Here is a 72,089-nt window from a genome sequence, read left to right as displayed (position 1 = left end):
AAAAAAAAAAACATTCATGTCACAGAAACAGAGGCGGTAGATTTCGAATGAGTCATCATCGCAGAAGTCCGTTGGGAAATCTGAATCAGCGCTAATTGTACTATCAGCGCTAATGGGGTGTTCACCGCGAAGGGTTTCTAGCTCAGCGATGCTAAATGGCTCAACATGCCGATAATGTTTTGGCGTCTGAGGTCACATCCTTAAATGAATCAAAGGCCCGCTTGGAGCTCCAATAAGACGTGTAAATGCATCGAGATCACGCGGCCGGGGGGCAAGTTCGTACATTTGCTGAGGAAAATGGGGCAAAATGACCCAAAATGTGCACAGCACTCCGCATCCATCGGCTGAACCGCTTATCCTCCCGCACAAAGGCTCGTCAACGGCCGGGGTAAATCAAAACTGACGCACGAGTGGTTGGTACAAAACGCAACGATCGTCGGGCGTCTTAACCGACAACTTTAAAAAAAAAATTTTTTTTGATCGTGTCTGATTTGTTATGTCGATTAAACAGGTGACGTTTTTTTCACAGTAGGAGAATATACCCCCTTTTTATACACCCTTCTTCTATATAAGCCTTATATGGAAGTAAATTATATTATAAGGGATATCCAATAGGAAAAGTTGAGATACAGGGAAAGCGCAGTCACGGCTAATTGCTAAAAATTAAGGCCGCTCTTGCAAAATGGTACCTGTGTCCCTGCACTTCGGCAAACCGAAACCGTTACGTAACCATGCATTGTGATGCATTGCATCGCCTCAGGTAATGACGGAAGCGTCCCTTTCATCTCACTTCGGGATTTTCTTCTTTTTTTTTTTTCCTCCCTTTACCATTTACGTGGTCGGATTTTCACACGTCATTCCTCGCTTTCCCGAACTTCCTCTTCTTTCATGGCGGCGTCTGCATTAGACAGACAGTAATTTATGTGAATTGCGCTGTAATGAGGCCTATCTCTTATGAAGCCACAGACTGGCATATCCCTTTGAGACAATCGTTTTTCACATCAGGTAATTAGAGCAATTAGCCACATTGTCCCTAATTACCTGCTGTCATTTAGTCTAATGATATCACTTATACACACTCTTTAAAGAAAGATAGTGCTGCTTACTGAGCCTCCCCAACATTGGTGTTTAGGCCATCCAACGAGAGCATGCCAGCTGTTCTGCAGACTTTTTGCTTTCGAAGGTTTTAAAACTCTGGCAGCATTTTTGAGTGGGAATGGCACTTTCTAAGAGTTAATGTAATTTGCAAAATTAAGCCATCAAGTCGGTGATTAAACTTTTTTTTTTTAATAAATTAAATATAGTGCAATTTTTAAATTGATTAATATTACTTAATGTAGTTGACCTTTTCCAATAGGGTTTTTTTTTGTCTGGTTGAGCTGTAATTGCTTTCAAATCTGGAATATACGCGCGCACACACACACACACACACACACACACACACACAAAAGAATTTCCTGACTCATATATAAACTTAAAGAGCAAACTGGTGAATTATATTAACACAGTTAATATTAAGATTGCAGATCAAAACTGATAGATATTTCCAGTAAAATAAATTTTGATAAATAATCATATTCAAAAGTCGTGGCTACATCATTTGACTATTTCCAAAAAAAAGTTCAATTCGATTTCTCGGAAACAAAGCAAGGAGTAAGGATGAGAATACATGTTGACATGAATGGAAAGTCCTACCAAGACCATCGATGGCTCATTTCACAGTATTCCGTTCCATTTTTTCCCCTTCTTTCTTAAAAGTACAGCTCCTGAAAGCAGGATAGGGAAGTAATTATGAGGCTTTTTCTCCGTGCTAAGTTCTCGAGCAAACTATGATAACAATTTAAAAAGCATGACCTACAAGAGGGTCCCAGATATTATTGTCCCACAAACACACAACTTCTTATGAGGCTCATTCTTCGCTGTACTTTAAATGCTTCACTAAAATTCTTTTTGTATTTGGCACCAATGTCAGTATATTCTGTATTTAAAAAGATTACTTTTTTAAGATCTGCTTTAATCTAACCAAATTTAAATAGACTTTTCCCAAAGGAGCACTGTCCTTTTTCACAATTGAACTTTTCGATCATTGTTTCCTAAAATTATTTTTTCCAATATTTCTATTTAACGATTTCATCTCCAACCTGTGAATTGCATGGGGCTGAGGATGCTGAGATATCAAGGAGTTTTTGATTTGGAAAGCTTAAGCTGAATGTAGCAGAACCATCATGAAGCGACTGGAGCTCATCTGGTGATGATGAAAATAATAAGATTAAGAACAACTTTATTTATCCCGAAGAAAATTGTTGTGCCAGAGTTTCAGGTAAAACATAAAAATAATAAATAAGAGTTCTTCTATTAATTGCACGTAAAATGATCACAGTAAACTGGCTCAAACCCCACCCACCTACCCTGGACCAGTGGCGTCAGAGGCTTAAGGATGTAAACTGCATGGAACGCATAACAGCAAACTTACGACTTCAGACAGACCTATATCTTGACAAATGGGCATCCATTAAAAAATATTTGGTGAGTTGAAGATATTATCTCTATTTGACTGAGCTAGATGTTTTTTTGTGTTTTTTTTTTTTAGTTTTATTTCATTTTTCGCTTGCTATTGAGGAAATAAGTGACTTATAAAGAATATTGTATAATGTGTATCTTGTTATGAGGTTTTGTAAGAATGTGTATGACTCTGTTAAGGAACCTGTTCTAATAAATGTTCAAAAAATATATAAATAAATAAATAAATAGTCGGAAATTGTATAAACAGTATAAAAAAGGGGGGAGAATAAGAAATACAAATAAAACTATAAAGTGTCTAAGTAACAAGTCAAGGCTATAAAGTGTCTTAAGTACCAGGTGAAAGATAAGGAGTGCACGAGAGGATGAAAAAATATAGCACATGCAGCTGTTATGAAATGAAATATTCACAGTTATGAATATATATACAGATAAATTATTACAATTTACAGTAAGTGGGTGAGATTTTTTTTTTTTTTTTTTTTTTTTTTTCCAAATATAGCAGGTTAGAGTGAACATGAAAGAAACATGAGAAATTAAAGGATAAATGACTGTACCAGGGGAGGTCACATACACTAATACACGGGTTTTAGCCGCTACTTTCGACAGGAGTTGACTTTCTGTGAGCCATCTGAAGAGGATTAGGTGACTATCCACCTAAAGAAGCCATGAGATACAGTCAGAACGAGGACCGATCGGAAATTAGCCAAAAATAACTTTCAGTCGCCGACAGGTGTGCGGTCATCCTTGAGCGATCCTGCTTAAAGACAAACTAATCAGATCATGCACATTGTACTCTGAGACTCACTGTAAAACGTTGTGTTATTGTATTTCAGGTAGAAATTCAAAGAGTCCATGACATAATGTGAGAAACACATTGATTGTGACTGCAGGACGACCCGGAGGGGAAATCGTCCGTACGAGTTCAGAGTGTTATCGGGGCTTGATATTTGGAGCGAGCAAAGTGGAAGTTTGAAGAGGATAGAAATGAGTGATAAAAAGTCAAAACATTTCTGGACCATCTGCAGCCGCAGTGCTGATGTTCTGATAGCAGCTGCACTTTGTTGTTTTCAAATGGGCGGAGAATGACGCCAGGAGAGGCTGACAGTCACCGAGGTCAGTCAGGTCTCTTGGTTTGCTCTCTGATGATCTCAACCGCTTTCGGACAGAACGGTTCTGAGAATTGACCAGCTGGAGTTTCTTTTTTTGTTGTTTTTTTAGGAGATCTCCTCCATCAGGGGAGTCTTTTTGCCGTGGCAGCGAGGGACAACCACGGGGAAGCACCCGCAAGGGTCTGCGACGTGCATCTTAAGCATTCGTGTTCTGCATGACGGGAATAACAACCATGCACTCGCATCGGATGGGTTCAAGTTTTCTCCCCGCACTGCTTAGTGGTGCAAAAAGCCTCACCATCAACGAGACCAACACAGAAACCTGGCCATCACCATCGACAACACCGTGGCGAGGCCAACCTCAACTGCGAGAAACCTGGGTGTGGTCCAACCAACTTTTCAGCGGACCTCGCAGCGGTCGCACGTCCCTGCAGATTCCTCCTCTACGACATCAGGAAGATCCGCAGATTCCTCACGGAGGATACGGCGCAGATACTCATCCGGGCTCTAGTCGTCTCTCGTTCGGACGACTGCAACTCCCTCCTTGCCAGTGACCATCAGGCCTCTGGAGCTTTTTCAGAAAGCGGCAGCCCTCCCGGTGTTCGACCGTCCCAAATTCCCCTGCACATTTCCCCTTCTCATGTCCCTTCACTGGCTCCCGGTAGCCACCCGGATCAAGTTCAAGTCCCTGGTGCTCGCCTAGCGGGTAGCGAATGGGACAGCCCTTCTTATCTCCAGGATACAGTCGAGCTACATGTCCCTACCCGTCCCCTCCGATCTGCCACCTCTGGGCGTCCGTCCGTCCCATCACTCAGAGCCTCCGGCTGCAGATCGAACCGGTCTCGGCTCTTCTCGGTCTCGGCTCCTTGGTGGTGCAACGAGCTCCCAAAAAAGATCAGAACAGCGGGGTCGCTGCCCATCTTTCGCTTGACACATACCTCCTCACCAAGCACTACCCTACTAATTGCACTAATTGCACCCACCCAAGAAAAAAATGAGAGATGAAATGAATGAATGTATGTATGTATGTATATAGTTCTGAGATGGCTACTTGATTGAGTGGTCACCTCTGACTTCCGACTACTGGTACTTTGGCTCTTAGGTGACTGAATTCCACTTCTTGTAAGTCGCTTTGGATAAAAGCGGCTGCCAAATGACTGGAATGTCATGTAAAAAGAATGGAGCGACACAAAAAAAAAAAAAATTCTGGTGATGGATGTGGCTTATGAACTCCGTCAATCACCTTCGTCCCCTATGGAACCGTAAAAAAAAAAAAAAATGCGACAGATGCGACAACGGTTCTCGGGCCTGTGGTCCCAGTTCCTACAGTGTCCAAATGCACAAACCAAGTCAAAATCTTCTTGTCGTAGCAACTGGATCTAAATTTCATAAGGTTTAACTGCTTCACCCGAGAGGCTTCTTGAAATTGAAGAAATTCAAAGTCAAAGAAATCTTCCCAGACTTAGAACCGAAGGCACGTGGCTGGCAAAACGTCTCCAAGTGAAGAAATTCAAATCCATTTGCCACAACAAGAATTCACTATCAATCTGGATGACTGAGGACCTCCACAGACCAAAAAAATACATTGTAGTTCCTTAAAATGGTTCTAGGAACTGCAAAAAAATGATCCAAAAAAAAATAACCAAAAGGTCATAAACCACAACAGCTAAAGCGTTTGGTGGATGGGCTTCATGCCGTGTTTGTCATCCTGAACGAAGCGCTGTTGTCATGGAGACAACGGAAATGACACCGGTCACATTTTCACATCCGACTTGGTCGAAGATCTAACTTGGAAAAGTTGGTGAAAAAAGCGGCCCACCTTTATTTCATAACACTTTGTTTAGACATGGTATATATAGCCTGTCACGCTTGTTTACAATGACAGATGCTATTTGTAAGCCAATTAAATTTTGTTTTAACGGCAAGATCACATCATTTCCCCAAACATATAGCAGGTTCCAGCATCCAAGGAGTGGTTTTTTGTTTATTTTTTTTACCTATATTTGTCTGCCTGGCAGATCACTGTCAGCATCCTGCCAACGTTGGACATTTTCATTGGCATTTGCAGAAAATGCTGTTAAGCTAATCTTTCATGCCTTCCATCTAGTCATAGAGAGAAAATACTTTTTTTTTTTTTTTTTACTGGATAAGAAACAGCTTTGTTACCTTGCAGGCTTTAGTCACATAAAGTCACACTAAATTGTTTTAATGTTATCCACTTTGTGAAGTCGGCGAGGTCATACCACCCCCCCCACCCCCAGAAAAACACACTTGTTTCCGGGAATGTTTTTATTAAGAGTGATTTTCATTCCCATCGCTCGAACGTAGAAGGCTGGGTGGCGGAATTACAGAACACAAACAGTTGTTTTGGAAGCCCTGTAAATTGTATCCGACCCAGAAAGGGACAATGACTCTAGTTTCCCCCCCCCTTTGTGAAGTTATGGTTCATACCTTTCATTTGGTAAACACACACACACACACACACACACACTGGAATAACAGAGAACACGTTGATGAAAACATCCTGCACTCGGATCCTTGTAATTGTCAGTGGCAATCAATTGGATATTTGATTTTAACTTTAATGATGGTAGTCAATGTCATTTATTTTCATTTATGTATAGCAGTTGATTATTTATGACTAACAGAACATTGGAAAGCACAGGTACGTGACACAATATAGAGAGATAATAATAAACTACAGTGGAACTTTGACTTACGAGGGCATCAACTTACACATTTTCCTGTGTAAGTTGTTCCTGATACAAGCCAAGAAATACACTTAATAAAACCTTTTTATTTCTTTATATATTGTTTTATTTTGTATCATTTTCTTTTTTTGGTACAGTCTGTCATTTGTAAAGTATATTTTTTATCTTATAAACGTAAGAAAAACAGCGGGAGCTTCATTTCGATGTACGATCAAATTGATTTACAAGCTCTCTCAATCAACAAATTCAACACGTAAGTCGAGGTATTACTGTAGTTTACAACAGTGCGGTGCCGGTTTTTGTAATAATGTTTACTCACAGGATTGAAGCTTCTTTAATTCACTAAAAGAGGTAACATCGGATCCACCGACCTGGATTTTTCCATCGCTCTGTCCCCTCGCTTGCTCCGCTCACCTGAATACACTCACCTGGATCTGATCACGATCAATCAGGTCCTTCACCCGCTGCCAGACGTTGCCAAACGACATTGTTAGATAAACTCTGTGGTCTGTCGCGCTGAAAAGAAATCCTCATTACACAAGATGCAAGTTGAACCTTGAGTTCATTCAGTGACCGAGCTCATAATTCAATTTACTCGTATATCAAATTAAATTTCCCTATTGAAATGAATTGAAATGCCATTAACCTGTTCCATGTTTTAAAATTAAAAAAAAAATAAAAAAAATTACAAATAACAAATAATATGTATAAAATAAGAATACATAATAAAAAGACAATGCAAAAATTACATTTAATAATTAATAAAAAAAATACACTTCATAAATTAAGTTTATTGCGCTTGAAGATTGGATGACGACGCTGGTGGTGGCAGATGATTTTTTTTTTTATTTCGTGCTCTGTTGTTTAAGTGGCATTACCAAAGTCCGGCCCGCGGGCCAAATGCAACCCGTGTTCAAATCTACACCGGCCCGTAGCCTCTGGCATAATATCAATTGTAAAATAATCAGTTTTTTTCTATTGTGGATTTTGAATCTAAGTCTAAAATTGAAAAAATTAGAAACAATGCATTCCTCCTTTTTGATAACATGTAATGCAAGGATTAATATCGCCCTCGATGTTTTGTACTTCTGAATAATATCACTGTTAGTGTTATTTTTCTGTTCACAAGTTTGGAATTTAGAAGTTCATAGTGAGCATTTAATAGTGAATAATATGTAATGTTTCAAATAAGTCTCGATATGTTTAATCTTCCTGACAGTTTTTTTTTTTTTTTTGTCCAGACAGACTTTTTTCTCATTTTATGTGGAATTCAAATATGAAAGACAGATTGATTTTGGCAAAAAAAAACAAAAAAAACATTAGATTTGTATTCCATGTTAAGGCATGAAACAAATGCCATTTGCAATATAAGAAAAAAAAAATGGGGAACAGTTCATTTGCATTTAATGTTAATGATTCAAACAATGTCAGCCTTGACACAGTTTCACCTCACCAAATATCACCCTCTTTGCAAAAAGTCTGGACACCCCCATCTTACTCGCAACGATGTATTGCTCGGTGTAACTTGCACACAAGGCTACACTTTATCACAAACTTAATTAATGGAAGCAGGAAATGTCGGTCTTCTTTATAAAAACGATCAAACAATTCCCGACTGGCTTTGAATAAATCGTACGACGCCCGTAAGTCAAGGGCTCCGCTGTATATCTTGAATTATTTGTGTGCTCACTATAAAAGTTGTAAATTCATTCAGATGAATGGATACCTTTAGTTCATCTTCTTAAACCTACTGATTTCATACATTGAGTCCAAGAGCGTATCGTGTATTATTGTCTGCATCATTATACCTTCCCAAGGGGAGCTACTGTCAACTGTCAATAAATAAATCGATTTTTAACATCTTATTCTATTCTCTTCTGATCTGGACTATCCATTAAATAAAAATGAGCCCGAAAACCGAAGGTTTTAATAATTTGATTTTGATCATTCTAGTTTTGAAATCAAATTCTGAGTTAATTTAATGGAGATAAAACAGGACCTTAGGAAATAAGCAAGCACATTTGATCAATCAGTATAGAAAAGTAGCCGCGTACATCATAATTTTATTTATTTAATTTCCGAAAATCAGAGCCAACCTGAAAATCCTCCTGCTGCTCAGCCGAAACGAACGCCGCAGCTTCGCCAGTAAATCACAATGGGACCGATTAACTGTCACATTTTGTACATGTAACATACTTCTATTGTCTGATCATTTCCATATCGGTGCCACGATAAATAAAAACGCATCCAACACGCTGATCACGTCTTCAACGTCCTCCCGGATAACAGCCTTGACAACCCGACGCTTGTTTTTTTTTTTTGACTTACAGATTTTCCAAGATGTGATTCTTTGGTCCAAAGCTCAGTTTTGAAGTAAAAATAGCTCTCCAACCTTTCTTCCAAGTTTCGCGGGGAGGGAAAAGGCCGGTGTTTCACTAATGGTAAGCACAGAAACTGCCGTCATGGGACTACGAACAGGGAATTTGTGTCACCATTCTCTTCCCGTTGGCCGCTGCAACAGCACACTTTAAACCCCAAGATAAGATGTAGACCCAGAAATATTTTATTGCCTCACCATAATGCAAAAACCAAAGCATTTCCGTAGTTAATACTCGGCTTGCTTGTCGTAGGCAGGAAGTCTTCCGCTGCGCTTCTACGAATTGATTCCACAATGAGTGACAGGAATTCCTCGGAGGGTTACTTAAGGGAGAATCTCCGTCTGTTTTACATTATGGACCGCTGCCATGTTTTGGAAGCTAACCATAACCAAGGGAAGAGGAGACAAATGCACTTTTGGAATTCCAAAACAAAGTATGTCTGCCCAAAACCACGCCTCTGCACTGGTTCAATGGTAAACCAAAGGTTTGATTATCACATGAGTTTATGTTTGTTGCAGAAGAAGAAGAAACATTGTGAGCCATTTTGATGAGTCATTAGTTCCTGGGTCGATGGAAGGAAACAGAGATGAGCTGTTTGGGGTTGGGGTGGCACGTTGAGTTTTTCATCAGTGCTCCGAAAATAATTGCGCGCAACCTAATCGTTGTTTTTGATATGTTTTTCAATTGCAAACGTACAGCGATGCCAATTCACGTGCAACATTTAAAAACTTCTTCGGTATAGTACTTGCTGGTTATCAAAATCAGACTTTTTCGCCTTTTATGGGATTTGAATGTTGCTTCAAACGTGGTTGGAATAAAAAAAACTACTTTTTTTTTCTTATTATAGGTATAGGTTGACCAATTACATTTGTACTCGGTTGAATCATGGCTGGAATTTTTTTTTTTTTTTTCTGTATAGGTCCTCCAGAAACAGAAAGGTAAATGAATCAACGAATTAATTAAAAAGATTAACGTTCATTAATCGACAAGGCTTTATGAAAAACAAGCTTGCACATTGTAATACAAATATTTTAAATAATTGTTACTTTTAATCTGCTGACTCAGCACTTTCATTCATCGCTCGACCGGTTTCATCTTTTTATTAGTGAGTAACGGAAGCGTCAGCTCCAAAAGAATGACTAACGGGAGGGACAAAGGTGAGTTTCTAAACCTGAAATCTCTTTCAAAAGCACATAACAAACCATGCACACAGTCTGACCATTTTCAAGACAATAATTAAACAGTGGGAGTTTTCAGAACCCCAGCTGAGTGATGTGAAGTATTTCCTCTGAACACAATCACACAAGTAGAAAAATATCAAAACCAATAAGTCCAAACTTTAAGTGGTAAGTAACCATTGCCCAGTGTGGTGTGCCGCATATGTTTTAATAAGGAGCTCTGAGGTTAAAAACAACACACCTGGGACACAGCACACACTGTGCAAGAGGAAGTGGTTCTCTGCCAAAGAAAGCAAGAAAAATTTCCAGCTCATTCACTGGTCTGCTGAGATCCCTCTTCGACACCCCTACCTTTAAATCTTCTCAGCTGTAGAGGCTCGGATCAAACTATGTGTCCAGTTTGAAGCTCCAGTTCCCTCAAAGATAGATTTAGCGCCTGTGTATGTGTGTTACAGATAATATAGATATTGTGTTCGAGTGATGCCAAAAGCGATGCAGGTGTTTTTTTTTTTGTTTTTTTTTTTGCCAGGTTAGGGAGAAGGGATGAACACCGTTTTAGTTGTTTTTCTTAAATGTGGCATTTTCCAGGTGGGTTTCGGTGTAGCAATCGGAAATCTTGCAACTTTTTCATATTATTTTACATTAAAGAAATGTTATCGCACCGACGCGCCAATGCTGATTTATTTATTATAGTCCATGCGGTTGTTCTGGCACGTGTTCAGACAAATTGCGCCCGATTGGGAAATTGTCTTTTTTAAAAATTTGGATTGTTTTTTTAACAAAGCAAATGAAACCTGTTGAATCTTGATCAAATGCTCTTTTAAATGCTTTCTACACAGCCTGTAATTCACACATGGGATAACCCAAACTATACTGTATATCAGATGGATTATTTCTTGATTTATTTTTTTTTAAGTTACCGACGGTCGCGTCGACTTTACGTCGCCATTTCAGAAGTGACTTTCGTATCAGCAGAATAAAAATAAATAAATTGCAGCATCTGCAAGTTAGATCACATAATGGCCATTATAATGTGATTCGCAAACCCTCGGTTTCATTGCTTTTCCCATATTCTGTGTCAACCCTCGGAATGAAGCACAATGGCCTCCTGGTGAATATTGGAAACGATATTGCCTTCCCGGGTCTGAGGAGGAAAAACATTATGCTTCCTTGGCTTATCTCCTTGGGTCAAGAAGTACCACAGGCAGGTTAATCGGTCCTCTTTTTCCACTTTCTTAATACGTTCACGTATTTCTTCCCGAAAACTTCAGCTGTTGTTGTTGTTTTTAATTCCGGGACGGCGATTCGACATACAGCAGACAAATAATAGCAATCCATAAAAATGCAAACCCATAAGTGGAAATGCAAGTGTCCAATAAAATTACTATTCAGATTTTTATAGGCTATCTCTTTGCAGGCCATTGGTTTTAATGACAAGTGCTTTCTTTTTATGGCTGAACCCTACTTTTGTTATGTCCCGGAATACTGTTTCAGACGGCAAATGTGTACTTTTTCCCTCTGCAGGCCAAATGAACAACATTTGAGCTTGACTTTTTTCCCCTTTTTCCGTTCTGTAATGGGGAAAGTGTCAATACGTATTTTGTGTCTGTGGCGCACATGATAACTTTTTGGGGAGGTCTGACAAGTGGACATGTAGACATGTAAAAGTGAAACAATATGTCTTATGCATGTGGGTGTTGGTCATTTAGAATGACTTGACCGGTCATATCGACGAAGCTGTGGGTGGCGTTGAAGTCACAACCTTTCAAAGTTTATTTTGACATAATTAAATTAATTCAGACATTAACTTTGTCAAGGCCACCGGAGAAAATACAAAGCGGAGATGTGACAGAGACGTTACAGGTTCTCATGATTTCCTTTACAAATTGCAAGATGTTTCCTGGAATTCGCTTTTGGGTCTATTGACATATATTTCCTTTTGAGAAAGACATGGGACATTTCGTAGAACCTGCAAGAACTCCAGCCAGGGCGAGTTTTAATTAAAACATTTCATCGGAAAGAGAAAAAAAGATCCACGTGACTCAAATTGAAATAAACTCAGTTGCAAATGCTGCCCTAGAAATGGGAGAAAACTCATATTGGAGTCGCAAAGAGAGGTCATCCGAGTTGGATATTGAGAATTGTGAGCTAAATACGCTTCTTTTCTGGATTAAATCGATAATTAATTATAGATTGTATCGTGTCATTTAATTTCCTGTTTGCTAAATATTTAAGTCAGGGAGTGAACTGATTGTTTTGACTTGTTGCAATAATGATTTGTCACATTTCAGTAAGACTGGAAGTGGAAAAACCACATATGAGATGGTGGTGATAACAAATTGGAATACTGCAAACTAACCAGATGAAATTGCATTAATGTGGAAGCAAAGGAAAGACAGAGGTCAAATGGGAGGTATTGACCCATTCCATTATATTATAGTAGATAAAAACAAGCCTATGTGTAGTTGCTCTCCCTCATCCTTGTTTGTCCAGGCCGGCACACATCCTACCTTTTTTTTTTATTTATTTTATTCATTGCTATTTATTTTTGTCACTATTTATATTGTTGTTTGGCTCTTGTTGCGTATTTTTCAGCCTCACTGTTCCTTGATGTTGTCCGTTGTCATCTCTGATGTTGTTGTTGTTATTGTCTGTCGTCTATTTATCTGCTCTCTATTTATTCGTGGATTTTTTCGGTTTGTTTGTTTTGCTATCTCTTGTCCTCTGCCTTTCTATTTATATTCATACTCATATTTATTTTCATATTTATTTCCTTCGTGTTTTGACATTATAACCGTTACGCTGCTATGAGGATCAATAAAGTTTATCTTATCTCATTCAAGATGGGCGCATTCACAACTAGTCACATCTTTAAAATGTGGAGTCTTAGCTTCCCGGAGGTTCAAATTTATCTATTTAATGTTGGAACATTTTAAATTTTTCCATCGGCACCACTGATTTTATGCAACGACAATTCCGATTATGAGCTTTCCCGAGAGTCCGAATTAGTAGTGGTGGTGTCCACTTGACTGAGTGTGTGTATAGATTTATAAATATACGCAGCGGCACGCTCAGCAAGAGGTTTCCTTATTTGATTTCCACAGGGGGTTTGCATGTTCTCCCCGTGTACATGCAGCAGTTTCATTGGAGAACCGGTATTTCCCGGATGGGTGAACGAGAGTGTCCATATAAGACGTGTGAACGGTTGTATTTCGCTATTTGTGCCCTTGTGATCGACCGGTGGCCGGTCCAGGGCGGGTCCCGCCTCTCGCCCGGTGGCGGCCGGGTTAGGCTGCGCCCGCCCTGCAACCCCGAGTGCAGAAAAAGGAACATAAGTATAGGAAAAAAGTGTTAAAAAAAAGAAAAAGTGCTATTTTGTTTCTTTGTGAACTTCCTTTTCTGAGCGTTTCATCACCACCCATATGACAAACATCGCTGGTGATTGTTTGAGAGTTTATCGAAGGGAAGGAAAAGTGTGTGAATGAAGGGTCAGGGTGGGGAAAAGTTTTATTTTTAAGTGAGCGACCCTTTGAGGGCTTCATATCATTTCTGGCTTTCCGCTTCCGAAACAAGTAACTGCCCGTTTTCGCTGTTAAATCACTGTTTAAAATGTATGCGTTTTTGTCGAAGACAAGCAAATGATAAAGATGTAAAGTGAAGGCAGAGAGGCCAATTTTTGGACACATTACATTTGGCAGACGCTTATATCCAAAGCAACTTACAATAGAGGACATAGGGATTGCAAAAAACACTTGCAAATACAAGATGCACAAGAAATATACAGAACAGTAAGCTTGGGTTAGTGAGGTTTTTTTTGTTTTTGTTTTTTTTTTTCTGACAAAGACATACACAAACATACACACACACACTGCATAGCCTGACTTGGTGCCTAACCTGATCTGGGGCATCAGCGCAGTAAAAAGTCCTGAAAGAAAAAAGTTTTTATCGGTTTCTTGAAGGTTGCGATAGATGATGCTAGTCATAAAGGAAATGATAAAGTATTTAGTCATATGATTTACCGTACAGGCAAGATGTCACGCAGAGATTTCCCTCCCGAGCGGCCGCATTCACCCGCCACTGAAAGATCAGACGGGAAACATGCTTTTGTTCTTTATGTCCAGGAACTAAGTCCTTGCCGCTCCCAGTGAGAAATAGTCCACTTATCTTCATCCCTCTTCCTGTGGGTTTGTGTGGAAAGACCACTCACTATGTAATTTCCCCAGCACAGATTGGCAAGCGATGGTCATCATTATTTTATTTACATTTTTCAGCCAAAAGTGAATGAGTTTTTTTTTTGTTTGTAAAGTTTTTTGGGTCACATGAACCCTGTTATTTAAATTTGAGCTGTATGATAAATCAACAGTGTAAATCCTCCACCACTGTAAAAATATTGATACTTGGCAAAGATTTCGCATTTGCAGAAAAAAAAAAATAAAAAGGCTTGGATCAGAAAGAGAACCAGAAATATTTCGGTTTGTCCCTTGGTTTGTCATTAGTCTGTTTCATGATGCTCAGCTGTCATCGACTCCGGACACTTTTGGAGGAAGAATCTGGTTTGCCTATAACCCTCTAATGGTTTTTCCTTCAACAATTATTCGAAAGTGGACGAGTCAATATTCAAGAAACACGATGATGTGACCGGGAGGTTTGAAACATCTTTGCCATTTTAGCATTTTTTCACAACTCCATGAAAGTCCAATAAGGGTCTCGAATTAACTAACCTTTTTTTTTTTTACTGTTTATACAATTTCCTACTTTTATTTATTATTGTTATGTTTTACTCGAAACTCTGGCACAACAATTTCCTTCGGGATAAATAAAGTTGTTCTTATTTTTCTTCTTATTCTATTGCTTTTGTACACTTTTCATATATGTAACATTTTTCATTTCATATAATCTCTTCCTGTAAACTGTGTATTAAAGGCGCTCTTTGGTATTTATCTGTTACCTGGGGAAAATATATCAGAATGGTGATATGGCAAATATAAGTAAAAATAATGGTAAGTGATCTTCTCATCACTGCAACCAAATACCACTTTTGTATGACCTTGTGTGTGTGTGTGTTGTTGGGGGAGGGGTTGCACGTGCACATAATTGAAGTTGAACTCAGTTCTCTGAAGCACGTTAGTCCAGAATCAGACAGTATACCAGGTTCCAAGTAAGGCAAACAAAAAAGGAGGTACATGGAAAAATGAGCTGATACAAAACAGAAATGACTGAACCGAACAACCGGTAGGAAAGGGGTCTCCATCCACCAAATGGATCAGATTATCCATTAAGAAGAAAAAACTGGTGTTTGGCCAAAAAGTACCCCGATTGCACCTTGGTGACAAATAAAGATTTTCTGATTCTAAATTCCGAAAAAGTCAACTATGTCGCCAGAGTTCTCGGAGCGGCACTGATAAACATCGCAAAAGGTCAACTCAGATAACGCTTCATCTTACATAGGGTCACTTGTTTTGGATTTCGCTGAATAACCTTTGAGCAATTTTTGGTATTTAATATTTTTCTTTCAATTAAATCAGGCATATTAAAAGTTAATACTTCACATTTAGAATTTTGGTGCCAATTTGCGGCTCAATTGGTTCCTCCTGTCGAAGTGTCCCCGGGCAAGACGCCTCCGTCGGGTAACAACTGTTGGGCTCTGCCGCCATTGTTGTAAGTGTGTGTGTGTGTGTGTGTGTAAAAGCATAACTCTAATCTAGTGTAAACCACAAGGTGATGAAAGCACCATATAAGTAGGAACCATTGCATTACTGCGACTCCGTGCTTCCGTGTTATTTTTGAGCCAGCCATTTGTGGGGAACATGAATGACCTTTTTGGGGTGCGTGCCATGTGCAGAAAATCCCTTGATTAAAAATCCTAGATTAAAAAAAAACTCTCCAAGGACGAATTAAATTCTGTTTAACTATCAACGTACCGTTATCGGTACCACTCTCGTTCTGTTTTTTTTTTTGTATTTTTTTTTTTTCCCCTCACTGACAGTAAAACCTTTTCTTATAAAAAAGTTACTATACCCTCCATGTCAACTTTGTAAATCAATAATCTCCTTAACAGGAAAAACAATACTTACACACACTAAAATCTGAATGGAACTTTTCATTGTCAATTTATTGGGCGTTAAAATAATTATAAAAATCATAAAAAATCATAAAATAATTCTCACTCACATTCTCATCGTCGCAGTTGAGCCCGAGCCGACAACAAGACAGAATTGAAATGGTCAAATATTTGCTGTCAGTGTTGTCAATGACTGAGAGGGATCACACCGGACCGGTCGACATTCTACAACGGGGACAAATATTTAGGGTTTCCGATCAACCTCCTGCGTGTTCTTGGGCCGCGGGAGGAAACTGGAAAGCAATGCAGACGTGGGGAAAACATGCAAACTTCGGCATGGAACAAGGTACCTTCTCGCTGGGAGGCAGTAGCGCCAAACACTGTGCCGCCGAGCCGCACTATTTTCTGTACTTTTTACTTGAATTCTCCCTTTAGAAATGTCCATCTTGAATTATGTCTGACCTTACACCTGCAATTAACACCTATATTTTTACTTTCAAAATATAGTAAACACGTCCGAATTCAACCATAAAGCCCTAAGTATTAATTAAAAATAAAAAAAAAATAGAAAAGAAAATGCCCTATCTCACAATGTCACGGAAAAAAAAAAAATTCTGGCTCTGCCCCAAAATCTAATGGGTTGTTCTTTTGCCCATGCTCCGACTCTAATAAATTTCATGAAACCGGTGACTTAGCCTGGCAACCAGATGAATCTGCCAATCTCAGTTTAATTTCAGAACGCTGATCTTTCTGGACCCCCTTCCATTCAGGCTGAGTTTCAATGACCTCACTCTGATGACCTAATAATAAACTGTTACATCATAAGGAGTTGGTGTAACACCTCAGCGGGCCAATACTCGGCCTGACACAGCACCAGGCATTCCTGGAGGTTGAAGCACCTGGACGGTCTGATATTTTCCAAAGATGAATGAAAACAGCACGTAAAGCTTTTGCTGTGAAGTAATGTGTGTTTTCTGGACGTGGGAGGGCAACTGGTAGCAGCATTTAGTCTGCTTTTTTTTTTTTCCAGTATCACACATTTCCTTATTTTCCTTTCGGTCTTCAGGTGCTGCAATGTGTTTCTCAGTACTCCGATTGGGAATACGTCTGTTCGCACGCAAAGTCGAAAATCGGACCGGTGAGGTTGCCGTGGCAGTTTGGTCGGATACCGCCTCCCCGATGACCCGACAACTGTGATAATTGTTGTCCCTCTAAATAATTCTCTCCTTGAATGTTGCTTCGGCCAAGTTATATCGGGCGCTGACCGCTGCCGCTACTTCCTGGCAGGTCTTTCAGCTTGCAGATACAAACCGTTGCAGGAAACTCACAGCATGACCAAACGTCTTCTTCAACATGCATATGTCACTCTGCTGTTCCGGTGCCCCCTCTGATTCTCAATTCTGGCCAGGTTGAAACTTTAATTTTTGATCTTCGCTTACAGGTGGGGTGGTGCAGGAGGTAGAGCAATCGTCTTTGGAACACCCGCACATTCCTGGTTTCGATTGCCGGCTCCTCCCGATGTGTTTGAGAGTAGTTGAGCGAGACACTGAACCCCAAACTAGTGTCCCGGTGGACGGCAGCCTACTGCTCGTGGTTCATCCATTGCAGAGAATGAATTTCCCGACAAGGGATTAAACACCAACTAAATCAACTAGAAGCTTCATTCATATCTAGCATCCCTGATCTCTAGGGTCGTACAATTAGAGATCCTTGGCGCTTCCATCATAACGGGACTCTAGGTTACGCATCAAACTGTTTCAAGCTCATTTGATCCGCAGTATCTGTCACAAACTCTCGCTTTCTCTGCACCATCTCTATTGTTATTCCGTGTTCCGACTTTGCCGGTATCGACTCCCGCTGTTATCTTATGACTGGAGCCTTTGTGCTGTATGAACTCCCACGTGTACATCTGCTAAATGAAATCGTAACATCGTAACTTGTTGCCATCAACAAGAGATCACAGAAAATGACATCACGGTGCTGAGGGAGTGTTTGATTGATAGGTGAACTCTGGGAAGTACTGTGCAGAAACACCACAGCAATGATCTTCACACCAAAGCTGTTGCCAGAATGACAAAATAAGCATCTTGTGGAATACCTCTTGAACTTTAAACCAGATGAGCACAAACAGACACAAAATCCAAATGAACAGCGTTTCTTTCAGCATGTTCTATCATCATCGCAGCCATAACCACATGCTCATGAAACCAGAGTGCAGCTACACGTTTTTTGATTATGCACATATGGTAGCGATTAAGCTCATGCCAGTCAGGCTAGCCTGTTTGCGGCTAGAACTTGTGGTACTCGCACAAGATTCGCTGAAGTCATTGTGCCAAGTATGGTTAGTATCACTGCAGATGATTTGAACCTGACGCAGCCATGTCTTTACAGAACGCAAACTGAAGCCTGGTAAACTGTATGGTTATGTGCCGAATGACGGTGAGGTCGGATTAGTCTAATATCATTGTATGACTAACAGTTTCCAGAGATGTTAAGAGCAGTTTAATGAGCTTTTTCCTGCTGTCCTGCCTAAAGGTTGTGGTTCACCAAGGAGGGGTGTGAGCAGAGAGTTCGTTTTCTTTGTGACAGAAACTGAGTCAAGTGAAATGATGTTGGCTGCCATGTTCGTCCAAGAGTGCGGTGACTGAATACGTGCTGATTTGCAAAGGCACACCAACATTTCCTCCCCAAAATAACCAATTTCTTGAATAAGGAGACTAAATTTAAAGTTCATTTAGGAGAGCAACGACTCTTACTGAGCTAAGGTGAGCTTCAAAATAAAACCAGAAAATATCGTAACTTAAAAGATCTTTTTTTTAAGATGAAGGCTTAAAATCAAATCCATTATTTAATCAAAAAAATCACCGGCTCCCCATTGGGTGTTGAGATTTTCAACCAGGTCATTGGACACATTTGATATTGTATATTAAGATAGAGCATTGAATATTTTCCCATGACTGCATTCGTTTTAGTTCTGGTTCTTTTCACCGTATTCTCATGTCGCCGTCTCTTTTGGTAAAAAAAAGAAGAAAAAAAATTGTTTCATTGTAAAACATTGACATTAGAGTTTTACATATTGTATACATATTTAAAATGCAATGCCTACTGTGCCTGGTGAGAAAAGCAAGTCTTCAACAATGCCATCTCTAATGCAATTTAGTCTTTCTTTTTTTTTATATTTTTTTAATGCCAGTTAGTCATTTTATCAAAATAACAAATTTCATGAAAAGAGAGACCTCACATGGCTAAAGTCGCAGGAGCAATAAAGCGTTATCATACATATAACAATAACTGCAAGTCAACTACAAAAAGATTAATGAAGAGGAAAATTAAACAAAAATATTCATATAAAAGGGGCTTTGGACCTTAGACTTTTTCCTCAATCTGGATCAATGAAGTATTATTTATCATGTTATCTACCTTCTGGTAGTGATGGAAACGCAGGGGTTTATGATAAAGGTTAGCAGCAAACAGACAAGGATCCTTTGTTGACAGATATGGGCTAGATGATATACTGGGTTTTGAGTCAGTATAAACAGGAAAATATAAAAAGTGGTGACTCTGACTGTATATCTAAAAACAAACCATGGATACATTTTATATGTAAGTCTGATTGCAGCTAAGATACACAGACACTATATCTTTTAAATCGACAATTTTCGCAATACATACCTCTGTAGTTTTCAAATACAACTCAAATATTTATCCAGTTAAATATCAAGAGCTTAGAGATATTGAAAGAAATAATCCCTCGACAAATCCAGGAAATTGAAAGGATCCCAAAACCTAAACGGCACCATTACAGAAGGTCCATGGACCAGGTGCAGCACTTCAGAAACTGGATTCTGTGATCCAAGAATTACGCTGACTGGACCCATTGTAGACAATTCATGCTTGTTAATGGACAAAGTTTTAAATGCAAAGTCTTTGTACTTTACCACCACAGGTTAAGATAATGGGTATAATAACTGAAAAAAACGAACCGAAAATCGCACGAATTTCCACGCAGATAGTAAGATGGTGGTGTATTTAGTCCACAAATATCACTTGCGACCGAATTACATTAAGGTTTGTGCTGCACGGCGAGCAACCCATTTCATCCGGGTTTGAACTTAATTTTACCACTTTACCGCTCCTCAACCAAATACCAAAACAACTCCAATCCACTGAGTGCTATGATTGGCTTCATCTGGAAGCCTCTAGGAAACAGATTGGCCCGGATTCACACACATATTTTGACATTGCGATGATGGTTGTAATTGTGGGTGAAGAGAGTGATGCCTTATTCTGACAGGACATGTGTTGAGCTAAGACATTACACCACAGCAACAAAGATTGTGATGCCCAGGAAAATATGCGATGCGGTTGACACAACCAATAACCAAAGTTTCTTAGCACAACGTTTATGAGGACTACAAGCTTATCATTGTTTAAACACTGGACGTGCCGGACGTCTCTCTCAATTAACTTTTCTCTTGTTCTGGTTTTACTACAACAAAGATTTCTGTCAACAGAATCAGAAAGGAACTTGTGAGAACGCTGTAGATTTACAGTGGGTGCAGGGATCTGCCGATTGTATCTCTTGTTTGTTTTTACATTTGCGTAAATGGTAAAGGTCCCGCACTTACGTGGAGCTTTCGCAACTCGCACTGGCGATGGCGGCAGAGCAGCTACACAAGGAGCTCACCGGACCATTTGGAGCGACTGGAAGTTTGCATTCTTGGCCGGCGACACTTCTGCATGGAGACATGTAGGATCTGGACACACAAACATTATGTGGGTTCAGATAATATCCTGGTTAATCCTACAGTTTGACTTTCGGCCAATTAGTGTGCCACTTCTTAGTCATGATTCATATGATCAAGTGTCAAAGGTCATGTTTTGCCAACCTCCCGTTAGCATAGTTGGCAAAACTCCATCTTTTATAATCAATTCTCTCATACACTTTTTTTATGGTTGTTTTAAATGTTGACAAAAGGGCATCAAGAATAAAATCCTGGCATTTAACGTGTTAAAATCCTGAGAATGAAGGAATATTTAATATGGTAAGACCTGATGCTGGTGGAAAAAATGACACTCAAAGTAGACGGTGACATAATTAGATATTAATTTTGTGGCAGTTTTTTTGACATTTTTGCCTCGGATGAAGTTCAAAAATAAAAACTGAAACAATATCTATTTTCGTTGTTGATAAAGTATGACATAATTTGAACATAAATCTTCCAACCCAAACATTTGTCTCTCACTGGATGACTACATATGATCTCTTTCTTTTCCTAATTCTCATTCAACTTCCTTCTGACTACTGATAGTAGTGTCATAATTTGGACACAGACTGCAACTCATTAGTTTGATTTTATAGGCAGATGCAGGATACACAGGCAAGATCACCACAACTACTCAGGGTAATACAATAAACAATTTAAGCTTACGGTTGTTTTTCTCTATAATATCATCTTGTTGACCTACTCCAGCCCTTAGCCGTACTGAGGACAGCCTTATAAAAATACAAAATGTAATCCAGATGGTTTAATATCTATTCGAAATACAAATACTTCAATTTCAACCTATTTCAACATTTATGTCTGTACAATGTGCATTTTTTTATTGTTTGTAAATATTTCATAGCAAAGCGTAATGTAAAAACAACTGTCATAGACATTTCTTTTTCATTTATTTTATTTTGATCCAATTTCCGGACCTTTTTTTCTCCCCAAATTTTGGACTTTTTTCTCCACAAACATTCAACAATTTATTTTTTCCCTCTTTTTTTTATATATTCATTTGGAAATTTCTAATGAATTCTGAATCAAGCTATTTTGCTATTTTGCATTTACACTTTAATACAGACCAGTGAACTTTGGAATCTGCAAGAAGTGGGTCAAGCAAAACTGAGAAACGTGCCGTACCAACATGTGTGCTGGGGTTGTCAATATTTCAGTAGCTTTACAATGCATATCCTAAATAGTGTGATGTCATCCCGGTCCATTGTAACAAGAGGTGTACTTCAACCGATGGCTTTTAAAGACAGGAAAATACAAGAAATTCAGTGTTTTAATACCCGGATATTCTTATTATGTTTCGTAAAGAAATAATGTAATCTATAAGCAACATCAATGCTGCAATGCCCTCTGCTGAGGCAAATATGTGCTGCTTTTATGTAGCAATGAACTACACTGTGGGACAGATAGTTTCCACTGTGCGACCAAACACGCCCCCCGATTCCAACCCCTCTCCTCTGCATCATAGCAGACAGCCAGGCCGCAACTGATGGACAGCTTTTTAATGTCTGTTCAGTTTATGACATAACACTAAGAAGGAATCCCAACCCAGGTAACATCATTGTTATTTTGCCACAAGGTAAACAGTCGACTGTGTAGCGAGTGCTTTATTCACTCTGCGGAGAACTAGTGAACTTTTGACTGCTGCGTGGGAACAACCATGAGAGAAACCGCTGACTGCTTTTAAATGTGACTGTTCGGGTCACAGTTTTAGGTTTTGGTGCGATCGCGATATCGTTATACTTATATCCTCACTCTAAGAAAAATGTGTTTCCAGACGATGGACAGACTGCTCACAATTTGGAGTTGTGTGGGTGTGTGACAATGAGAAAGAGCGAGTTATAGATCAGGAAGTGCGGTAACAAGGCTCAGGCTATTCATTAATCTTGCTTTCATGAAATAAATCCGACAGAGATAAAAAGTATTTCAAATTATATTTCAGTATAATCTTGATAGGATGGCAAAAAAAATCTCAGATGGTGCTCAAATAACATTGAAGCAACCTTTGATTCTTATATCACCCAAATGTCTTGTTATTTCTTGTTAATTTGCAAATTGTAATGGGTTGTTTGTACACTGCTCAAAAAAATAAAGGGAACACTTAAATAGCACATCCTAGATCCCAATGAATGAAATATTTGTATCAAATACTTTGTTCTTTACATTGTTGAATGTGCTGACAACACAATCACACAAAAATTCTCAATGAAAATCAAATGTTTACACCCATGGAGGTCAGAATTTGGAGTCACACTCAAAATTAAAGTGGAAAAACACAAGACAGGCTGATCCAACTTTGCTTTAATGTCCTTAAATCAAATCAACATGAATCAGTGTTGCTTCCAAAGTGGCCCCTTTGATTTCACACAAGTTTGATTAACTTTGAGTTACATTGTGTTGTTTAAATGCTCCCTTAATTTTTTTGAGCAGTATATTTTTGGTTCAACCAGAACAGAGGAGAACTCCTTTCCCTTCCCATCAGTATTCAGAAATGTAAAATCTACCCTCACCTACTTTTCTCATTTCAAGGTAGCATATAGGCTTACAACCAATGACAACTTGAGTACAAATCATCTTTGCAAAGACCGATTCAAGATTGAAAATCACATGTATGCAATGAGGTGTGATAAGGATTGTGATGACCTTTATATTGGAGATGCAAAACAACCAGCGCAAAGAGATAGCGCTTCAAGACAGGGCTCCGTCGTCCGTTTACGCCTGGAGGACAAGGGCCATTCCCTTGAAAACAGCGATGTCAGCATTCGGGCCAAGGAAGAGAGAACAGTCAAAGAAACCATCTTAGTCAAACTAGAAAAACCGTCACCGAGCAGGGGAGGGACACAACCTTTCACCCGCATGAAACGCCATCTTGAAACAAATCAACACACACACACACCAGATCCATCAGCATCCTGCAAACCACCCGGAGAGATCAACAACTGAAACCAGGCCCCGGCAACTACAGCCCGAGCCTCGGCCCAACTGAACGAACGGGTTTCTTTTGTTTCATACGATCCACACATTGGGTTTCACAATTACGTATTCAGGTGTATCTCTGGAATGTGTACCTTTGTTTCCCAACCGACACACACGTAATGCGCACACATTACCATAACAACCCCGTTCAGCCTTGTTGTTGCAAAACATTACGCTTATCAACATAACAAACCATCGTTACTTGGATGGACTAGAAACCTTTTTAAGGTGGACTCACACCTTCAGCTAGAACTATGCATAGTTAGTGCTCATAACTACATTTGCACGACTTCTCAATACTCATCAATATTGCAAGTCAATACATTCTTGCTCTGCCAACGTCTCACATTTATCTTTTGTCTTATTTAAAAACCTTTCTGTCATAGCCCTCCAGTTGCACCAACCCAGACAAAATTCATGTTCGTCGTCCACCGATATAAATCCCTGCTGCATTTGTTGTTGGATCATGAGCTGCAAACCTTGGTTTCATTGTCAAAGGCAGCAAAAGAATAAATGCAAAAGCTGTGTTGGACAGAATGTACTGTCTGGCAGAGGGTTGAAATAAATTCAGCAGTCCATCTGTCCACAGAAAACAGTGACAACACAGATCCCTGGTGGTTTCCCCTAATGGTGCCGGAGCCAAGGTGGCGATAAATGTATGTATGTTTGAACATTGTGAAGGCCTTTCAGGTAGCAAACAAACAAATCTCAACTTAATATCATGTCGTAAGATCTGGGTGGATGTGAATATTGTGTAAATGATAAGGTTATATTGCACTATATTACCATGATAATCAGACCGCAGTCACAGTGAGTGTTACAATTCCTTTCTTTTGTTGCTGATCCATTTGTCCAGAAGTTCTTAACTTTTGAATGACAGCCCAGCAGACAGACAGAGGTTTGACTGGAAAAGAAAAAAAACCTACATACAATATTTACCCAGGCCCGAATCTAGAAAAGACCATATTAACATTAATAACAACACTCCAAACTCTTGCAGAATGAAGTCCACCAGGATCTAAACAAGTAGCTTTGCTTTTATTGACAGCAAAGCTCTGTATTCCGAGCCAAATTGTTGGCAGATGCCTCTCACTTGTTTCTCCTGTTACCGCGAGCACGGCTTTGACTTTCCAGCCTGTTTTATGTCAGGGTTCAACATCCCCACCCAGAGCAGTCTACCTCAGATGACTCTCAAAACAAATCGCATAAGTTGAGTCCGGCTTTCCAACTGTGTTTCCTACAATCTGTGAGAGCCTCTCCTCGTCCGGGTGACTCGGCCATCCAAAATTTTGTTTTGTTCTTTTGTCCTGCTCTTTCTGTCAGACTATTGTGATGAAGTTCTTTATCTCCTGTAATGCAATAAAAAAATAATAATAATTTTTCATGATATTCTAATATTTTGAGTTAGGATTTTTGAGTTTTCTTCAGATGTAAGGCATAATCAGCGATATTAAAATAATAAAAGGCTTGCAATATTTCAGTTAATTTGAATCCAGAATGTATGACATTTTTGCTTTTGTAAATGCATTACAGAAGATAAAGAACTATCACAAGATTCTAATTTTCTGAGACAGACAGACAGACAGACAGATCACTTGAACAACACAATGTAACTCCAAGTCAATCACACTTCTGTGAAATCATAGTGTCCACTCAGGAAGCAACAGAGATTCATTTTGACTTGTTTTAAGGACATTACATCAAAGTTGGATCAGCCTGGAGTGTGTTTTTACACTTTAATTTTGAGCGTGATTCCTAATCCAGACCTCCATGGGTTAATACATTTGTTTTTCATTGATCATTTTTGTGTGATTTTGTTGTCAGCACATTCAACTCTGTAAACAGCAAAGTATTTCATAAGAATATTTCATTCATTTAGATCTAGGATGTGTTTTTTAAGTGTTCCCTTTATTTTTTTGAGCAGTGTATATTTAAATTACATTCATTTATTGTCTATAGATTTCCATGTAATGCAAGAGGGCTGGAGCCAATCCCAGCTGTTACTGGGCGAGAGGCAGGTTGACTTTTGATCACGGGGATAACATATATAAACGTACAACCATTCAATCGCTCATTCTCAGGTCTATATGAATATTCAAATTTACATATATTAAAATACTTACATCTAAAACTAGTATCATGCAAAATGAAGTAGCCCCCGGGGTGTTTCATCCATATGCAGACAGGGAGGTACGGGAATCAGAGGGAGCAGGCAAATCTGTCTCGGGGAGGATACAGCAGGACAGGAGACAACATGGCAAGCGTGAACAGCAAGAACATGGACAGCAGCCAAGAGCAGTTTGACAGACCTTGGCTGACACAGCACTCCCACTGAAGCAGCCGCAGAAATCCCTTCGGTTGAGGCTTACATGGCTTTGAGCTGAAACAACCTCCTTCTGCCTCATACATGTAAACAGTGCACTCACAACAAAATGCGGAGCGAGTCAGACATGACAAAATCTCATGAAAGTACCGCGGCTTCATTTTTTCGGAGGACGTCACTAACCTTGTAACGTGCCGTGCAAACATAAGGCTGGTTGTCATGATGACACGAAGCTCTTGCCAGAACAGACAAAATTTGACAGACCACACAGTGCCCGTCAAAAATTATGATCTTCGCAGGATTTTCATTGACTGAATACTTGTAAAATCCATGTCTTACATCAGCTACCGGGAAATCTTTGAAACAGGAGTCGATTTACATAAACCAAAAGACATTTTGCAGAAATTAATGAAAAACACACTCACAATTAAAAAAAAAAAAAAAAAATGAAATAAGCGCACACACAAATTCACAAGTACAGCTAGATGGCAGTGTGATGAAAGGATTACATCGTCATCAACGACTTTAGATTTCAAATAAATATCTTTTGTGACCGGAGAGATGACAGCTGAATTGTTGGAGGATAAATCTGGGTGGGGAAAGTGAAGAAGCAGCGATTAGTCCACCCTCATAACCACAATTTTGGTGCCCTTGAGCAAGCCCTTAACTCCACCAGTCTGGCGGTGAGACTGTGGTTGTGCTTAGCAGCTTCTGGATCACTGTGTGAACGTGATCAAGGGGTTTATATAAACAAAGAAATGCTCTCCGTGAACCTTCAGTGAAAACACAAAACGGAAAGTCTTATTGCTTTGAGTGCATTTGCTGTATACATATACAAAGCAAACAGGAAAACATTGGTGATTTATTTAACCTTGCAACTACTTCATTTGAGTCTGCATGTGTTTGTAGTTGGTCTTCAGTGTCTACAGTGACACGTCAGTTGAATCTGATATATTTTTCACTGAAATCTGAAGTTCTGTGTGAAAATACAAAGTGAAGATCATGTCTTACAGCCCAGATATAGGGAGCGGCAGAGTGCTTCAGGGGTTGGCTGCCACCTCTCTGCAAAAAGTCTCTGGTTCAACACAGAAAGGGAAGCCTTTTTGCGTGGTTTGCGTGTTATCTTCATGTTCCCCCACCATTTCAGTAGAATAGTAGCATGTATCGAGGTACAATACCTCTGGTCCAATGACAGCTGGGATCCGCTGTGGAATAATGAAGGGAAAGTGAGAATATCATTGTCTAAAAGGTTCATACTTTACAAAAAAACAAACTCTGACCAAGTGTAGATTTGTTAAATGTTCAGCACTGGTGGATGTCCGCTGTACATGGATGAGGATTAAAATAAAAGAGGATGATCGCACACTGAAATTGACTTCATTGGATTTCCGTAGAATTTATTATTACGTTTACTCTTTGTTGATTATGACTTTACATTTTATTTAAATGTTTTTACAAAATATAAAGGAGGGACTCCCATCGCTCACCATATTCTGTATCTTATTTCATTCAAATTTTTCTTTACTTTTCTTTGCCGTAGCAGGTTAAAGCAGCATCAAAACATCAACCGTTTTTTTTGTTGTTGTCTAATTTCATAGATATAACTTTAGTCGTTTTATATATAGTATAACAACTAAAAAAAGGCATTATACACTGTGTGATCATCTTAATGATCAAAATGGTTCTGTGGCTCCACAGAGGCCAAAAATGACTCTTCAAATAGTAACAGTTGCCGACCGCCTCTGACAACACAGGAGTCAAAATTAGTTGAGTATCATTCACCATGAGGAGCTCAAAGGTGGCGTTTTAGTTCCTAATGATGGAACGATTCTGAATAACACGGACATAATGGCAGCTATATACCGCTCTTTATGTGAAGTTAAGCTAACACTGGCCCATTTAAGAAGACAAACCCAGCTGCGAGTGCACTGACAAATGATGGCAATTGAGGAAGCGTTTTTTTTCTCAGACGCGAGGGCAGCATCAGGTCTAATAAAGTGAAGGAATCTTGCTTTTACAGCCCCTTCAGCGCTCAACGAAAGGTTTTCCTTCCTTCCCACAAATATCCGGAGAATCTTATAACGATTATTCAGGGTGGCAGAGTGGCCGAGTGGTTACAGTGACCGTCCCCTTATGTAAAGGACAAGGGTTCAATTGCAGTAACAGCTGTGTGTCCTGGTCAAAAGCCCTTTTGGCGAAATGCTGAAAACACTCCCTCGCTCCCAAAAGTCACTTTGGACATCACTATAAGCCACATGTTAACATGCTCAGAATTAGATGGAGTGCTTTTTAAATTGACATATTAAACATAGAATGCCAGGGCCCTAAAATAAAAAAAACATTGTGACTCATGAGGCAGATAAAAAAATGCAAAAAAAAAAAAAAAAATCTCAACTGAAGCTAATGGTATAACAGCTTATCGAAGAGAACAACAGCTCTGAAAAGTGTCAGAAATATAAAATCAATCAAATGTCATTAATTCAATAGCCATGTGCAGTAGACCACAACATTCTTTGAAAACTATTCAACAGCTTTGTTTTTATGTCATTTTTAAAAGATCTCTAACAATTTTATCCATCATGTAACATAGGGGATACATGAAAATGTCTAAAATTATTATCAAACTTTCGTTTTTCATGTTTGAAAAAAACAGTGAGCTAATGTTTTAAGAAAAAGAACAACTTTATTTATCCCGAAGGAAATTGTTGTGCCAGAGTTTCAAGTAAAAACATAACAATAATAAATAACAGTAGGAAGGAGGGAGAATAAGAAATACAAATAAAACCATAAAGTGTCTAAGTCAAAGTTTATATACATATGTGTGTGTGTGTGTGTCTGCGCATATATGCAAGTATATTTAGTGAGTACTAACATATGTTCAACAAATGTGTTGATGAGACGGTCAACATTCAGATGAACTCTTACAGCAGCGCATGATATTTGTTATTGTTAAGTTATATCTATTTACGCTATTCTTTTGCGAGGCTATTGGCCTGTGCTCACCGAAGCAGTTTTTGGTGTGCTTGTCAATATCACTTGTCAAACCACACAACTCTGTGGACGGATAATAATGATGACGAATTCAACATGGCTGCTTGTTGTTATTCCTTATGATTGTAAGAACGGACCGAACAACACATGTCAAGCGATTAGAAATGCCCCCAAATTGGAAGATGCTCATGAAGGAAATACAGGCTTTGTGAGGGAAAGGAAGTCAATCAGAAATAGGCTACTCTGTGATGTAAATCAGATTTGGGATGTTTTGCTATGTACCTGTGAGATAACTCCACTGTTACTATGATGGATGGAGATTTCTGACCTTTTAACATCTCTGCACCTTCTACTTAAAATAGTCCATGAGGTGAAAACAAGGGCCAAGCTTAACCAAACAGTCATTGTGAACATTATTTTTTTTTTTTTTGTTTTGGTTGTAGGGCGAACAGTTAATAATAAGGACACCCCCCCCATTGTGATTCCAGTCATTTGTGTAATTGCTGTGGCAATAGCCGTTATAATAATAATTTTGAGCCTTTGTAAGCAGTTCTAATAGAAACTCCCCAGTAAGGGATTCCCTAATTCGAGCTCACACGTTTACACAAACACAAAACACGCATTAGAGAGGACCGTGCACGTTGAATCATGGCGATTCAGAACATTACTGGATTACAACTGCAAAGCATGGGGCCCACTCATGGAATAATGAGCATGATGTAGGAGTTGGCCAATTATGAACATACAGTTGATTTGTGGAACATCACCCTCTCCCATTGAGTTTAGACTTTTTTATCTGTTTGTTGTTTTAGTTACAAATCCGGCAGATTAGCGGTAATGAAAAAAAGCTGACAATCCACCTCAGAAATGGACAAGAAAGGAAATGTGAATGGGAAATGTGAGGTGGGCCCACACCCTTGAGTATAATGCCTCAGACATGGACTTTATGGCCATTACCAGTCCCTAATTTGATCCGCTGTACGATCCGGAGCAATCAGGACCAGGCTTGTCTTTAAGGATGACTGGTAAAACCCAGCCAATGGAAAAGTCAGTCTGCATAGCAACATAGAGACGATGCAATAACAAGCTCGCTCAGACGCCTCATAGGTCAGTTTAGACATCGGGAGGAAACAGGCTGGACAAAGCCCACACCTGTGTGGAATGGAGGGAGGAAAAAAGCTGAAAATGCAGATTCAAACTCCAGCTGTCCACTTAATATCCACTGTGTCACAATTAATATATCTAATTTACAAGAGGAAAATATATAAGGTATTATGCGAATCCCTTTGTAGCTAGTTAGAACATGATGGAAACATGTTCCTCATCCGGACTACTTTGGCCAATTCAACAGCTTTTCCATGGGAAGCCTCCGAGGTGCAGCCCAGCCACCGGAGGGGAGGGAGCCAAGAGATGCACGGTTTGAGCGAGGAATAGGTTGAGCCTCAATTGATCCCGGTATCCCGGCATGGTGGTAAACCTCTGAGTGCTTCATTCCTTCCCTACTTTAAACGGCTGGCAAAGGCGCCAGGCGCAGCTTAGTAGCCTCTTCCCCCCCCCGGGGCAAATATTGGACCACGAAAAGTCATCGTCTCGCCAGCTATATGTTTGTCTAATTTCTAGTTAGAATATCTCATGACCATTGTACTTAACAAAAAGCGTCTCAAGTAACGGGGTTCGTTTTCAGTATTGTCTCATTTCAAGTCATCCCTCAGAAAACATTTTGAGTGACAGTGACAGATGATTTGACTTATTTTAAGAGAAAAGGAAAACACTCTCTTTGGCTTATAATGAGTGAAATAAGCAAGCTTTTGGTTTCAGCAGAGTATACCTCTAATCTGGTCAAAGCCGGAGTATATGAATTGCTTTCAGCAAACCGTTAATGCTAGAACCAAAAACGGATCCCCAAGCTGTAATTTAGTCATTACTCAGACTTCCTCCTTTTTCAATAAGATTCAAGATGGATTAATCTGAACTCTATACTTTGCAGTCAATTAGCAGAGCAACCACTCGTAACGACAGCCAATATTTACGAATTTCGAAAAACACAAGTCTCAACAACGTCAATCCCAGCAAAGGAATGGATCAAGTTTTGCACCTTTTGTGCATTTTGGAGAGCCCGAGTTGCCGCGGTGCATCTTACGGAGGTGGAGGATATTTTACAGGAATATACAGTGGGGCAAAAAAAGTATTTAGTCAGCCACCAATTGTGCCAGTTGTTCCTCTTAAAAAGATGACAGAGGCCTGTAATTTTCATCTAAGGTACACTTCAACTATAAGACAGAATGCGGAAAAAAAAAAAATAGAGATTAAATCACATTGTCTGTTTCTTGTGATCCCCACTGGGCGAGATCTTCAATGGTCTTGTATGTCTTCTATTTTCTAATAATTGCTGCAAGCTGCTTACCTGTTGCAAATTCAGTCCTCCCAGCCTGGTGCAGTTCCACAATTTTTTTTTTCGTATCCTTTGCCGGCTCTTTGGTCTTGCCCGTAGTGGCGTTTGGAGTGTGACTGTTTGAGGTTGTGGACAGGTGTCTTTTACACTGATAACCAGTTCAAACAGGTGCCATTAATACAGGTAACGTGTTGAGGACAGAGGAGCCTCTTAAAGAAGAAGCGAGAGCCAGAAATCCTGCTTGTTTGTAGGTGACCAAATACTTATTTTACCAAGGAATTTACTGATTAATTCATTAAAAATCCTACCATGTGATTTCCTGGATTCTTTCCCCTCATTCTATCTGTCATAGTTGAAGGGTAACTATGATGAAAATTACAGACCTCTCTCATCTTTTTAAGTGGTAGAACTGCACAACTGGTGGCTGACTAAATACTTTTTTGCCCCCGACGTATCAGGTGACTTGAATGGAAGCACCCACTTATTTATCATTTTAATATAGTTTTGAATTCTTCAAATCAATTACATCACTTTTGTGCCATTGATCCTTTAAATTATAATATACTTTCAAATTTTTCCAGCAGAGAATCTCATTCAGGGCCACATCACACACTGTTGGGCAGTTCCAGATCTGACTAGTTTTCCTCCATAAAGCAAAGCATTGATATAAAAGCCATTGAATTATTACGACAAAGCTGTTGACCACAGCGGAGATTTAAATCCAAACTGCATTTTTCCAGACATCCTTTGATTATGCTTTTCCGGTTGCCAAATAAAATTAATTGCTCAGATTGAACTTGTGATGTCAGCCCTTCTCTTTCCAGCTTGGAAAATTCCTATCCTTGACCGGATTCCTTTTCTCGATGTTGCAAATGGCCCGATTCTGAAAGCTTACGTACCAGGCGTGAACTTAAAATGACACGTTTGTTTTTAGGTGCCGCATTCATCACCGCTGGCTCATTTTAATGCCGGGAATGTTGAAACGTATTAACCCGTAGAAAATGCGGAAAATGCGGCGTCAACGAGTGTGACTATCGAGCCGCACAGCTTGTGAACACGGTAAAGACAATCTTGTGTGAGAACAGCATTGATCTAGTAAGACGCCATAAACTATACATAACAGCAAGTTAAAAGAATCGCCGGAAGCAACAAGTGACTCACAAAGATTGATGTTGTGTTGAGCGATTCATTTAAACTTATAGTCTCTTGGTACTGAAGGTGGCATTAGATAACATAAATGACTAATAGAGACCAGTGGCCAAGCAGTCAGGAACTATCTTTGAACTTGGAATTACAGAGGCAGAGGTCATCCAGACTTTAAGCTGCGTGACAGGAGTTACGTGAGCAGCCCTTAACACTGCCTGACAGCAAGCGGGGATTGTTTTCAATGTGGCAAGCAAGTCACCATTCAGAGTGCTTGGGTTACTGTCTCTGATCCTCTCTCATTTTGGGCTCAGATGCAGAAGCATATTTTGTGAAAAAAAGACCTTTATTGAATTAGCTCCTACCTGTGATTTGTAACAGACATCAAACTAAGGCCTTTTTCTTAGGTCTTACGCCAGCCGGTTACTCTTGATACGCAAGAATCCCCTGCTTTGTCAATTAAAGTTCACCCTCACGCAGAAGCAAATGAGGCATTCACTTATGTAATTCATACAATTACATTAAAACAAACAAGATTCAACAATACTACAAGTTCAAGCACTCAGAAAATGAAACCCACGCGTGTGCAAATGAAACCCGAGGATAAATTTGTTTACGATCCAAATCCAGACTCCAAACATTTTTGAAAGGGTTCGATTCACCAGTACAAACACACCATCCATAAAAACACACAATTACTCTACACATGCAAATCACACCTCGCATACAGTAAATATAAAGAGTCTGCATTTTGCCATGTACCAACTTGCGTATCATAAACCTGTGTGGCATTTGCGCAGCTCGACCTAGCTTGACGTCAGAGATTGCCGACTAACTGGAGACACATGGGGTTTAGAAGTGCATGTTATTTTGAAAAGTCCCGTGCCACACGGACACGGGTTGTCCGACTCGGATGAGACCCGTCACGAGGTCGCCTTGACATTTGTCGAAAGTATCATATAAATCGTGTGCAAAGGGTCACCCCAAGATCCGATTGGCGGGTGGACGCCAAAATGCAGAATGCAGTTAATTGCATTTTTTCCCGAACAGAAGCTACAAATCTGGCACACACCTTATGGTGACATGTATGCTCATGTATCTAAGTCTAATTGTAAAATACATCATCATCCATTGTTTTCCATAAAGCGCTTTTTGATCATTGTCCAAACATCGATAAAATCAGTTCGGCTAACCAACTCGGTAATTCCTCTGCAAGCCCGGTGATGGTCAGGAGCACCCTGGGTAACTGTCCGACGGGTAAGAAAAAAAATTACAATTCAACTGGTACAATTAATGTGTCACTGTCAAGTGTCTGCCACAACAATGTGGTGACAGCCAGTGCAATTAAATACTCTATTAAATCAAATTAAATGAAACCGCTGCGGTTAACAGTTTGACCTCAAATCGAGGAATTCTATGGTTCAATCCCGACAGGGGGCCATTTCCGCGTAGAGTTTTCTTTTTGTGTCTGCGTGGGTTTCCTCAGGGTTCTCCGGTTTCCTCCCACAGATCCAGTAGGTTCACTGGAGGCCCAAAATTGGCCAGACATGTGAATGAGGTTGTATGTTTCTCTAAGTGGCACTGTAACCATTTGGTAAGGGTGAACCCGCCACCAACCTAAGTGCAAGACAAGTGATAAAGATAAGGAATGAATGAACGAATGAATACTAATTGAGAGCTGTATCAACCTACAGAGAGTAACTTTTTAACATTTTTGTTTGGTGGTGGGTTAAGCAAAGTTAAGACTCTCTCATTGGCGCTGCTGCAAACGGTTGACACTCCAGTTCCCCTCATTGATTCACTTTTGGATCAGATCAACTTATCTGAACATAAACCAGTCTGCCTTTGCATTTGTTGAAGAAAGTTGGATCATTGGGTTGATTTTTTCCCTTTTTTAATTTTTTTATTTATATATTTCTCAACAGCTTGTCGAATAAGGCTTCTTGTTATCCTTTAAAAGCCATGCTGTATGAATCATTTGAGTCACCGTTTGGCATTTGTTTTGCAAGTGAAGCATCTTGAGCTATGGATTTGCGGGTTACGTCACTGCCTGCGTACAGTTCGGTTCCAGACATCGCAACATGATCTAACTTAACTAACTGATAATGTGCCACTCGGCACTGAAGGTTATTTTATAGTCACGAGTCAAACATCGTAAAAACTTTACATCTGTGAATCAATTTAAAGTGGCACATCGGTGACTCAAGAAAAATGCTTATCACATTAGGTCCAATGTTTACTTAAGAATGGTGCCATGCATCTAACATTCAATGAAGTGAAATCGAGCGCCTTGTCTGTGAGTATAATTGTGCTTCGCTATACACTATTAATTATAGCATTAACTGTTTGACTGAGCACAGATGCGGTAAGAATTTCATTCTGAATGGCATATTTTACATCCTTGTGACTCAGCAAGAAACTAGATAGAAGGAAAATTTTGATCTCAAATTCAAATAATAAGGGAAACGGTTGGTATTTGGGTTTTTTTTTTGTGCAGTGGCACTTTTAGGCAAAGGGACACTTCATTTACAGTTAAGCTAATTATTTGGAAATGTTATCCAAGATTATATATCCACGACAAAATGTTTTCTTTCCATGTGGTTTCATTGTAGCTTGTCCTAACCAAACCCAAAACACATGTTTTTCCTCACAGCTTAAAAAAGACAAGTGACACAGCAGCAATACGCTAATTTAAAAAAAAAATAAAATTAGCCATCTAGTATGTTGGATGAGAGGAAATATGCTGTTATTCATATTCAATATTATAATTGTTTGAAACCCTTTTCACATCTGTGTGTTATCATAGAACAGGTTTAAGCAAAAAACACTCACCACAGCAAAATGCATAGCTGTCCACGAGAATATGCAACACAGGAGCGACAAGAGTGCCAATGCATCCCATCATCGCTGCTACGGTTTCTGCTTCGACACGTCAAAATCGGTCACTAAAAGGCATCGTGTGCAGCCGCGCTCGTTTCAGTTGCGAAACGCAAACCTCGTAAAACAAGGGCCAGACAGCATCCCTTTGCGGTCCGAAAATCAGAACATCAATGCAAGAATAGCTTTTGACCTAAGAGTGTCTCTCATGTGTTTTTGTCCGCACGCCTCCTTTGCCAGATGCAGTGGGCCTTGAAAGCGCAGTTTGTCCAAACACAGTCTTAAACAACTTACATGTCCGTTAATAAGTCAGTGTCAGGTGCTTATTTGCAGTCTGAGATGCGTGCGTACCTGGCGCATCTATTTATGTATTGCCATACTTTGCTGTTGGTCATGACTTTGAAAGTGAAACGATCCAGTCGTCGAATTACATCCGTCGATGTTAAATCTACGAATTTATTAGTTTTAGGATACCTTGTATTCCCTTTTTCCAGTACATCTCAATGTGTGCTAAAAAAAATATCATGACTATATTCTGGTTATGGAATTCCAATAAAGTGAAACACAGGCGTGTATTTTAGGATGAACAATAAAATGCCATTGTTCATGTAACCATATTCCACTTGCGGTTTCTTTATACTTATTTTTGGTTTTACACGTACTATTTTCTGGAGTTTCCACTATTTTGTGGGAAAAGTATTTGTTGTTTTTTCACCTGCTTTGAATCAGCTGACGATTGGAGGGCCTGGATCATTGATTATCTATAATCATTATGCTGTTTGTTGTCTTTACCCTGTTTTTAGTACTCATTGATGAAAAGCGGGTCCTTCTCCTTGGCTCACAAACTTTCTTGTCCAACACTGAATCTGTCCAGGCATTCATGTCAAATAATTATAAATCTATGAACCATTTTAAAAGGGAGCGCAAATGTACTGCTAACCATTGAAAAAAGACTAAACAAATTTCAAAGACTGACCAAGTTCCTCTCTAATAATTACCGGTATTCATTCAGGTTTTTGAGAAATGCCAAGTCTCCCTGAAAGCTACACTTGTTTCTAGCAATAAATCTACAGTGAATAGGATAGAAAATATCAACAATCTTGTGTCACTTTGATTTCTGAGGGGTGGGACGTGGTTAAAATATTAATTTAATTGGAGCGTCAATTAATTTTAAACAATTGCATTTTAATCACATTTCAATATCTGGCATGAGGAAGAAGATTTAAGTTTGTTAAAGAATGAATCAAATCCCCAACTAGGGGACAAATACAGGCACATTTTATTCTATTCTACTTGATATACATGAGCTTTAACTTCAGAATCGCACCTATTTTCCCAGAAAGTGAACATTACTGACCTGTGGGCACTTACAAAACCAATATAATTGACTGCGGAGGTTTTCTGTTTGAGTGAAGAAATTCAAGTCCAGTTGCCACGAAAAGAAGATTTCAACAAGAATGATCTAATTAATGTTTGCTAGTCGTAAGCTAACATGGCTAACCTGTGTGCTCATACTAAGCTAACATAACCAATGGACATGCTAGTACAAAGCTAACACCACGTGTTAGCACATGCGTGCTCCTTCAAAGCTAACATTACCGGGTTTCATGCTAGCTCCAACATGTTTAGCGTTGAAGTGGGAATGGTGAGTAGATATGCAAACTCTCTCACACATTACGACAGCCTTTTTGTTTTGACTTCCATCTAGAAGTTTCTTGGCTTTAAATGTCCCTTCGTCCAGCGTAGTCTAATCTGCCATGTCCGTCATGCTAATCAGACGGTGCGTCACTGTAATCTTTACCCCCGGAACTCGAGCGCAACCTTCCCATGGTACAAATTAGAGTATGATCAAATGGTGCCAATATTCAAAATGTTGTATTATTTTCTTTTCTGTCATCAACTAATCATTGATTAATCAATCAAATAAACACATTAAGGTCCCAGCCCCAAGTAAAACCTAAATCTACTCACAAGTTTCCAACATGCAGTTGAAATAATGATAGTTACTAAGTGTAAAAGTACAGCAAAAACAAGAAAGCGGAGATACTCCGGTGAAAGCCATGTCCTGAAAAACTCACAAATGATTACTGACACTGTCATAACATAGTGTCCGGCGGGAGCAGCTAACCGTTGAAGGCGAGCCTATTGTTGGCATGTGTGAAAGCCTTGACTGGGCCAGTGTAAAAGGCATTAAAATTCCACATGCAGTAAAACTTTTATTTATAGGACTGTAACAGCCTTGTAGTTTGTCTTACACAAACCCCAGAGGAGGAATCAACACGCTCAGTCTTCCCCCTCTAGACAATCTCTTCAATGCTACTGCAACTCAAGGCTAATGTGCCGGTTTTGTATAGTTTCCTAATTCAACCCAGTGAGGTTTCTTCATGGTTTTTTTTTTTTCCCCCTGGACTTGAAAGCAAAAGCATTGATTGAAAATTAAGTGGATAAGAATTTGCAGCAATAACTCAAGCAAGAGCGGGGGGGGGGACAAAAAGACAGAGCAAAATAGGTGCTCTCACTAAGACGTGTGATGTCATTGGGAAAAATGTGTAACATTGTTAAACTACTTAAAAAGACAAACTTGTGACACAACACTTGCATCTGTTAAAAGGAATGTGTCACTTGTTAAATTCTAAAGAAAGGAATTAGCAATCATGCAAAAATGTTGAAAACAGTGAGGCTTTCAGGGTCGGAGGAGTTCATAATCTCCGCAGTGTCATTACTGTGTAACCTTGCATTAGTTCAGATATATCAAGTGGCTCTTTGGTGTAATCCAGCATCCTCTGCTTCTCCCTGCAGTTGCCTCAGACTTTGCTCATAGAAGGAAGCGAGTCACTTCCCGAGAGCAGAACTTGAAAAATGAAATAAAGGTCCTTTACACTAAAACACCATCCACACGATTGTATACGTTACTGCCTCGGATTTATATTGTCAAATAAAATGAACAGGAGTTAGAAAAGAAAAATACACGCACATCCGTCACCCGGTTAGGGATGGGTCATAAAAAGTTCGGCTTAGTAGAGTTTTGAAAAAATCCACACATCCAAACAAATAAATTTGTTTTACATATAACACAAAACACTTATACTCACATGCATGATGTTTCGAGCAAAAATAGATAGGTGTTTTTTTTTTTTTTTTGTGTGCAGATTTTTTCAAAAGTCTACTAAATAAAATGAACAAAACATGAAACAAAAATGTCTCAGTGAAAGTTATTTTTTTTGCCGATAAGCGGACTCATATCACGGCCTTTATGATGCGACCAAATAGACATAAATCATGTGATATGTTTGGTCTATAAAAGGTTTGAGAGTAAAGAAAAACCAAAGGACTGAATAATTTCAACCCCATCAAGGGTAGCCAAGAGCGAAATTGGAAGTTGGCTGCTCCAGCGGTTGAAAGTTCTCAGAAGTCATACTGAATGTGACTAAGCACCGTTTCCTGTTTAGATAACAATTATTAGGAGAACAGGCATTTTCCACCTCAGCGCTGATCCATTCTAAAGGCAGCCGTATCGGAATTGTATGTGTCATACTTTATTTCGAATTTAAAGTTGTTGGTTTTTTTTTTTTTGTTTGTTTGTTGTTTTTTTTTTTTTTTATTGACTGGTGGTGAAACAGTAAATCCTTTTGCACAAGAGAGTGAATGGATGGGATAAGCTCCACCATCACCACAACCCTAAGTGCAGGATAATTGTGTAGATAATGGATTAATGGATGGATGGATGGATGGATGGATGGATGGATGGATGGATGGATGGATGGACGGATGGTAAAGACCCACGTCTGCTTATGTGGTTTGCAAAAGCTATGAATATGAATTCCTGCTTCCAAACATACACGATAAAGACATGCATAAGATTCAAAATTCAAGTTTCAAAGCGTTTATTGTCACATGTAAAGTGTAAAAACATGTTTTTCCTCCACAGAGAAATTCCTACTTTGTCCACAGTGCATTACAAGCTGATAGGAAGAGTGTAAACATTATTATATGTACGATCATAGATATGAATATGATCAGTTTGAGCAGGAATAAACTAGAAATGAACTTTATCACTTGAGTTTTATCTTGCTCCTGAAAAGCTAAGGAGATGACTTCTGGAAAAGCCCGTGTCAAGCGTAAGCACAGATAGTATCGATTCTCTGATTGATAGATGAACAGCAATTTTTTTTTTTTGGGCTGTAATTTATGCACCTTTGCTCTCCTTGTGTGTTCAAGAGCGTTCATTGAACCCGATCGTCTGCCTCCGCACTCACCTGGCTCGTCTCCATCCCCTGCTTTTCTTCATCGGGACCATCCCCGTTGTTTTCCTCGGTGAACCTTCCGCCCCGTTGATCCAGCACCTGCCTCAAACTGACTGGCTCTTGAATATTGATAAAGTGAAACCTTGCAGTTTGACATAAAATCTTTTTCAAATGAGTCCAAAGATATGTCATCAGGAATATTATTGGCAAGTTAGAGTTTGTCTAGTCTTTTTCGTGTGTGTTTTTAAGGTGAAGGAAACCACCCTGTAGGAAGCACAATAATTATTTTCTAGTTTTCTGCTTACATTTGCCATAAAAAAGAACATAATCACACTGACGGGTCGACTTTCAAGCTTTAAAGGGTCATTGATATTTTTCAGTGAAACTGTTGGGTCAAAAGCAGGTTAGCATTGATAAAAAAAACACATTTTTGTGAACGAGAGGTGGTTTCATATATATACGTATGCTATAAAAAATAGCCACATTGAAAAATGTGCATGAGCATTGATCCAGGACCGCTTTCACTGAGTGGGCTGATTATATGGTTACATTGGCCCAGTGGATCAGTATGCATGAAAAACAAAACAATTCATTCCATCTCAAGTGAATATGGACAAATTACAGAGGTAAAGAAAGATAATCGACTGCTTTTGACATCTCATTAACGTCTTTTTTGACTGTATTTCCACATTCTGTAGTTTTTTTGTCTTTTAAATGTAAAAAAAGAGTAAGCTTAAGACACAGGATGCTATTTATAAAAAAAATAAATAAAAAAAAAAAAAAATTCAGGTACGCTATGTTAATCTGGATTGGTCATCTAACATGGATGGTGTCATCAGGAAGGCCCGAAAGTGGATGTACTTTCCGCGCCAGCTCAGGAAGTTCAACCTGCCGCAGGAGCTGCTGGATCAGTTCCACAGTGCAGTCGCCCAGTCTGTTCTCTGCGCCTCAATGATCGTCTGGTTTGGACGGGACAGGAGCAGATTGAAATGGACAATCAGAACTGCGGAAAGAATTCCAGAAAGGTGCCAAACTGCTTATTATTTGGGACCTTGAGGAACCGGGCCGTAAACATCAACCGGGGACCCGTCACACGGACGCAACCTTTTCTCCCTTCGACCCTCTGGCAGGAGGTACGGATCACTCGACCATCGCTCTGTTCAATGCATAAATTCCCTTACACACCGTGCAATACACCGATAAAAACACCCGTACCAGATCATCTCTTTATTTATTATTATTTTATTTATCGAATCGCCTCTTTTTTGCACCAGCTGACAATATTACTCATGCGGATCTGTCCCCTTATTACTTAAACAGACATTGCACTCTGCACTTTGTATTGTGAATCTTGTGCAGTTGTTGTTTACCTTTGGTTATGAGGTGTGAATGTCAAGCGGAGACAAATTTCTGTGTGCATGAACATACGAGGTCAATTAAGCTGATTCTGATTCTGATTCTGATCCTGAACGATTTTGGCAGTGACGGTCGACCCATTCGGGTCACACTGGCCAGTTTCCAGATAGCGAACCAAATGCAAAATGTCAACGTGCAAACGGACAAACGTGGGTGCTGCTGTTCATGATCCCGTTCTTTTATCCTTCAAGAGAATAACAACCCGGTACGTATGCCAGATGTCAATATTCAGAGCAAGGGTGTATGTCTAGTAAAATAAAATGCCTGTAATTGAGGTTTATTGACATTATTCATTACATTGTATTTGGTAAATCCTTTGCAAAGAGGGTGTGCTGTATGTTCCAGCTCTACTTGCTAATTTCCTTTTCTTCTCTTTTTTTCTTCGAAAGGTATCGATCCAGCACGCATGCCATTGTGACGGGGGTATTCGCTTTTCGGCACAGCAAATACTGCCACTGTGTGTTTCAAAACAGACAGTGCTGCCTCAGAGTGCAAATTTCACTCTGCAGGGCTCAGACTGCTCCAGAAGCCTAACATGCTGGTAAAAAAATAAATCAGTAAAACAAAATCCCAATATAGAAAAATTTAGGATTGTACTTTCTGAACTTTTTGCAAGACATGATTTGAAGATAGTTGTAAAATAGCTTATTTGGCACCCGTACAATGGGGATGACATTTTTAATAAACTTAGTTGCATGATTTTATGACGGGCTGTATCATGTTTGTATCTGATACCGAGTTGAATATCAGCTTTTCTGCTCTTCCTTTCTTTCTAAGCGCTTGTTTACTGCAGATACCGGTTTAACTCGAATCCCCCCGATTTATTGAATTATTTCTTGACTGTGGTGTGATGTTATCATCAGACTGAGAGGGTTCATCACATCATCACCGAAGGCAAAGCAAGTACCCTAATCAGTCTCCTTTTGTTTTGGGGGCAGGTGGCTTTCTGGACACACACACACACACACACACACACACACAAAATAGAAATAGCAGAGTCTGAGCATCTAATTGTGTTTCTGTATGTATTTACTTGACGCTGCTCAACAGGTACGGGTTCGACACAAAATATAAGATGTATGGAGTATCGGTCTTTGAACTTGTTTCATCCGTCGGATGTTGGATAAAACAAAACGGGAAGAAAGAACCGTCGTTCACGTTTGGTCAATCCAATATTTGACACATTTATCACCCTAAAAGTCTATTTTCCGTGCCAAAGTCACTCTCCAGCCTTTGAAACCACCTTGGGTTGCAGCCGCTGCATCTCAGCCAGGGAACTAAAGTGATTTTTCTTCTTCTTCTCCCTCTTCTTCTTCTTCACATTTTGATAGATCATACCCTATCTCATTTCCTCCAAGCCACCGCCGACCGGAGCTTGTATCATTTAATTAATCCCTGGCATGACGCGTTCAAAGGCAGGTAGAGAAAACAGAGAGTTGGCAAAGGAAGGAGGACCATTACGCAGGTTGTCATGACATCACCATGGGCTGGCTATAAAGCGGTGAGCTCCAATACACAGAGTTAGAGAAGCACTTGAGGAGCTTTGGAGTGAGCGACGGACTGAAGCCTCTGAGATCCAACAGCTGATTGGTTGATCTGAACTTCTGCGCAGAGGGAATCCCTTTAAGATCCCCAACACTTGGTCAGAATGAACTTCTCGTACTTCGTAGCTTGTGGACTAATGCTCACCTTGCTCTCGGTGAGGATGGGGGCGAAACCTTTATCTCAGCAGCAGCAGAAGGTAAGCGATCCTACTCGGATGTCAGTTGTTTGTTGTTGTTTTTTTTTTTTTTTACATTTCAGTGTAGACCCAGAGCCCATCAGCGATCCAGTCGAACGATTCTATTGTTTTCCACATCGAAAATGAGGGGGTTTCTTTCTTTATTTTTGTGTTAAAACGTGTTTAATGTTGAGTTATATCTGCATTTCCTATGAAGATATCACTCAGTTTGAGGTTCAGGGGGAGGATTTACGGCAACAATATATTTTGAAATTGGATTTAGGTATTATGATAATATGTGTATTGTGATGAAGAGACATTGATTCGGTCTTTCGATTCAGTTGGGGAAAAATGTCACGATGCGAGCCGCATTTCGTGCGTAAAAATCACCATTACGCATGCGCTTACACGTTATAACGGAAAGTATAATGAAGAAACGACGCGAATATTGGAATCTGAATAATATGTTTTGTTACCGGCGTCCAGAAATGTGCACGTATGATGCATCATTTTGGGGTCCGGAGTGAATCAAGCGGCCCACAAGCACCTGCCTTGCACGACTGTGGCGCAAGAATGGACTGAACCCCGAAATCCCACCGCTGAATTTTCTCTAAATGAAATCAAAAAGATAATAACAATAACAACACAACGCTAAAATATTCGACAAAGTTTAGTGTTATTGGAGATTGGAACCGAATATGCTGCATTTGTCATTGTGCTCCGGTTCCTTGGGCTCCAAGACGATCCTCCATGACAGTTAACGACATGCAAGTTGGAGAGTCGCGTTACATTACATTACATTACATTGAAATTACACTACATTACATTGAAATTACATTACATTACATTAAATTACATTTATAGAAGTTCAGAAGTGTGTAGGTATACAGTTGGTCCTTAATAGAGATGCTGCAGGCAGATCCTCTGGCGGGCGTCAGACGGAGATTCCATCAGTTTTAGTCGAATATGTCATATTCATACAATAATCTGAAGCTGTTTATTTATTTTTCTTTACGTTAGTCTCTTCGGAGTTTGCTGGGCGAGGAGCTGGCGGAGTTTCTGGAGTCGGAGGAGAGGGAGAGGAGAGTGGACGCCGTGCGCTCTCGGATACGGTTACTGCGAGATTTACGCATGGACACCCGGGCCAGGGGCATGTGGGCCCGGTTCCTTAACGACCAACCGGGAGCCAAGAAACACAAATCGGGAAGCAAAAAAGGTGGATCCACGTCGAGGAGCGGGTGCTTCGGCCACAAGATGGACAGGATAGGAACCATAAGCGGCATGGGTTGCTAAGAATTGCAGCAGCGCTGTGATGTGAGTATCCCACACACACACACATACACACACACACACTTCCCTATGCTCATCCTGGGATCTCAGAAGAATCAGGAGGGAAAAGGCAAATAAATTTGTTTTTTTTTTTTGTTTGGGGGGGCTGAAGGGCGCTAGAGCCGAAGTGGACCATGATGAAATTGTGTTCTTTATGTGGAGAACAACCTAAGAAAAGATGACACAATCTGAGAATATTGTCTCCATAGGCATCTCAAGACACTTTTTGTGCTTTATATTGATAATATAAGAAATTATAAGAATAATATAAGAATTTGCTACACAGCTGCATCATATGCAGTGACACATGTGCAGTGTGTTAATAAAAGACAATATGAAATCAGAATAATGATACCATCATTCATAGATTTTTTTTGTCCGATGAGCATCCAGCTTTTGGTTAAAAAAAAATCCCCAAATAACAAAATCCAAATCCCGTCCTGAGTCGTGAAAAGTGACATTTGGGAAAAGCGGACGCTTAGGAAGTGGCCTTGTGTTAATGTGAGCATCGTCATGAAAGGGACCATCTGCTTCATCAAGACAGCAAATAGCAAATGTCATGTTTAAGTGAGACAAGGGCAGAGTGTGTGTGAGTGTGTGTGGATGTGGGTGTGTGTGGGGGGGTATGGGGAGTGAAAACAAGCAAATCCCTTCCCTGCATGGAAACAACAAGATTCACATTAGGGTTACCAAAACCAAGGGTCTACAATCATGACTATCAAAATGTTTTTATACATTGTTCTGTTGTTCCCCCATTTAATGGTCTCTCCTCTTTCTCCTTTCTCTCCCTCTCTCTCTAGATCTCTGAATGAAGGGTTCGGACAACACAAGTTCACTGTGTTCCCATCCCAGGGGAAGAAAAAAGAAAAAAAAACAAAAAAACACCGAGTGACAGATTTTCAGTGCGAAAGTCGCCACAACCAGCATAAACAAAGACTGAGACGACAATGCTACAAAAAGCCTCATATAAATATACATATATATAATACATATGCAGGTATATATACATATATGTATACCAAACAAAAAGGTCGGCGAAAAACAAATGTACACCACACAATGACAGATGACAGTATTGAAACGAACGCAAGGCTGTAAATTGTTGCTGCTGCCGTACATTCATGCACTTCATCTTCCCTCTGCATAAATGTATTTATGTTAAAAAATATTTATATGTTTATAAAAAAAAAGAGATATTTATAAATATGACTTTTATTTATGTAACATTTTGAAAATGGACGCAATCTGCAGGTCGATTCTGTTTGTAACTCTTTTCCTCGGTCTCGAATAGTTGTAAATGTTTTCAAAAATGATAAAAAAAAATGAAGATTCCATGTGCACTACACGATTGCTCTGGGTTTTGTGTTCACTTGAAACCGATACGTACCTTCTCGTACCTGAGGTTTTGCTTTTAGCTTACAGAAAAAATGGGATCAAACCCCCAGAAGGCTAAAGGTTTTTAGCACATTTATAATCTTAAATTCAAGGAATACATGGACTGGGTTTATAACTGAGGCGTTAATCAGCCCCATATGTTTGGATCATTGGATTCAATTTTTTTAAAGAGTATCACCGTCCACCTGAGTTTGAGGATGATCTGCTGTTTAACAGTCATGGATCTGACCAAGAAAATTTCAACAACAATTTTCTTTCATTCATTCAGTCTTTTATTATGTTGATGGCTTTACCTGCAGTCAGAGTTGTACGGGTTGCCTATCCCAGCTGTCATTCAATCGCAGATAAACATAAAGAGACATTAAACCATTCAGCCTCTCATTTAAAAGTTATATGGAGACATAAAAACACGTCTGCACGAATCAGGGTCTCCAATCACAATTATCTAACAGCAAAAATTGTAAAAAGTCAAGCTAGATCATGGTAAAGATGAGGGAAATGCAAACATAATAACCCCAAATCTAAAGCCAAAAGGTGTAAAAGCCAGTCCTTGAAAGTGTCCCCATGAGCCAAAGGTGGAAATGGTTCGGTTCAGACAGTTTGTTCCGCGTTGTCGACACCTTGTCACCCAGAATACTCTGACAGTCAGAAACACCCTGCCTGGGTGAGGATCTCCAAGCTCCTCAAAACAGACACTATATTTCAATTTTATCAGTTCGTGTAAAGATGTTGTTGCAACATGCATGGCGAGTATAAGTTACCGGGGTCGGCTGCCGCCAAAACTGAATTATGTTCGTACTTATTGAGTGAGTGTATGGGAACATCCACGACCAGAAACATCTGAATAATGCACTGATGTGTGTACGCCACATGTATCTCTGATGACCCCAAAGTGGGAAACACTAGAGACAAGGGAAACAAAAAGCACAGGCATTTGATGAATATTTCTAATTGAAAAATATTTCCAATATAGTAAATCTACATATCTGGTACAACAAAACAGAAAAAAAAACACTTTGCTTCTAGCTAGTGTGCAGATTACAGGAATGCTGCCCATAAATGCCTGACAAGCGTTTCACCTTTCTCATATTAATAAAACTTCCTTACAGTCTTAAAACTACTAAACAGGAAGAGGCGCTGAGCTCAATGTTTCTTAATGCACTTGTGAAAATTTACCACTAGGCACTAGAGCGTCAGCATTACCCACCTATGTAGCGTTCAACAACTACGTGTTTGCAATAGTGTCATTTGTTTAGGCTTGCATCGCTGAATTATTCAGCATTTGCATTCCTGATGCAAACTATGCCTGAAAATCAATTAAAAGGGTTATATGTTTTGAACGTAGTTTACAGGTGCAATACATGAAGATCTCTATTATCCATGAAGGTAAACGTTTTGTTTTTGGTTTTGGAATGAAGGCATATGGCGTAGAAGTGTGGGAAAAGAAGATGAACAGCCTCGGAGGAAAAAACGGGGATACGTTTCCTTTTCTCATCCTTTAGGATTTTGATGTGTTCTGTGTGCGTTATCCGGCCCAGACAAAATCCCTACCGCTCATGTCCAAGATGTTAAAGCTGTGATTACATCATATCTGAGCACACCCGGTTTTTGGCTCCAATATAAACGCACATCCCAAAGGTAAAAATGGAACTCGCAGAAGAAGGTTTCCGGGTTCGATTCCCACCAGGAGGCCTTCCTGTGTGATGTTTGCATGTTCTCCCCGTCCTCGTGTGGGTTTTCTTTGGGTTCTCCGCTTTCCACCCACGGTCCAAAAACACGTCGTCGGTTATTTGTACACTCTGAACTGTCCATACAATGACTGAGAGGCTGAGTGATTATATGTCTCTATGGGGTCCTGTGATTGACTCGCAGATCCCGACCTCCCATCCATGTCAGCTTAATGACAGATTAATGAATGGCTTGTCATTGGGACGCTTCAGACACATTCATCCATTGTTCTAAGTTGCAACAAAACCCATGGACATCCAAATTCAGTCGAAACCAGTCTCATTGTCTTTTTCCAATCCTCCAGTTACTCAATTGTTTTCAATAACAGCCAACGAAACGGCTCCACGATCATTTATTAACATTTAAATCAACCGGGTTCTTGAAGTCGGACTTTGGTTTTATCTGTCCCTACACCTTATTCAGTTACCCCTAAAGTCCTTGCAAAGATCGTTGGGTTTTATTACTTTAGTCTTTGTGTGGTTCCTCCTTACCTTTTCCCACGGAGCAAAAGGTTTCAGCATCTGGAACGCAGTCAAGATTGCTTTGAGTCTCGTCTGGAGCATTTAGAAATGTCCTGTCCTGAAAGGTGTACGCATCCTTATACTTTGCCTGACTGCCAGAGTCTTGAAAATTCAGTATGCTGAAATTAAGATTTCAAAAATATGTCACCAATTTATGTCTGTAACTGATATTTACAGTCAGCCATAGAGACATACAACCATTCACCCATAGCTAGTAAAGTGCATAACTGCAAGTGCCAACCGCTGTGCCGAAATTAATGAAATTTGTTTAATTTTTTCAATATTTTGAGCATTTAATGAGATATACGAATCATTGGAAGTGTATGAATTTACAGTAATTTCTGATGTCATACAGTCCGCTATACTGCCTATTAGCACAGATGGCAGCCCTAAATAAATGCAAGAATGCCTGTTTAACCTCTTGAATCATGCCGTGAATTCGGCGCGGCCTACCTGACGGACAATACGGAGAGCCTATGTAAAAGTGACAGGGTGAAAGGATTCGAAAAGTGATGTATCAAATTGCTCATTGAATGCGTACAGTTGTAGTATTAAATCAGAGCTTGAAATATCAAATTAAGAGCGAAATAATCATAATAATAATGATAGTAAAGAAAAACAGCGCACACTATGGAGATACATTTAAAATACATTTGTAGGCTGATCTCACAACATTTTTTTCCTTTCTATATTGTCGGCCAGCCGGCTCGGCACTGCGGGTTGGACCAGAGCATTTTACTGGAAGTATTGGGAGCCTGGTTTGTGTCTGGTGATGTTTGTTATCAGCGTTTGGTTGTGCCTTTTGGTTTTGATCAGTGTGCTGCTGTTGGGTGCGGCGTTTGGCAGATATAGGTTAGAATGTGTATGAGTTTTGTGTTTATTGCTTTCATACTACCCTTGTACTATTGGCGCTTTTAGCGTAAGTCTGCTGCTAGCCTGCTCCTTATCATCGTCCCGTTTGTGTACGTTCCGAGCACTGTTTCAATTTAAAATGTCACCGCTTGAGCCAGACGATTTCTTAGAAACCATGGCAATTGCGTACAATTGACAAAGCGGAATGGACCTAAAGGATGAAGGTGAAGAAATCACAACTTGTGCAGAGAGCTCAAGAGAAAAACAGATAGATAGATAGATAGATAGATAGATAGATAGATAGATAGATAGATAGATAGATAGATAGATAGATAGATAGATAGATAGATAGATAGATAGATAGATAGATAGATAGATAGATAATTGATCTGAATGCTTGAGCTCAAGCTCTAGATTGCATGCTGAGAGGAGCAAAACTGTTTTAATAAAAGTAATAATCATAATAATAACAATAATATATTTGAATAAAATGTTTCTATTTGACGCAAAAATTTAGTCCTGAGAAGGTTGAATTGTTTTTTGGAGATATTGAAACGCTCCGAATTCAAAGAGGCAAGCCTTCCTTCACGGCAAAAAGTCGAGAAGGATCGGTTGCCGGTCGATGGCAACATAAGTCAAAACAGTTATCATCTAATAAATCAGCTGATTCTTTAGTTGCAGCAAGACGGAACACATGTTTGTGAATTAGAGGAACCCAAGAGGAACCATGAGGCTAAAGAAAGTGGAGACAAAGAAGGAGGAGCATTTTAAGTACTTAGGGTCGACAGTACACCGGCGATGCTGTGTCGGTTAAAGACGGCGGTCCCGAGGAAAAGACGGAAAGCGGAGCTAAAGGTAGCAGAGAAGACGACGTTGACCTTCTCTTTGTGAGTGGCGAGGATGAGCAGGGTCAGGAACGAGTCCCTCACAGGGGGATGTGGTCACAGAGGCCAGCCTGAGATGGTTTGGCGGTTGAGGACATTGAGAAATGAAGACATTGATAAAAACAGTGGGAGTCGGAGTCTCCCTTTGGACTTCATAGATGTCGCGTGTCAGAACCTATCTGCATGTCATGGCGTTCGAATAATACCACTTTAAAATGTCTTGTTAAGGCAAACAAATTCACATTGCCGTTTCCTGTGCTCGCATAGGTTAAAGGACAAATGCTATGTGCTAAGAGTGTTACCGATGAAGCAGACTCAAAGTTGCACAGTTGCAGGAGAGGGAGGTTGAAACTCCTGTTACAGTTCTCACGGACATTGCTTCAAGCCGCTGATTTAAATCAAACAAGTGGTTGGGGGACATTCATGAGTAAAGATGTTTTTGGATGTGCTTATAATCCTTTTTGACTGCATCGGGTTTTTGTTTAAATTGGCCGTTTTGTTGGACTGGAGTGATGTTTTTTGCCTTCTTGTTGGGAAAGCGTTTGGCCCTTGACCAGGTGATCGTTGATAGGTGATATTTTCTCCGACTCCCTCTGAAGCTATGGAAACTTGAATTACGGAATAGCACTACCCTGAGATGTTCATAGTCTGTGTAGTCCTGGACTTCCACTACCAATGCTGGTAATTTGGAAGTGGCGCACAGTTAAGAGCTAACTAGGTCAGAGGACTCCCACCATTAAATATGGCAGACAAGGATTTGCCAAAGGGTATGAATCGGTTGTCAGTGCTAAGCTGAGATAAATTGATCATATGAGAAGAGTGAAACCATGGCAGAGAGTTTTTCCCTTTTAAGTTGATTTACGTTTGTCAGAGTGCTGACCCAAAATCCTCCTTCCTGCCTGACGACCGGGGTGTACATGGTAAGATCGTTCTGCCTCGCTGTTATCCTGAGGTAGAACTAGGTTTGGGCTACGAGACCCCATTAGCCGGCCACATAGTCATTAGAAAGGCTGAGTCGAAGGTCAGGAGGTACTTCAAATGTCCCAGGCTACATCAAGATGTGGTAGCTTTCAAGTTTTTTTCACTTTTGGAAACCAAACAGGATGGTCCCTGTAGCTCCGCTGACCCTAATGCCTGCGGTGGAGGTCTCGTTTCCTAAAGTGGGCAGTTATTGATCAGAGGCCCGTTTACATTTCATCTTTTCTCGGTTTGGGTTTGACTAGAGAACACATTTTGTATCTTAATATTTATAGAATGTCCGCGCATAGCCTGTTATTTTGCAAGCTGTCTCATCTACTTGTCATCTACTTGCCAGGGAGTTATTGAGTAGACAGTTTTACCATAATGACAATTCTGATGACGTAGAATATTCAGTTTCCTGGAGTGAGGGGTTCATTACTCTTCTACTTCTACATTTTCTCTGTGAGAGGTTCTGTAAGTTCATCAATTCATTTTAACCTATTTAAAATTCCATTTACTCATCAGGTGACCCAAGGCTTGAAGGAAAATGTCCAAACAATACTGCAGTATTTATTAATCTATTGTTGAATTTATTGTCTTGCATGAAAAGTTGCATAAAGACTAGGCTGTGTCAAGTCAAATGTTTGTGTCAAATTTCTAAAAATTGGAATGGAATTGGCTCCACTGCATTACCAAAAAGTACATATGGCTGTGTGTGGTCTTATAGAAAGTACTGCCTTTGACTTTTCTGTATGAAGTTTGTATAATCTTGCAGAATTTTCCTTCCCAATAAGAAGGCCTGTTTTCTGTCCAGGTCTGGATGCTCAATAATTTTTCAGAACAGTACGTGCAGTATAAGAGCATTGCTACAAACTTTATCTTTACGGGAGAGCGAGCAACTTAAATCTGAAGTTGTGATGCGATGGCCATGCGGACAGAGGCAAGGTTGGATGCGACTCCAACACATCATCATGATCAATCCGACAAACAAATAAGAAGACTGAAAATCATAGAAAAAAATAAATGGGGTTGACAAAAATAGAAAAATAAGGAACAAAAGTAAAGTGAAAGGAATTCAAAGGTGTGGGTGGAATGACTTCCACTCCCTGTTCTGCCTTGAGGGATGAGGGAGGATGTAAAATGCAATGCTGCCTCTATGTGGTTTCCAGGGTTAATTACTCAGATGTGCCGTTGACGTTCCACAAAATCATTGCACTGTTTTTATACTGATTTGTTTCAATTTATAAGCATTTAGATTCCACGACACGTGTTCATTTTCTTCCTATTCAATCCTTTTTTGTTCATATTCATGTTCTAATCATTGTTCCAAAAACAGTGTCAAGTATTTTAGCCTTCTAAAATGCTTTTACTTGCAGGATGTTTTGTGGCACTCACCTGCATTGCCTTTTTGTGTCCACCATCATATGCAAGGGTAACAATATGCATCAATTAATAACTTTCTGGTCCTATTTTACCTGACATGCAAAGCCTTTTTGTGTAAATTGTTAATACAGCACTTTAACATACAATGACAAACTTCCCCAGAGAGCATAGCCTCGACCCTGCATAATATAGATAACAAGCTCCACAATCACTCAGAAATTGTGACAGGGCATCTTTGGTGTAATATAGATTAGGGGTGGGCAATTGTTTTGGATACATTTCTTATTTAATTTTTGTGCGCAGGCCAACTAGGTATCATATAAATTAAACAAAATGAAAATGGCAATTACATTTTGTTTCGGCATTTTATTTCAACTTTAAAACTATGAATGATCATGCAAATATAATGACATTATGTTGTATGGAAAGGGAAAAAAAGGAGTTTTTAAATTCAATATTGATTGTAAATACTTTGATTATACAATAAAATTCTTTATATATAAAATATTCAAAGATAGTAGTTTTGCGGGCCGGATAAAAAGGCAAAACGGGCCGGATGTGGCCCGCGGGTCTGGTATAGATGAAGGTCTGGTCACGGGCAAAAATCCAGTCATCATAAAATCAATCTTTGCATGATTTTAGGATAGAGTATTTGTCATTGATAGATAATCACAAAACATTAAGTCTGCGTGTGCAAAACAAGATTGATAATATTTGAAAGTAGTATTGTTTGAGTATAACTGAGACCATGGGTTTACATATATTCATTCATTCAGTGATAGTGAATATATTGGTAGATGCTGGAATTGGAGCTGCCAGGCAGGAGGTCTTAGGGTCTTCTCAAAGAGAAGATTTATGGACGTAGTGAGAGAAGATATGAAGGTAGTTGGTGTGAGAGAGGAGGATACAGAGAATTGAGTTAGATGGAGAAAGTTGATTCGCTTTGGCGACACCTAAAGGGAAAAGTCAAAAGAAGAAAAAGATTTAAATCAAATGAATCATGCAAATTAAATAATCTAGACTAAAACTGCACTTTTGACACGCCAAGTGTGTGTGTGTGTGTGTGTGTGTGTGCGTGTGTGTGTGTGTCTGGGTTTTAGCAGCCACTAGACATTGGTGTTCTTTCAATTCCTCCAATAGACCTAGGTTTCACTCTATTTAGGTTTTCTTATTATTGAGCATAGACTATAACAAGACTGTATAAATACTCTCTCTCTCACACACACACACACACACACACACACACACACGCGCGCAAACACACACACACACACAGACACACACTCACAAACACACACACACACACACACACGCACAAGCACACAAACACACATACTGTAGCTACACTGAGGCTTCCAAGTGGGCCCTCCAGGATATGACTGGCCAAGAAGAGGGCTTTTGAAATGGGGTATTGACCTCAGGATAGGGCATATAGACTGAAGGACTGTGTTAAAGAGAAATTTTATGCAGTGTCGTGTTAATCGTGTTATGAAATCTTAAAATTAATTGATTTGGAAACCTTGATGGCCAGTGTAATGGGCTTCATTCTGTTGTCCTGTGTTGGGTGTGTTCTAAACAAAAGGTTGTTTGAGGAATAATCCTGCCTCATCATTTTCTCATAAATGTCAAGAATATAGAATATATATGAGAAGTTTGTTTGTTTTTTAACTTGTGGTATCATTTTTTACCATTTTTTTAATTGTACTTTATTTTTATTGTACTTTATCATATTTTACTTATTGTAATTTTAATCCCTTGCGGGAATTTCCTCTCTAATGTAATTGTTATCGTTTTTTGGATTTATTTGATGATTGAAGCTTGTAATTGCAGGAGCAGAACACAAAAAATACACATGGGGTACAGTAGCCTCCTTGTGTATCCCAGTTTGCATTGAGTTGAACGGGGTGAATGAAGCAGCTGGTGACGCCATGTTTTGAGTGAAGGATGGGTGACAGCAGATGGGTTCGTAAAAAAAAAAAAAAACAGCTGCATGGACAAAATGGCTTTACAAGCCTTTCAACGTTTTAATGCATTCAGACACTGATCACTTTAATTTATTTAAGTGTTGCATGATATAACACCACGAGAAATGAATCGATCCTTTATTGTTACTAGCTACTTCATTTCATCATCGCATTTGGAATGCAATCGAACGTTCTCTTGCAGTTTTAACACCAAATACCACGTGTAATCTAGTCATTATTTTTTATGATTTTACATTTTTATTCACATGAAGTCATATCGAAATCCGCCTGTATTTGCATCTTACCAAATTCCATGTCTGCAAATCGGGGTGGGCGAGGCGCGGGCACGACGTTTCCGTTCTCGTTCTTGATTGGACAAAGAATCGAGGGGGCGGGGCCGCCGTGAACGCGCTTTTCAAGAGAGTAAGAAGCGCGTCTTCGTTCCCTCTGTCTTTCGTGCCCAATGCTACACTGAGAAGGTTGAGCCACGTGCATGCGTTAACTATTTCCATTTATTGAACTTAGACGTCGAGATCTTCGTGTTTCCCCTGTAACACAAGGCAGCACCATGGTGAATTTAGCGAAGGTAAGTCCAGACGAATGCATTTAAGCGGTTAATGCGTGCCAGTTTTTCCCGTCTTGTCGCTGGAGGCTGTGTTTACGCGTGAGGCCTCAATGGAGGAGTTGCTGCGTTATTAACTGAAACTACCGAAACGGCTGCGAATAGCTCTTGGCCGACTTAACCGAAAATAACAGGATAATTTTCATTTGTGTTTTCATATCAAGTTGAAATTGAAAATGTGTTTTTCCATCAAATCTTCTTTAAACGTCTGTTCTCCGTTTATGTCGGCCATGATGTTCCTCGCTATGCGTGCGTGTGATTTGCTAGCTTGGCCTGCTAACATAGCACTACCCAACGAGCCATCTCAAAATGGCATTAATGCGCGTTCACGATACTAGCTCCGCAATTCACAAATCCCAAAATTGCAAACCCCGTGCGGTTAATTCACCTAACGACCATCGCATTAATCTCACAATTGTATAGAATGTTGTATATCATCAATTTGCTGGTTAGCACGTAGTGTACAGAGAGATCCAAAATGAAGGTGCTGTTGAACACATCCTTAGCATTAGCTCTGATATGCTAATTCCAATAATCCGCACCTGCTTCAAAACTAGCGTCACTTAGTGTCATCAAATGTCTTTGCTGGCTGCCGTGCATGTTTTAAGCATATTCTTTGATTAGCCTGGAAAGAGTTTTAGCCGACGAGCTAACAAGCCGTCCTCAGCTCCACGTGGGTTACGCACCTCCCCTTACACGAGGTGTAAAGGCAAGGTTGCTTCATGTTGTCTGGACAGCCACAATCAAAGTTAACGTGTCACAGCGAGTCTGAAATACTTCAGTAGCCTGCTTTCATAACAATTAATTATTTTATTCACACAGTGCTGTTATTTGATTGAAATGGTAAAAAGTTGAATTTTAAGTGATTTCTTTTTCTTCCCCCTTAGGCAGGAAATAAGCAAGCAGCCACTAAGAAAAAGGCTCCCCCACCACCTAAAGAAGTCGTGGAAGAATCAAGTGAGGAGAGCAGCGAGGAGGAGGAAGAGGAAGCGGTAAAGTATATTTCAGTCCTAGTAGATTGGTGTTAATTGGTGTTATTTGATCTCAACTTACCACCTGTTTCTACAGACCCCCCCACCAAAAGTTGCAAAGAAAGCTACTAAAGCAGCAGTTGTAAAGAATGGGACACCTGCCAAAAAAGCAGAAAGTGAGGATGACGATGAAGATGATGAAGACGATGATGATTCAGGTAAGCAAGGTCACATTTCGATTTGAGCTCAACACACCATCTACAAAGTTTCTTTGAAATCCAACTGGTAAAGCAACACTGGCACAGCCGGTGAATTCTGTCAGCCTCTTAAAGTTAAAACATTACTAAAGGTGTTTCCTGGTATTTCCCACATTTCCCAGGATTTCTATGTGAGAGCAGGTTTATCTTTGGGGTGGCCGCGAAATCATAGCAGCCAAAAAGGGATTAATGGTTGATGTTGTAGTCAAAGGTGTGTATCCTTCCTGCCCACAGAGGAGGAGTCTGAAGAGGAAGCTCCCCCACCAAAGAAGACCCCTGCAAAAAAGACCCCCGCAAAGAAGACACCTGTAAAGGCAGCAGCCAAGAAGACAGAAGAATCTGATGATGATGAAGACGATGAAGATGGTATGCCCTTTCAGTAGGATTTCAATGAGCTCATTCAAATGTCCAATCTATGGTAGTATGTAGCGTGGCAAAATTGATTTTGTACAGTTATTTACTGTACAAGACATGTTCAGTTGTTGTAGCTGTTCTTAAAGTCAAGCCACTGCACACCCTCCATTTCTTGGCATGCATAATGTTGGTTGGTACTTGTGCGTGTAATGTACGGAGGAAAAGTAAATGCAGCGCTATGTCTTCGGTACTGGTTTGCGTGTGGTCTGCCAGTCCTATCCTCAATCGCTGCTACAATTGCCATTTGTCACGCTTGCCAGTGTCCATTTATAGTGGTAGAAAATCTTATGGAAAGTGCTATTGCTTTTCAGAGGAACCACCAAAGGCTCCAGCACCCAAGAAAGCAGGCAAGCCTGCACCTAAGGCTAAACCAGCACAAGAGGCCGAGGATGACGATGAAGACGACGAGGATGATGACGACGACGATGAGGAGTCAGAAGAAGAAGCCCCACCCCCCAAGAAGGCTCCAAAAAAAGCTGCTAAGCCTGCAGCAAAGGCTAAAGCTGCTAAAAAGGAGTCCTCTGATGAGGATGAAGATGAGGAGGATGATGGTAATCTTCTCTTTCATATTTTTCTAAGATGTAATTATTTTACTTCAATAGCCACATTACTTGCTGTATGATGATCAACAAGGGACTTAAAAATGATAAAGCATGATCTCACTTGAATATCTGATGGCAATTAGTTACACAATTAAGTTGTTACAATTTGCATGGCCGCATTAACACTGAAATGGTTGGTTCACAGAGTCCGAAGAAGAAATGGACACAACTCCAGCACCACCAGCTGCTAAAGGGAAAAAAGCAGGCATGGTCAAAGCAAAGGAAGAATCAGAAGAGGAAGATGATGAGGATGAGGACGAGGAGGATGATGACGAGGAGGACGAGGAGGAACTGGAGAGTGAGTAGTGTGGTTAAAAACAATAAACCTCAGTTCATCAAGAGATGGTAAATCAGCTCCATTATGACTGGGAGCAGCTTGTGGAAGTCACTTCCCCTCTCTTTCTTGGCACGCATGGGATTGCTTAGTACCCATGTGTGTAGTATGCAGAGGAAAAGTGAGATCAGCGTATGTCTTCGGTACTGGTGTGTTGTCATCTGCCAGTTCTATCCTCAGTCGCTGTTACATTCCTGCCCATCTTTTATTGTATAACATATCTAGGGTTTTTGAGCCGTATGCCCTGTGATAAAGGGTCTAGGAATCATTCCCCACCAATTAAAATAAAAAACTTATTTTCTCTGATTGATAGCGGTCACGGTTACTCCTGGGAAAAGGAAGGCAGACAGTAAGGACACACCCCCTGCCAAGAAGACCAAACCTGATAATAGCGGTAAGAACACACCCACTTGTGGTTTCCAACTTTCAGAATTTTGGCAAAGAAATTAAATGCTTGGAAGCTACCTGCTCAACTAGGTTTCTTTTTTTTCAGATTTCTGCCTGTTTGCTGGAAACCTCAATGCAACCAAGGAAGCTGATGAAATCAAAGGTGCCATCAAGAAATTCTTTGCTAAGAACAGCCTAGAGGTCGCTGACGTCCGGTTAGCCGGGTCCAAGTAAGGCATCTCTTTCTGTCCGGTCAATTCTTTGAATCTTGTGAATGCTCAATGCTTACATTTTATTCCAAAACAGCTTCAGCTATTTTAACCCTCCATTTTATTTGGCAGGAAATTTGGCTATGTGGAGTTCGGATCCGAGGAGGACATGATAAAGGCTCTAGACTTTAGCGGAAATAAAGTACTGGGTCAGGAGCTAAAGTTGGACAAGGCCCGGAAAAAGGATTGCAGACAAGAGGACAAAAAAGGTAATTTATTTTTCTGAGATCCAACAACTTCTTCATCTAGAGATCACCGATTAACGTGAGTTCGAACAAACAACTATTTATTTCACAGAGAGAGATGCACGGACGCTTTTCGTCAAGAACCTCCCCTTCACTGCAACAGCTGATGACCTCAGAGATTCCTTCGAAGGAGCGCTGGAGTTCAGGCTTCCACCAGGCATGAATGGCTCAAACAGAGGGTGAGACCTACATATCTGTGCCACTTGCGAAGAATTAGTTTGATGGTTTTTCATTTGTGTTTATGAGATTATTTTTTTTTTCTCTTCCAGTATTGCCTACATAGAGTTCAAAGATGAAGCACAGGCTGAGAAGATAATGGAAGAGATGCAGGGTGCTCATGTACTGGGAAGGTCCATCATGCTTGACTATGTTGGTGAAAAGAGCAAGAAAACCCCCAAAGCACCAGGTATTTGGATGTTTCCTGGCTTTTGTTACTTGAATAGTACATTAGTATTTCCACGTCATTTTACCTCTAATATTAATCAAGGCATAAGAATTGCTCAATAAATAGAACAATTATATTTACTCAATCTCTTTTGCCCTTGTTGAAGGCACAGGAGGAGGGAGAAAAACACTTGTGGTGAATAATCTTGCATTCAGTGCGACAGAAGAGAGTCTGCAGTCTACATTCGAAAAGGCTGTCTTTGTACGAATCCCATGCCGGGATGGTCAGCCTAAAGGGTGAGTGTGTTAATTGTTTCCATTTAGAAAAATATGTGGGAGAACAACAATTGATATGCAGCACACGTGAAGGATGTCCCCTAAAATCCCCTTCTCATGAGCTCCTTCTAATCACATCTATGATTACAAGGATTCGCACGAGAAGCAGAGCCAACGCACGGTTAGAACAGACTCGCCCTTCCCTTGGGTGATGCCCATGTCTGCTGTGCAACACGTTGAAGTGAACCTGAGGCTTTCTGCAGCCGAGATGCTCTCCAGGGATTGTTCAGCTGAAATTTGTATTTTCCCTCTTTTCCCTAGTTATGCCTTTTTGGAGTTTGAAAGCGCAAATGATGCCAAGGAAGCCCTGGAGAATCTGAACAACGTAGAAATTGACGGCAGGTCAATTCGACTGGAGTACAGCCAGAACAGCGGTGGCAAGGGAGAAGGTGGCAGAGGAAATGCCGGTAGGTGGAGATGTCACGAAGGGTATCTGGGTCAACAGAAGACCGGGTCGTGCTCGTGGCCTTGATTTTGATGAAGCATTGACTTACTGAATTTCATGTGGATTCTAAGATAGTCAAGTACTGATTTGGTCCTGGGCATGACCAGACTCTTTGTGCTTGTTGGTGGTCCAAAATTAGAACCACTTCGGTTAAGCCCTTGTCAAATTCTTTCCCAACAGGTCCAACAAAAACACTCTTTGTCAAGGGACTCTCAGAAGACACAACAGATGATACCCTAAAGGATTCCTTTGACGGCGCCGTCGCTGCCAGGATAGTCATCGACAGACATACAGGCTCATCAAAGGGGTAAGGTTTAGGAGGAAACAGCGCTTACGTTTATTTACATTTGTTGGAACTCAAAAACTAACTAACCACCTCTATCCCCTTAGCTTTGGCTTTGTCGACTTTGATAATGAAGACGACTGCAAGGCCGCCAAGGAGGCCATGGAGGACGGTGAGATCGATGGAAGCAGGGTGACTCTTGACTACGCCAGGCCCAAGGGAGAAGGTGGATTCCGTGGAGGCAGGGGTGGTTTCGGAGGCGGCTTCGGAGGAGGCTTTGGCGGCCGTGGCGGCGGCGGCAGAGGAGGCCGGGGCGGCTTCGGCGGGCGTGGCGGCGGCGGCAGAGGACGGGGCGGTCCCCGCGGAGGAGGCCGTGGTGGCCGGGGCGGCTTTGGCGGTAACTATCATTGAAGGTAGATTTAAAAAGGCAGGGACTTGTTTGAACTGTATCATTGCCAACTGTATGAAAGATACTTAATTCTTCCGCCTGGCTTTGACAACAAAAAACTCCAGAACTGGTTCCTTTCTAAGCTTTTAGTTCCAACTAGTTAATCTGGTTTCTATGACTTGATCATGTCTAGAATAAGTGTCCGCATTGTTTGAGATTTCTAATTGATGGAATGTAGATCTTCCTCAATGGCAAATGTTGTATTTAATCATAGTGAAGACTTTATTTGGTCACTGCTGTTGTAAATTAAGTTCTTTTTCTTCTAGGTGGAAGAGGTGGATTCGGAGCAAAACCCCAGGGAAAGAAAATCAAGTTTGATGACTAAATCCTTTTCAGTCATTTAACTTTTTGAATGGACTCTGGTTTCATCCATTTTCAGAGCTTTTGGACATTCCAGAAAGCATCACTGATTATATATTTAACTGTCGATGGGCATTTTAGCCCTTTATTTACACCCGTGACATCCCCCCCCACCTACCCTGTGCCAAAATGGCACCTCCTGACCTTTAAACTCATGTGAGTACTGAGTGTCCCACGTGATCCCTCACCTCTCAACCTCCACTAGTTGCTTTCCCGAAGGAATAAAACGGAATGGTCTGGCAAACAAGTGTTCTGTGACAACAAAAGCGCTCGTCTTTCTGATATTGTGTAAATTTAAACAATTTATACGATTTAATTTTACAGGTTGTAAAAAAAGGAGAAAAATCTGCTTGTATCCATAAGTTTCTTCTTTTTTTTTTTTTTTAAATGTTTGCTTTTAGGTGCGACTTTTACTGTAATGTGCAAAGCATATTTTGATAGATTTCAGTTGGCTCAGTTCGGTGTTAATATGGCTCATGTACGTTTTGGCGCAGTTGATGTCTCGACTCGGAGGATAACAAAGGCCTCTAATGTAACATAAAATTTGTAGTGCATTGACTAATTTCAGCCCATCTCAGAATCTGCTTTTCTTGTGATTGAATAAATCCTTGTAGTTGATTTTTAAATGTCTGTCCTTATTGTGAGCGTTTCTGGCTGATCTGGATGATGACAATGAAGTAAATAGTTCTACATGAATATTTGTCTGCTTTTACACCCTTCCAAATGTTCAATTACATGGGTTTCTATAATGGTTTTGGATTTTAATAGATTTTTTTTTTGTCTGTTAATCTGGAGGTTTTGTGGCCTGTCAATTTTCATTGTGGTGAATTCAGGTCTCAATTCTATGATTCGCTTTCAACAGCTGTGTTTCTGGTCATCCACTTTGGATCAGAGATGGCCGGTGCAATCTGACATTGTATCTTGACCTTGAAGTTGAATTTTATTTCTACGGCGGTCCTGAATCCTTGTATTATCTACCTCTTTAATATGGCATTAATATGTATTATCTACCTCTTTAAGTTTCTTCCTCCGGTAAGGATGGCTACAGGCACATGAACCATTTAGTTCGGCATTTCCCTTGGAGTTTCGCCATAATGAATCAACCTTTTGGGCCCAACCTTAATCTACTCTCACAGCAACTACTTTCATATAGTCTCACCATGTTGATAAATCTCTCCAGACTTGCTCTTGACCTCCAATTCCACCACCAATATACAGCTGATACTCAGTATCGCTCCTCTGCTCAAGACCCAACCACCCCAGTCTGGCTTCTTTGACCCCTCCAAAACATCTCACATGCTTTGGTCGACCCATTCCTGGAACCCCAGTAGCTCCCAAAGAGAGCCATAGCCTCTTCAAATCTGCAACCTCTAGCTCTGCCTCCTGTCTTTCATCATCGTAATTATTCCCTGGTCATGCAGCATCAATGGTCTCACTACTGTCGTATACCTTTCCTCTCATTCTAGTTGCTAGTCTTCTATTAGATCGTACCCCTGACACTTTCTCCACCCAATCCAACCTGCTTGAACCTGCCTCTTCACCTCTTGCTCTGGACTGTTGGCTTGAAACTTGTACTTGAAATACTTTTGTCGCATCACCTCATACACACACAAATTCTGGAATACTGGTATTGTATGAGGAAATCTTGAGTGGCAGAGAAGTAGGTGCAGGACATGTATGCTATCTGTGAGACAGTAATGAGTTGTGCTGAAGGGGCTACAGAAGTTCAAGATGGAGGTGGGATTCAATTGGGGTTCAGGCCGATGAACCCCAAACTCTTAAATAATTGTCACTACAAAATCATGAACTGACGGGTAGGTACCCTTTTGGCCACATGTATAGCTGGATTTTTTTGGGGGGTGGAGTTTGAATGAAATCCTTATTCCCATCTAGAAATAAAATCTGGGAGATGCATCACATGCCTAATATAAACTTAACATGAAAGAAAGCAAACTAAGACAGTGTTGTTCTATCCATCCTTGTATCCTGAAAGAGAACCTGAACATCTTCTCTGCATCCAGTCTCTGTCCCCAAACCATTCAGCATTGAGGTCTCAGAACTTTCTCCTGCACCATTCACATGTTCTCACATTTTTATATTGTATAAGATGACAGGATATTCAACTTCCTCCCTACTCCATCTGTTCCACCCCACCTCAAGAAGTCTCCCTTTTCATGATTCACCCCCCTGAACTGTCATCTTGCTCCCCGGATGCCGAACTCCCCGGCTCTCAACTGGACCCCGATAATATATCAAAACATGACATGAACAATTTTTTTGCACTACTGCTACTTTGCACTGTTGAAGAGAAGACCATCATGCTTCTATTGCACCATCTACCATTGTGGTACTACACACAGTCTTCAAAAAGAAACTTGCTACTTCTTATGCTGTCAAATATCAGTTCATGGCTGCATCCACCTCATACTTCATACCTTATAGCTGAATAGTTAGGGTGTATAACAGTGCACTTTTATATCGGATGTGTCGGATTACTTTAATTTCATGCCACCCTGGGATTGTGAGCAACATCTTCCCGATTCTTCTGTGAGTCCAGTACATGCAGAGAAAAATCACAATAATAGGACCGAATAATTGGTGGAGATTGGACCAGGAGATAATTGTTGAGCAGTTGGCATTCTTTGCCCGTGGTTTGTCAGAAGTCCTCTCTCCAGCAGGTGGCAGTCAGCAACAGAGGAAAAACTAGTCTTTAATTCTACTGTGACTTCAGCAGCCTGTCCTCCAAGTCAACAAGAAAAAATGTGTCAGAAAACCCTTAAACGCTTGCGAAGTGATACACTCTAAGATGGCTGCTCGTGTCACATGTCCTCAGGTCCTACAAACACATTTGGTTACAATCAATATTTGATTCTTCAATGAATATTTGAAAAAAAAAAAGGCAGTTATTTCTGTTTATTGTTCACTGTTTCCTCATGTCAGGGACGAGCTTGTCTGTTCCCTCTCGGTAGTTCCCCCCTGCGACTGACACTTGCAGGCAAGGACGTGTTGTTCCCCCCGAGGCCACGGCAGCTCAACAATGATCTTTGTTCCTGAAGGTGCCTTTGCAGGAGGTGCTGATGATGGGACCAGTGAATGGAGATTTGTTACTTCCTGCCTTCCAACGGTGCGAGCGAGAGAGCGAGAGAGTCTCCCTCTGCTGAGTCCCATCAGTCGTCTGGTATAATTCATGAGAGATCATAAGCCACTTGTTGATGCGGACAACAATAACAGAACTTTGAAGTGACTCCAAATTAGACCTTCACATCTTGCAAATGTATCTGATAGATTTTTTTTTTTTCTTGCGTTATATGATCAGCGAGTGTGACGAAGAATCAATGGGTCATTGTGAACGCAGAGAGGATAGAGGCGAGTGTTTTATCTCTTTTGTCCAGTTTCTGGTCTAAATAAGTCCCTCTTTAACCGGAGTATTCTGCACAGTCCTCTCCACAATGACTCTTTGTCCCAGTCTTGGTTTCCTACGGTGCAGTTGTACTACGGAGTTCCATTGTCTTCAATATCATGGAGTCCGCTGCCAATAGGGACACACCCATTGATTGTCCTAGTCGGGATAAATCAGATTTCTAGGATTTAGGTAGCCAAAACGGGGTGACACTTGATTCAGACAGGGTTTCGACGTTCTCTCCTCGTCTACGTGGCTTCCTTCCAGGTTCCTTGGTTTCCTCCCGCGGTCCAAAAACAGGTTCACGAGACCCCAAAGTGCCGAGACGTGAAAATGAAAGAGCAAATAGTTGTTTGTCTCTGCATGATGAATGCTCGTACATCTATACATGTTGTGTGGATGGTTGTACATCTCGAGAAAACATGTGAAGAGACTGAATGGCGGTCGGTTTATAACATGATCTGCTTCAAATCTTTGTACTTAAGACCTTAAAGCACTTGATAGCCTTAACCTTGACAATTTATATTTTATTGTATTTCTTGTTCTCCCTCCTTCCTACTATTATCTATTATTGTTATGTTTTTGCTTGAAACTGGCACGACTATTTCCTTCGCCCTTCGGTATAAATAAAGTTATCTTCTAAGAGGGTGAACAGTTGTAGTCTCTATAAGACCTGCGAATGAGGGGGTGAATGTTGGATTTTTCTGTGTGAGTAAATGAGTGGGAACGATCTTAAGTCTGTGTGACTTGTGAAAGAGAGTGAATGGTTGTATGTCTCTTTTTGTGGCCCGGCAATCAACTGGTAACCAGTCAGGGTCCACGACTCAGTGACGGCTGAGATTGGCTCAGAGCTGTAAATAATGACTTAATGGTTGAAAGGTAACCGATACCAAGAACTGATCATAATGAGTCCCCGACAACTAGATTGGGGATGTTCATAAACCTGATAGGAAGAAAAAATCGTAAACCGTAATTTTCGCACTATTGAGCGCCCACACTTAATTTGAAAAAAAAAAAAAAAAGTACGGAAATAGGCCACACTTGTCCATTTGTAACATGAGATAATTTGCCAGAAAGATTTTTTTTTTCAACTTTTAATTAAATTTGTGCTGTAACTACTTTTATTTTGAACAGGAGCACACCTCATTAAAATATATATATATATATATACACTGCTCAAAAAAATAAAGGGAACACTTAAAAAACACATCCTAGATCTAAATGAATGAAATATTCTTATGAAATACTTTGCTCTTTACACAGTTGAATGTGCTGACAACAAAATCACACAAAAATGATCAATGGAAATCAATTGTATTAACCCATGGAGGTCTGGATTAGGAGTCACACTCAAAATTAAAGTGTAAAAACAAACTCCAGGCTAATCCAACTTTGATGTAATGTCCTTAAAACAAGTCAAAATGAATCGGTGTTGCTTCCTGAGTGGACACTATGATTTCACACAAGTGTGATTGACTTGGAGTTACATTGTGTTGTTCAAGTGTTCCCTTTATTTTTTTGAGCAGTATATTTATATATATAACAATCAATTGGTCATTGTGAACGCAGAGAGGATAGAGGCAAGTGTTTTATCTCTTTTGTCCAGTTTCTGGTCTAAATAAGTCCCTCTTTATAGTCCCTCTTAAGTCCCTTAAGCCCCTTTAAGTCCCTCTTATATATATATATATATATATATATATATATATATATATATATATAGTTTATTTTAATGAGGTGTATATTCATATATATATATATATATATGTATATATATATATATATATACAAAAGCCTACTGCCAGGAAAAGTCATTGATCACTATCTTCATTTTTATTATGCACTCTAAAACCATTAAAGTCGTCGTCTTGGGTGTCAGAGTTAAAAGAGCCTAAAAATGATTTCGTAATCACTTCCTTATTCTCTCGTCGTGGCGCTCGACATCACTTGTGTTGACCGTACATGTGTTCTGCAAGGTCTGCGAGCGTATCTATTGGTCCAATCTGACCAGGTTAAATCATTTTATGGCATGAAGTTCATCAGCCTGTAAAAATGCGTAGATTAGCTGCATCATTGTTGAAGCCACAGTGTTAAAAAAGGAGCGACTACTAGTCTGGAAATTCCAGTAATAAGTGATGGGACACATTTTGTAAAACCCTGTCCTTGAGCTTTCAAACACCAATAATGATAATTAAATATACCCTTTGTCATCAGGCACTGACAAACCACTGATAAGTCAAACATCTCGATGGCCCATTTTCAAAATAGTCATTTATAAATAACTTTGGATCACTTATTCAGTTGGGTAAAAAAAAAAAAAAAGTATGATTCACAGACACGTCACTCTTGACATGCCGCTTTTGTTCTTTTTAAAAAAACAATCCCCTGACAGAACCCAGAATAAAAAGAAAAAGAGAATACACGTCACAACTGAATTATTACTTTATTTGGCTGAGAAAAAAGGGGGAAAAAAGTTTCAAAAAGTCAACACGCCAAGGGATAGATAATTTATTTCGACCGAAATAAATGATCTTTGCAGGATCATTTTATTCGGACTTTTTAAAACCTTTCGTCAGTCTGTTGAGCACCAATCCCTAACTGGGCAGCAGACGTGCGTGTATCTTTTTTTCTCAAGCTCTATTATTCATTAATCAATACTTAAACAGATGCGCTGCAATGTAAGAATTTCATTGTACAGGGAAGCACATTTCCAGACCGTACGCACGACAATAAACGCTTTGACTCGTGAATTTTATAGCTGACCAAACGTAGTAAGCGCTGGCATTTCTTAAAAAATTTGCATTTCATGTCTTTCATGAAGTTCGCTGTAACTGGCTGGTTGGAAGGACAGAAAGAAAGACGGATCGGCCTTTAGTTCCAGGAATGCTCTTTTTAATTCCCGTCAAAGCAGCGACTTTACTACTTTTTAGTCACACCAGTAATGGTGGTCTTCCTGTGGCCTTTGAACAACACACACAAAAAAAAAAAAAATAGAGGAAAGGTGTGAAAAGTTGCAACTCCCTCTATTCGGCCCATTGACCACACCAGGATCAAAAGCCTCCTCCAAATAGTGTTAACAAATATGCCCCCGCTCCGAAGGCAATTTAAAAAAAAAAAAACCCGGGTGTGTAAACCCAGTCAAACAGTGGAGTGGAATAGCGTCACCGTGGTGGGAAATTTACATTAGATGACGGCGCATTTCAGCAAGTGCTTCATACGTGCGGTTCCTCAGCCGCGGAGCTGCGGCCCATCTTGCCTGGGGATTTTATATCTTTTATTTTAATTCAGTAACTGGAGAACAGGAATAAAAGGTGGTAGCGCAGACGTAAATCATTGTTTCTGCAGTCACTTATAACCACGGGGACAGATTTCAGTAGTAGATAACTATAACCTGGAGGCTGTAAACGTTGCTTTATTCTGCTGGAGTTACTTTTATTTTAATTCTTATAAATGCGGCATTTTAAATACCAGATCGAACTGGTTCATTTGCTCGATTGCGGATCGAGTTGCTTGTTTCTCGTGTCGCCGACGGGCCGTATAAACATCGAGAGGCAAACCAGGAAAAAATAAAATAAAACGCTTCGCATTCATTTGAGCGATGATTTACAGTAAACACGGTCTTGTGTCGTCGCCCATTGTGTTTTCAACAAAAAGAGCAGTTTATCCTCGGGCTGCTGGAGAACGCGCCCGTCGTGAAAAACAAAATAATCTGTAGGCTGACCCTTTTTTTTTTTTGTGGGACAGGTTTAACCTCTGAACAAAATCAGCAGTATTGCGTGATAATGAAATACGCACGTGACCAACGGGAAAGCTAAATGCTAAAACTATAATTTGATGATTGATGGTTAGGAAAAGGGTTTCTGGCGTATTTATGATTATATGTAAAGTAACCGCGGGGTCAAAGGTGCGATCAAAGTGCTTGGATATCTTCCCGGCAAAGGAAAAAGCGAACAATATAAACTTGACATTCATTCCTCGACACCTTTGTCACTTTCTTAATTGTCTGAGTATATACAGTATGTATTCTTTACCGTCAAGTTGTGTAACTGATACTAAGCTGTTAACAGTTGACACTATTGTTGGTTGACCCCATAGATGTTGGATGCCGATAAATCCAAACACAAAAAGACATATTGGGACAGTTTTTTTTTTTTTTTTTTTTTGTATTGACTAAAACTGATTTGACATTTATTCCAAAATTAAAGCATATTTACATTTTTTTTTTTAAACTTTACAACATTTACATCAATACCACAGTTATTACCCACTGCCCGAAGCTTAATAATTGCTCTATACACCCATGCTTTAAATTAATACAACCCCCCCCTCACCGCCACACACACTTTTAGAGACGGTTGTAGAGGGGAGTCAAATGAAAATCAAGTCGTACCGGCAATCGTGCGAGTGAGAAATGTCATTTTTCAAACTTCTCACAGTCTCTCGTCAAGTATAACAGCACATTCAAATCCAAGGACGACACGTGAGTTACAAATCGAGACTGCAGCAGTACGGGAGAGTAGTCGATGTCCACATTTGGTTGGTCACATTTTAGAAAACAAAAGAGTGCAAGAACTTCTGAAAAGGAAGAAATGTTAACCGAGGAGCAGTAGATGTACTTAAAAAGATGTTAGGAAGAGAGATTTCAAAGAGGTAGAGAGTTTCGTTCTCTTTGCTTTACGGTATTTAAAGCCGCCGCTCGATGATTAAAAACAAAGGCAACAGCCAACATTTGGCGTGGAAAAACCAAATACTGGTTTAAGGCATTTGCAATATAGAGTGATGGCTTTTCAGATCCGGGATTAGGAGAAAAAAAATCAATAAGACAAAAAAAAATGTTTTCAGCGTATTCACATTCTCGGGGTTCATTTTCGTCAGGGACAGAGCGCCGACTCGGCGCCGCTCGGTTTTCGGATTCCAGTGTCGGACAAGGCGGGATGGGACGACCGGGTGATTAATTTTTTTTTGTTTTTGTTTTTTTTTTTTTTTCCCGGGGAGAAACGTCGATCAAACATCGGGCGAAGGGACGTTACACAAACGATATATTTATAAAAACCAAAACCCTGCATCGGCAAAGCAACTCCGTACCTCCCCCTTTGGGTTTTTGATTTTAAAAAATCCACGCTGACGTCGAATGTCATATGAATTAAAAAAAAAAAAAAAAAAAAAAAAAGTTGAACGCGTTTGCAGTCGAGTGTATTTTTCGAGGAAACGTCTTGAGAAACCGCAACGCTACGCAGGGAGAGCTAATGCAAATACTGTCTCGGGTCACTCTCTGCAGAAAGGAGAGTTAAACCACGTGTTTTTCCATTCGCCTCCAATTTTACGTCACGCTGGTAAGACCTTCCGATCGGCATCTTCGTTCCGCTGATCCGGCCCGAGCTATAGGATCTCGACCTTCTGCGAGCAGACCAGCTCGCCGTTGACCAGGTTCCACATGCGCATGAGGTCCGACGGGAGCAGTTTGTGCACGACGATCATGCTTTTAAAGAAACACGGTTCCCGGTTGAGTTTGCTGTGCTTGTTCCTCACCAGGCCGAACGTCTTAAAGGCGTTGTGCTTGACGGGGGTGACCTGGAGCGCCTCCAGACACATGCCTAAAAAGACGTCGTCTATGGGATAGAGCTCCAGGGTGTCCGCCACCGAGTGGAGCCTCCTGGCCAGGTCCCCGTCCATCAGAAACCCCCCTCCGCCGGCGTAAGGAGGGTAGTACGTCTTGTTGTACAACGCCTGGGGGATGTAGTACTTGTTATCTTTCCTCCGAATGGGCTTCGCTTTGACGATAACGTCCCCGACGAACAGATTCCTGGCTTGGCCGTTGCCGTCCAAGAACTCGAAGATGTTCTCCACGCTGACGAACACGTCGTCGTCCCCTTTAAAGATGTAGCGCGTCCCCGGGCAGTAGGTGTGGAACCACTTCAGGAAGTGGGTCTCCTTGAGGGTGAGATTGAAGAAGCTGTCCAAGAAGTCCCACTGAAGGATATCCCCGTAGATGTAGTCCTCGTACTCCACCAGCTTCTGGTGGTTGGCTCTCTCGGCCACGCTGGAGGGTTTGCCGAGGAGGAAAAGGGTTTTTATCCTCTTTCCGTCCACCACTTGCTCTTTCCCCCAGGTTCTTCGAATCACCTCCCTGCGGTCGTGCTGAGTGGCCACAGATTTTATCACCATCAGCAAATATATCTGACCTGAGCACTTCTCCGGGTGGTTGAAGACCATGGGAAAGTGGCGGCAGTGTCTGTAGAGCATGAATTGCTTAAAGTTGTCCTCCAGACCCCTGAACCAGTCCAGACCGGAGAGGTTGCGGTTGACGCTGCAGTTGGAGGCGGTCACGTCCCAGGAGCGAGGCCCGTCTTCCGCGGCGAAAGCCGGTTCCTTGACGGCGGCCGGCGGACGGCGTTTGCTCGCCTTCCAGAATCCCTTGACCCTCTGGAGCATCTTCTCCGGGAGCGCCGGACCCGCGTCGGCTCCCTCGGTGGCGTCCATGCGAGCCTGGCGCTCCAGCTCGAACATGGTCATGTTGATGTTCCCTCTCTGGACGACGGTCAGCGCCACCGCCGCCAGGAAAAACATGACACTCACCCTCTTGTAGACTCTCCAGCGATCTCTGTTGTTCATCCTGGGCGACGACAAAGACGGCATTTGTAAAGTTATGTAACTGGAGCTCACGACCATTAGAATATCATAAAGGTCCCGGAGAGGAGCTCTTGAATTTGTTTACAAATTACTGGCCGAGAAACGGGGGTCTCGCACGATTTTGAACCTTTATGTCAAGGTGTTTTTTTCAAGGTCTCCGACAATCAAACATGATGAAAAATGTGCCCGTCATTTACTACTTTATTATCTTTTATCATTAATGATTTATCTATGAATGGCACCTATTTGTTCACTTCTTTGCAGTTTAGATTAGACATTGCTCAACTTTTAAGACATCAATCTGCACTTTATCTACTTGCGAATTCCGTCAATACCGCCTACATTTCTTCTGTTTTAAGAGCTCTTTGCGATATTATCTTTATTATCTATTGTTGCGTTTTGCTGAATAATAACTCCATTATCCAGGGAAAGAACTACATAGGAAAATAAGCACAAAAGTGGACCATAAAAAAATCTTGAAATGAATTTACTTGAGTGGAATATGTGTTAGAAACTTAATGTTTGAAAGGGGGTTCAAGGTCAGAGCAATAGAACAACCAAATGGGGAGGAAGTTGAACACATCACATCATCATGAATAAACCATGCAATGCGTAGAAGGACATGATAACGTAGGTTATAAAACAGTTTTTTTTTTGATATTCAAAGAAGAGAGGGGGTGTGAGAATCAGGTGGCACACTTATTTACTCATTTACCGCAACAGCTCGGAAAGTTGAAGATGGGGGAGGAAATAAAACAAACCTCATGTTTCCGTCTTGTCATTCATCACCCACCCCCACCTCCCAGGTAAGACTGGCTTCTTAACTTAAGACTTCTTTACTTTTTAAGGACACTACGATCATCGCCCCCCCTCGCTTCCCCCATCACTCATTCGCATGATCAATATTTCAAATCGGCGTTCCGACGCGCAGATGGTGCTAAAAAATAAAGGCTTGTAATCCGAATTTAAATTACTATTACAACCGAACTATAACTCATTGGTTTTTTTTATATTTTTTTCATTATGGATATATTTTATACATTTTTTTAATATTTTATAATATTATTATGATGATGATTATTATTATTAGGTCCTATTACTGCGCATGTGCGTCGAGCGCCGAACACGTGAAAACTCCAATCGGAGGAAACAAACTGAAACTTAAACTAGATAAAAGATATTTAAATAAATGAATAAACGAGCACTTACATTGTTCTTTACTTCCACGGATGAGACGATCCGCCCGCTGAGTCTGAAAATGGAAAGGAGAGAAGATGTGGAAACAACCAGCGTTGACGCACGGAGAGCCGCGGGAGTCTGACGGAGAGGAGAGGCTGGCAGGGGATGGGATGAAGGCTGGCTATCCTGCACTCTCTCTCTCTCTCTCTCTCTCTCTCTCTCTCTCTCTCTTTCTCTCTCTTTCTCTCTCTTTCTCTCTCTTTCTCCCTCTCTTTCTCTCTCTCTCTCTCTCTCTGTCTCTCTGTCTCTCTCTCCCTGCGTAAAGCCCACCCATCAGGAACAATGGAGCCAATGTTCTCTGCCCAGGATGCCCCTTTCTGTTATTATTAGTATTATTATTTTCATCATCATCATCATCATTGTTATTATTATTATTATTATTATTATTATTGTTGTTGTTGCTGTTGTTGTTGTTGTTGTTGTTAATATTGGTAATAGTAGTAGTAGTAGTATTCCTATTATTACTATTTTTATTATTACCATTATTATAATAATATCTATTATTATCATCACCATTATTATTATTATTAGTAGTAGTAGTAGTATTCCTATTATTATTATTATTACTATCATTATAATAATTATTATTATAATCATCATAATCATCATCATTTTTATTATTATTAT

The 72,089-nt window shown here is 40.3% G+C and overlaps 3 protein-coding genes and 2 non-coding genes across 8 annotated transcripts; 4 read left to right on the top strand and 1 right to left on the bottom strand.

The window, feature by feature from the left end:
* The first annotated feature begins 42,642 nt into the window (after window positions 1–42,642).
* On the top strand, window positions 42,643–45,423 carry nppc (natriuretic peptide C). Its single transcript, XM_086162046.1, has 3 exons — window positions 42,643–42,844; window positions 43,844–44,137; window positions 44,953–45,423. The coding sequence occupies exons 1-2, from the start codon at window positions 42,752–42,754 to the stop codon at window positions 44,114–44,116; spliced, it is 366 nt and encodes a 121-aa protein (XP_086018172.1). The 5' UTR covers window positions 42,643–42,751; the 3' UTR covers window positions 44,117–44,137; window positions 44,953–45,423.
* An 8,353-nt stretch (window positions 45,424–53,776) lies between these two features.
* nucleolin (nucleolin multifunctional protein) lies at window positions 53,777–60,822 on the top strand. Of its 4 annotated transcripts, none has more exons than XM_086161137.1 (16): window positions 53,777–54,425; window positions 55,349–55,453; window positions 55,530–55,650; window positions 55,924–56,055; window positions 56,415–56,654; window positions 56,851–57,003; window positions 57,353–57,433; window positions 57,533–57,656; window positions 57,768–57,904; window positions 57,993–58,119; window positions 58,210–58,346; window positions 58,492–58,621; window positions 58,922–59,067; window positions 59,286–59,412; window positions 59,496–59,785; window positions 60,103–60,822. In XM_086161137.1, the coding sequence occupies exons 1-16, from the start codon at window positions 54,408–54,410 to the stop codon at window positions 60,159–60,161; spliced, it is 2,127 nt and encodes a 708-aa protein (XP_086017263.1). In that variant the 5' UTR covers window positions 53,777–54,407; the 3' UTR covers window positions 60,162–60,822. The 4 variants fall into 4 exon arrangements, with proteins under 4 accessions (XP_086017263.1, XP_086017265.1, XP_086017262.1 ...); XM_086161139.1 differs by having other exon boundaries at window positions 59,496–59,801; XM_086161136.1 differs by having other exon boundaries at window positions 58,489–58,621.
* On the top strand, window positions 56,206–56,342 carry LOC147226055 (small nucleolar RNA SNORA57). Its single transcript, XR_015107330.1, has one exon. It is a non-coding gene; the product is annotated as a small nucleolar RNA SNORA57 (small nucleolar RNA).
* On the top strand, window positions 57,099–57,233 carry LOC147226054 (small nucleolar RNA SNORA57). Its single transcript, XR_015107331.1, has one exon. It is a non-coding gene; the product is annotated as a small nucleolar RNA SNORA57 (small nucleolar RNA).
* Window positions 60,823–66,022: 5,200 nt separating the features above from the next.
* On the bottom strand, window positions 66,023–71,558 carry b3gnt7 (UDP-GlcNAc:betaGal beta-1,3-N-acetylglucosaminyltransferase 7). Its single transcript, XM_086162365.1, has 2 exons — window positions 71,433–71,558; window positions 66,023–70,206 (listed from the first exon to the last, which is right to left on the bottom strand). Coding segments are annotated over exons 1-2 (1,236 nt in total). The 5' UTR covers window positions 71,435–71,558; the 3' UTR covers window positions 66,023–68,972.
* Window positions 71,559–72,089: the final 531 nt, after the last annotated feature.

Source organism: Fistularia commersonii, chromosome 16 (assembly GCF_037954325.1).
Source record: "Fistularia commersonii isolate RoL2024-O1a breed Wild chromosome 16, RoL_Fcom_v1.0, whole genome shotgun sequence".
In the NCBI taxonomy this organism is placed as follows: domain Eukaryota; kingdom Metazoa; phylum Chordata; class Actinopteri; order Syngnathiformes; family Fistulariidae; genus Fistularia; species Fistularia commersonii.
Note: the sequence above shows the minus strand (reverse complement) of the source record. Positions and strands in the feature narration are given on the sequence as shown.

Bases quoted from the DNA above. Each gene is read 5' to 3' on its own strand.
- nppc (XM_086162046.1), top strand. From the start codon at position 42,752: ATGAACTTCTCGTACTTCGTAGCTTGTGGACTAATGCTCACCTTGCTC. The intron at 42,845-43,843 runs GTAAGCGATCCT...TCTTTACGTTAG, and splicing joins TATCTCAGCAGCAGCAGAAG to TCTCTTCGGAGTTTGCTGGG.
- nucleolin (XM_086161136.1), top strand. The intron at 57,657-57,767 runs GTAAGGCATCTC...TTTATTTGGCAG, and splicing joins GTCCGGTTAGCCGGGTCCAA to GAAATTTGGCTATGTGGAGT. The intron at 57,905-57,992 runs GTAATTTATTTT...TTTATTTCACAG, and splicing joins CAGACAAGAGGACAAAAAAG to AGAGAGATGCACGGACGCTT.